This window comes from Triticum aestivum, chromosome 5B (assembly GCF_018294505.1).
Source record: "Triticum aestivum cultivar Chinese Spring chromosome 5B, IWGSC CS RefSeq v2.1, whole genome shotgun sequence".
Taxonomy (NCBI): Eukaryota; Viridiplantae; Streptophyta; class Magnoliopsida; order Poales; family Poaceae; genus Triticum; species Triticum aestivum.
Genome location: NC_057807.1, coordinates 264840138 through 264912226, shown reverse-complemented (window position 1 = coordinate 264912226; position 72089 = coordinate 264840138).

The window sequence follows — 72089 nt, the reverse complement described above, 5'->3', positions numbered from 1 at the left end:
GAGGTGGGTTGACTGGAAATTCATCAGGGAGAATGAGCAGCATTACCCTGGAGTGGAAGAGAGCTTTGTTGCTTGTGGAGTAGTAGATTTTGTTGGACAGAAGTTCACCAACTGGAATGATGAGCTTATCATGCAGTTCTACTCCACAACACATTTTTACCCAGATGGTAGAATTGTTTGGATGTCTGAAGGTACAAAGTACCAATCCACTGTTGAATAATGGGCAAGTCTGATAAATGCCCCCAAGGAAGAAGAGGATGACTTGGACATATATGCAAAGAAGAAGTTGGGTCATAATTCTGGCTCACATGTACAAGGAAATTCCTGACAAAGCAGTTGAGACTCACAAGTTTGGATCAGTTCACTTTCTGCTGTCAGGGTTGGCAACCATAAATTGGATTCTGAGGCACACTCTGTTGCCCAAGTCAGGTGACCATACATGATCAAAGGGCATGCCATCAACATGTTGCATGTGTTTGATGTGCCACAGAAGTTCAAAGTCATGAGCCTGATCATTGAAACAATCAAGAGGACTGTAGCAAATCGGAAGAGGAGCTGTGGATATGCACCTCAGATTCAAGAATTGATCAACTCCAAGATGGGCATAGGGAAATATTAGTTGGATAAGGAACATTTTCTAATTTATCCAGACTTTGAGGACAATGAGGTTGTCATGAATGAAGATGATCCACAATCAGTCCAAGCTCGGGAGAAGAAGGAGAAGCTGCCAAGATGCCAACTCAAGAGGAGGCATCTGAGTATTTCTTGAAGACCAAACAAGAGCAGCTTGGTTACTTGATAGCATCAACTCTGAGGATTGAGAAGGGGTTGGCCACCCTAACTCAAAACTAGGAGAGCCTGGAGAGAATCATGGAACAAAAATTCTATGATCTAGATGTCAAGGTAACTGAGATTCAGTGAGTTGTAGAGCAGCTGCAGGATGACATGCAGGAGAGGAAGGGCAAGACAACCACCAATGTGTTTGCCAGAGTGCCCAAAGCCCAGAGGTCAGTTGAAGTGCCAGTGACAGACACTAGAGCTACAACTTCAGCACCAGCTACTGCCCCAACAGTTCCAGTGCAACCAGCTCCAGCATCAACTCCAGCACCCTCTACTTCAACTGAAGCCTTCGTCCAAGGAGCTATCAGGACACCACCACCAGAAGATCAAGCCTGAGAGACGATCTAGCACTATGCATGTTCTATGAACTTTTTGGTAACTTGTTGCCAAAGGGGGAGAAAAATGTATAGATCATAGGCTTCGAGAGAGAGTGTTTCTTTTATTCTCTCTTGCTTTATTTGGTGATTTTTCAAACTTCATTTACTTTTGGTTGAGATACTATGCCTGTGAGACATTGATGATCATGTGTTTGATCATAAGCTACACTTATGCATGCTTGATATTATCCTATCTATCTTATGTGATCATTCACTATGCTTGGTGATGAGTGCATGTATTCATTGTTTATTATTTTGAGCGCTCCACCAAGATGTATGTGACATGGAAGAGTAACCCATGAGCCTAATTCATTATGCATTTTCAGTCCAAAGCAAATCTTAACCTATGCACAAATTTAGGGGGAGCTCTTGCTTATCACATACTTCTCAAAGCGACGATGTTATTCAATCTTATTATCATTTGTCAAAGCTTTGATCTATATGTTGTCATCAATTACCAAAAAGGGGGAGATTGAAAGTGCAACTATCCCTAGGTGGTTTTGGTAATTAATAACAACATATAGCTCATTGAGCTAATGTTATTCCAAGACTATTATTTCAGGAAAGCTCAATGAATGGCATGGCATGGATGATGAAAGTGGATCCCTCAAAATACTAAGGACAAAGGATTGGCTCAAGCTCAAAAGCTCAAGACTCTTCATTTTACATTTTAGTGATCCAAGATCACATTGAGTCTATAGGAAAATCCAATACTATCAAGGAGGGATGAGGTGTTGCTTAATGAGCCTCTTGCTTCATGTGCTTAGTGATATGCTCCAAAATCCTCAACTACTTTCCCACATCCACAAATGACCTAAACTCAAAGCCAAAATCGGTCACACCGAAACTTCCTATCCGGCGCCACTGATTCCAAAAGGCATAGCCACTACCACAAACCCTAAGCAAATCGGTCTTACCGATAGGGATCTCGGTCTCACCGAGATGGGGTTGCAATCTCTCTGTTTCCCTTCGTAACGTTTCAGTCTAACCGAAGTGAGTGATCGGTCCCACCGATATTGCAACGTAAACTCTCTGTTTCCTTTTTGTAACATTTCGGTCTCACCGAAAAGAGCAAATCGGTCCCACCGAGTTTACCTGACCAACTCTCTGGAAAGCTTATTACCAAATTGGTCTCACCGAGTTTGTGTAATCGGTCTTACTGAGATTACGTTATGCCCTAACCCTAACCGAATCGGTCTCACCGAGATGCATGTCGGTCCCACCGAAAATCACTAACGGTCACTAGGTTTACTAAATTGGTCCGACCGAGTTTAACAATTCGGTCCCACCGAGTTTGGTAAATTGTGTGTAACGGTTAGATTTTGTGTGGAGGCTATATATACCCCTCCACCTCCTCTTCATTCGTGGAGAGAGCCATCAGAACGAACCTACACTTCCAACTTACCATTTCTGAGAAAGAACCACCTACTCATGTGTTGAGGCCAAGATATTCCAGTCCTACCATATGAATCTTGATCTCTAGCCTTCCCCAAGTTGCTTTCCACTCAAATCTTCTTTCCACCAGATCCAAACCCATTGAGAGAGAGTTGAGTGTTGGGGAGACTATCATTTGAAGCACAAGAGCAAGGAGTTCATCATCAACGCACCATTTGTTACTTCTTGGAGAGTGGTGTCTCCTAGATTGGCTAGGTGTCACATGGGAGCCTCCGACAAGATTGTGGAGTTGAACCAAGGAGTTTGTAAGGGCAAGGAGATCGCCTACTTCGTGAAGATCTACCGCTAGTGAGGCAAGTCCTTCGTGGGCAACGGCCATGGTGGGATAGACAAGGTTGCTTCTTCGTGGACCCTTCGTGGTGGAGCCCTCCGTGGACTCGCTCAGCCGTTACCCTTCGTGGGTTGAAGTCTCCATCAACGTGGATGTACGATAGCACCACCTATCGGAACCACGCCAAAAACATCCGTGTCTCCAATTGCGTTTGAATCCTCCAAACCGTTCCCTTTACTTTCTTGCAAGTTGCATGCTTTAATTTCCGCTGCCTATATACTCTTTGCATGCTTGCTTGAATTGTGTGATGATTGCTTGACTTGTCCTAAAGTAGCTAAAATCTGCCAAACTCTAAAATTGGGAAAAGGTTAAGTTTTTATTGGTCAAGTAGTCTAATCACCTCCCCTCTAGACATACTTCAAGGTCCTACATAAAGCCATACTCAAAAGATATAAGTGAAGTGCAATGAGAATTCTATAAATCAACCATGGACTATCTCATACCAGCATGGTGCATAAAGGAAAAGTGAAAACTAAATGCATAAGACGCTCCAAGATTTGCACATATCATATGAACGAAACGAATCCAAAAACATACCTATACTTGTTGAAGAAAGATGGGATGCCTTCCGGGGCATCCCCAAGCTTAGACGCTTGAGTCTCCTTGAATATTTACTTGGGGTGCCTTGGGCATCCCCAAGATTGAGCTCTTTCCTCTCCTCCTTCTCCTCACATCGAGACCTCCTCAATCTTCGAACACTTCATCCACACAAAACTTAAACGAACTTTTAGTGGCGGGGTTAGTGAAAATGGCAATGAAATCCCATCATGTACTGCTGCAACATTATTTTATAATTATAAACAAACATTAACCACTGTATTCTATCACAATTCTATGGCCCCAAGTCAAGGAGGCTTCAACAAGAATTCAAACATACGCAAATAACGAAGCTATAACAGCAATCTGTGAAAACAGGACAGTCTGTAAAGATTTGAACATCCACCATACCTCTGTAACTCTAAAAAATTATGAAAAATTTAGGAAAAATAACAAATTTGTATAGAAAGACATTACAAAAGGTTTCAGAACCATTTGACGTTCCAGTAAAAAATGTAGAATCGCGCACTACAGCCAAAGTTTCTGTTTTGCACCGCACAAACTAACAAGCAATTTAAACATCCTAAAGGCAAATCTTGGCACATTATTTTTATAATACAATGTAATTGTACAAGGGGATAATTATTTTTGTTGAAAAGTTTTTGTAATTAAGATTCACAAAGTTTCTGTGAGCATGAACAAAGTTCAAGGAGCTCCCCCACTTCAACCATGCGTGTCTCTCTCACTTTCACTTTCCTTTTTGAAAAGTTTTGTGTTCCCCTCTATATATTTTTTTGTTTTTAAACTTTATAAAAGCACTCAACAGAAATAAATGACTCTCTAAAACTTCCAGGTTGTCTCCCTGGCAGCACTTCCTTTAAAACCATTAAGCTAGGCATAAAGTGCTCAAGTAATGGATCCACCCGGATCCCAAGCTATATCAAAGACAATTTGAATTAGCAATGATTTGGCATTTAGTAGTGAGCACAAAGAAACATATATCAAGCAATGAAGAAGTCTAACTCTCTTCTTATTCATCGGCATGTCATACAAGAACAATTCATGCACATCAAGTAATGGCCAATACATAGCATAAGTAGTTTCTTGCAATTTTATCGTGTTGGAAACATAAAGAGGTGGAGATGTAGTTCCTCTCTCATAATAATTGCAAGTATGAGCAGCGAGCACATGAATATTACATTCATCAAAATCATCATGTGCAACGGTAAAAGGCAACCCATCAATATAATCCTTAACAAGTGCAAACCTCTCTGATATAGTGTAGTTTGGAGAATTCAAAAAGATAATACACTACAAAAAAATACACTTCCATGATGATACATGTTTGTCACAGTAGGTCGCGTTTTCTGTCATGCATGTACATCCATGACGATTTTATGACAGAATCAAGATAGTCATACCTGTACTATCGTAGAAGTGTTCCATGACATTACCAAAATTATCATCACGGAAGTGTCCACTTCCATGACGATAAATCGCGCATCATAGAAGTGCTTTCGTCAGGGGTGACCGACACGTGGCATCCGCCGTAACGGGACGCCGTTAACCGCCGTTAACCTATCGAGTCCGTTTTTTGGATCCGATAACCCGCTAACAGCCACAACCAATGCCGATTTTCCACGTGTAAAACTCTCATTGGCTGACGGATCCACATGTCAGCTCTACGTTGGTACAGGTGTCACTCATCCAACGGTCGAGATGGGCCTATGATATGTTGACACGTGGACCGGCCCAAAAGTGGCCCACAAAGTTTAAATGGGCCGACCCAACCGACGGCCCGTAAGATTTAGCGGATCATAATGGGTCGGCCCAGGTAATGGCCCACAAAATTTAGCTGACCATAATGGGCCGGCCCAGCTAAAGGCCCACATGATTTTGTAGACCATAATGGGCCGGCCCAGCTAAAGGCCCACAAGATTCTGCAGACCATAATTGGCCGGCCCAGCTAAAGGCCCAACATTCTCTGTCAAATCGCCCCATCAAGGGCCTGTCCTAAACTTGTCATCAACGTGGCCCATGGTCACTTCGGCCCGTTAACACTCAGCTAAGTAATTGGACCGAATTACAGCCCGGTGTATTTCCAGCCTGTTAAAGGTCCGGCTTCATTTGGGCCCATTTATAGGCCATCAAAACTTTCGGCCCATAAACGACCGTGAAGGATTTGGGTCATATTCGGCCATGTCTGACATTCGGCCTGTTAGAGGCCCACTATAGATTTGGGCCACTTTCGGCCTGTTGTCATTTTCGGCCTGTTAACGCTCGACGAAAACCATGGGCCATATGTGGCCCAACGTCATATCGGGCCCATTAATGGCCCATATAAAAATGACGATAATCTAGCCTGACCGAAGTTCCGTCCTGTTAAAGGCCCGTGTATTAGGTCGGCGCATTTATGGCCCGTCCGAATTTTGGCCTGTCAAAGATCTGCATCGTAAATGGGCCACCATTTCGGCCTGCTAAGACCAGTGGGTTATTTGGCACAATCAGGGCCCAATCTCACTTTCGGTCTATTAAAGGCCCATGTTTTTATGGGCTCGAGATATTTACACCTGTAAACGGCCTATTTTTACTAAGGGCCCAAATTATGTTTAGGCTTGTTAAAGGCCCACTATGGGCACAGGCCTACCAGAAAAATATGAAAGCTTATGCTGATTTAGGCCCAGATATTTTTAGTGGGCTACATGCCAATTTCGGCTCGTAATCGTTTTTAGCCCAATTGGAATGGGCCCGACGAATGTTGGCATGTTGGGCTCCGAAGAAGCTTTCGTCGAATACATTACTAAGATAAACCTACACTATACAAACATAGTGTCGTAATTACTGCAGCCTGTGGCAGCATCATAAATGTTGTATCACAACAAAATAAATTCCAACCATACAACAAAAGGCCTGTTGGCATAAAGTTTACAGTCCATCCAGATAAAAGCACCATCAGATGTATCGAAGCACAGATTATTTGACTTGAGTGCTAATGTTTTAGGTTGTAGAATCTGATGGAGTAGCACGATCTCCACCTTTTTTCCACCATTGCTCTTGAATAACGAAGCGAATGTCTGATAGTCTGGTTTCAAAACCATTCATATCTTGACGACATTTCTCAACCACTATTCTTGTTTCCGAAATAACGTCCATTAGGGATTGGACTTGTGTCTGGAGCATAGATATATCACTCTGTCTAGCAGGAAGATTTTGTTCAGTAGGCGATTTGGACGAGGTTACCTTGACAACCAACCCCGAATTACGCAGGAAGGTGCTTTTTGCACTGTTAGTGGAGAGATACTGATGCACTGCAGCAAGAGGTGACATTGTGCCTGTGGTAGCCTCGTCACCTTCAGGTGGTTGTGGCTGTTCAATCATTTGTTCCATAGCTTCCTGAAAGTTTGAGCTTGTAGATTAGTGTACCAGATAAGTTACTAATGAGACAAAAACAAACAAAGTAGGTTAAACGTTTATACATAACTTATTTTGGTGAACTACTGTAATACATTAGCATGAATTGTAGTGCCAACTACATAATAAAATCACTTTTGAAACATATGTCCATGTAGCATGCCTACTGTATTGTCTATTTCCTCACATTCGTTGACATCTAAGGATAAAGAGACATGGTTTAAAGTAGGATGAACATAGTATGGCATCATTCATATCATGGGCAAACAGATATAAAACAAACAGACTATTTTATCATTGTGCGCGCACGTGAACATAACAACTAGATTACAGATCAAGACCAAAGAATATCCTTCATCTCTTTTAAACCATGTAAGGTGAAATGATACGTTAAGACTACTGTGTATAAAAGTGAACAAAGTAACTGACTGTAACGCCCCGAATCCGATGCGCCAGGTGTCCGCCAGTTATTCGCCGTCGTTGCCATGTCATCATATGCATTTCATATCATGTCATCATGTGCATTTCATTTTGCATACGTGTTCGTCTCATGTATCCGAGCATTTTCCCCGTTGTCCGTTTTGCAATCCGGTGCTCCTATGTCATCCGGCGTCCCCCTCTTCTCTCTTTTCATGTGCGGGTATTAAACTTTCTCGGAATGGTCCGAGGTTTTCCCAGCGGCCTTGGTATAGCACCGGTAGACCGCCTGTCAAGTTTCGTGCCATTTGGAGGTCGTTTGGTACTCCAACGGCTAACCGGGTAACCGCAAAGCCCTCTTTGAGTTGCAGCCCAACACCCCTTCCAAAGTGGCCCAAAACCCAGCAAACTCCCCTCCATGCTCTCGGTCGTTCGATCACGATCGCGTGGCCGAAAACCGCTCCTCATTTGGACACTCCTAGCTCCCTCTACCTATATATATGTGCATCTCCCCCGAAATCCCGGTCTAACCCTAGATCATTTTCCCCTCCGCGCCGCCGGACGTTCCATCCTCCGCCCCGACGAATCGCGTAGCGCCACGTGTCACCGCCGCCGTCTCCACCGCGCCTCCACCGCGCGGGCCCGCCGGGCCCAGCCGCGGCCCTCCCGGCCCGGTCGGTCGCCGTCGCCAGCCCGTGCCCCGCGCCCGACGCCCTGCCCGGCCGCCGCCGGCGCCGCATCACCCCGCCGGCGCCGCCTCTCCTCGCCGGAGCTCCGCGCCGCCGACGGACGCCTCGCCGCGCCGCCCGGCCGCGCCCCGCTGCCGCGCCGCCGCCTGCTAGTGCCGCCCCGCGCCGCCCGTCGCCCTCCGGCCGGCCCCGCTCGGCCCCGCTCCGACGTGCCTCCGCCGACCCCACTCGGCCCCACCAGCCCCGCCATGGCCGGCGAGCCGGAACTCCGCCGCCGGCTCCGCCCTCCGCTGCCCGGCACCCCGCCCGACCCCGCGCGCGTCCAGCGGCCGGATCAGGCGCCCCTCGCCGCGGATCCGCCTCCCTCCTCGCGCCGACGACCGTCCTCGCCGGAGTCCCCTGGCCCGCCTCGTTTTGCGTGCTCCCCGATCCAGATCTGGACCTTCTCAGGTTGACCCCGAAATGCCCAAGTCCTAAAATTATTGCATAATCATGCCATGTTCATGATGTTGTATCTCTGCATCCGTAGCTCCATTTCGTGCGTGTAATATGTCAAATTGTTCGTCTCGACGAGTACTTCATTTCATTCCATTGCATCATTTTCATTTGAGCTCATCTTGATGCACGAAATGCTGTTGGAAGAGTGCATGTTGATGTTAATCTGCTGAAACTGTTATAACTTGCTCATTTATCATTTTTGCCATGATTGATGTGTGCATCCTATGAGGTTGAGCTCTACATGTATGTTGATCTATGCCATGCCATCTTTCCAGGGGTGCCAACCATGTATTTTTGTGAGTTGTGTGCTGAGTGTATCAAGCTTGCTAAGTAGGGTAGTTGTTGTTGCTGTTTTCCTGGCAGATTCTGTTATATTTTGTTGCTATGTTAACATGCTTCTACTAGTCATTTCGTGCATAATATGGAGATGTCCTATAAACATGTTTTGATCTACATGTTGTACTCTATCCATTCATGTACTTGGTTGCAATTATAGCCTGCTAGAACATGTTGATATCTTGCTCCAAAGTTGCTTGATAATGTTGCTGTCAGCCTGTTAACATTAAGTTCACTTGTTCCCATGTGTTTTCCTAGTGATCCATGCACCCTATGACCTTGCTCTTGCCATGCTTAGCTTCATAAACATGTCTTGTTGCTGTTGGTTGCCTTTCCATGCCATGTATTGCGCTGTGGTGAGTGGTTCAAGCTCACCAACATGCCTACTTATTGTTGTTCCTGTCATGTTTGAATCTGTAATATAACTTGCCATGTTTACATGGGTGCCATCATATTTTCTATGCCTTTTTGGCTCATGGTCAGTAAGGGTCTTTTGTTCTATGCTATTAGTAGATTCATGCCATGCCTTTGTTAGCCATGATAAGTTCTTGTAACATGTTGTTTGATAGCTCTAAACATTGCAACCTGATGTTATTTCTGCTAAAGTCTGAACTGTTATTATTTGCAATCTTACCATGTGTTTTGGAGCATGTTCTAGTGAATTCTGGAGATAGCTCAGTGTTCATGTTTTGTTATGCTTTACCAGTACTTCATGCCCATGCCTTTTGTTATCATGTTGGGGTGTTGTAGCTTATTGTTTTGATGCTTGCAAGATGCCTAGTTGCTGTTTTGGACAGATTGTTGTTATGACTTGTATAGAGCGTATGTGTTGCACCGTTGCTCCGTTTTGAGTGTGCTCTATATGAAACTTGCTTGATTTTGCATGTAGTGCCATATTATCATGTTGCATCCTTGTTTTGAGGTGTTTGCTTGATGTTTGTATGCATTTTGCATCAATGCCATGTTTAACTTGTTTTGCTCATATCTTCTAGCCCGTAGCTCCGAATTAAATGAACTTTATATGTAACTTGACTAGAATCTCGTGTAGATCATCTTGGTGCATCTTAACTTGCTGTTTAACAACTTGAATATAAGGTTTATTCAGTTCTGGACCAATTTCGAAATATGCATATGAGGACTTACCGGAATTGTTATATGTTGTTCCCGGCCTCATTTAAACTTGCCTTGATGTGTTGTTCTTGTTTGCATCATCTCTTGCCATGAGTAGCTTCATGTAGCCTTGTCATGCATCATGCTTGTTGTGCATCATGCCTTGTTCATGTGTGGTGTGTTTACCTATGTTGTGTGCTTCTTCTTGTTAGTTCCTGTTTCGTTGCGATCGTGAGGATTCGTTCGTCTACGGTTGGTTCGGCTTCATCCGTTCGTCTTCTTCATGGACTCGTTCTTCTTCCTTGCGGGATTTCAGGAAAGATGACCGCTACCCTGGATCTCACTACTATCATTGCTATGCTAGTTGTTACGTTCTTTCGCTATGCTGCGCTACCTATCACCTGTTTACCAAGCCATCCCAAATTGCCATGAACCTCTAATCTTTGACACCTTTCCTATGCAAACCGTTGTTTGGCTATATTACCGCTTTTGCTCAGCCCCTCTTATAGCGTTGCTAGTTGTAGGTGAAGTTGAAGATTTCTCCATGATGGACAGGATTTTGGTTGGGATATCACATTATCTCTTATATTATTAATGCATCTATATATTTGGTAAAGGGTGGAAGGCTCGGCCTTATGCCTGGTGTTTTGTTCCACTCTTGCCGCCCTAGTTTCCGTCATACCGGTGTTATGTTCCCGGATTTTGTGTTCCTTACGCGGTTGGGTGATTTATGGGACCCCCCTGACAGTTCGCTTTGAATAAAACTTGTCCAGCAAGGCCCAACCTTGGTTTTACCATTTGCCTCACCACCACCTATCCCTTTCCCTTGGGTCGGCCAACCTGAGGGTCATCTTTATTTTAGCCCCCCGGGGCCAGTGCTTGTCTAAGTGCTGGTCCGAACCGAGCGATGTCCGGCGCCCCCTGGGCAACCAGGGTCTATGCCAACCCGACGTCTGGCTCATCCGGTGTGCCCTGAGAACGAGATATGTGCAGCTCCTATCAGGATTTGTCGGCACAGCGGGAGGCTTTGCTGGTCTTGTTTTACCATTGTCGAAATGTCTTGTAAACCGGGATTCCGAGACTGATCGGGTCTTCCTGGGAGAAGGTCTATTCCTTCGTTGATCGCGAGAGCTTGTCATGGGCTAAGTTGGGACACCCCTGCAGGGTTTAAACTTTCGAGAGCCGTGCCCGCGGTTATGTGGCAGATGGGAATTTGTTAATGTCCGGTTGTAGATAACTTGACACCAGATCCGAATTAAAATGCATCAACCGTGTGTGTAGCCGTGATGGTCTCTTCTCGGCGGAGTCCGGGAAGTGAACACGGTTTCTGGGTTATGTTTGACGTAAGTAGGTGTTCAGGATCACCTCTTGATCATTGCTAGCTTCACGACCATTCCTTTGTTTCTCTTCTTGCTCTCATTTGCGTATGTTAGCCACCATATATGCTTAGTCGTTGCTGCAACCTCACCACTTTACCCCTTCCTTTCCCATTAAGCTTTGCTAGTCTTGATACCCATGGTAATGGGATTGCTGAGTCCTCGTGGCTCACAGATTACTACAACAACAGTTGCAGGTACAGGTTATGCGATGTTCATGACGCGAGAGCGATGCTTGCTTGCATTGAGTTCTTCTTCTGCTTCTTCGATCAGGGGATAGGTTCCAGGTCGGCAGCCTGGGCTAGCAGGGTGGATGTCGTTTGAGTTTCTGTTTATGATTCATCCGTAGTTGGATGTTATTCTTGTATGTTGTATTGTTGTATTCGTGTGGCATTGTATGCCTTATGTATGTATCCCCATCTATTATGTAATGTTGATGTAATGATATCCACCTTGCAAAAGCGTCTCAATATGCGGGTCTATCCTTGGTGGGACCTTCGATTTCCTTTTGGATAGGGTCGCATATTGGGCGTGACACTGACATTGGTTGCAAACCAAGTAGTTAAATGAACACATCACAGTACCAATCAGTTCAAGGCAGGAGGAGTAAGGACTTACAACAGCAGCTTGAACTGGTGTGCTCATGCCCTTCATCTTGCTGGTGTGGCAGTCCTTGAAGATTAGGAAGTAGCATCTATTTACAAGAGCCTCGCGGTGTGCAATATTGCTACGAGATCCTGTTGTCTATTGGAATTTCACTTTAGAACGGTTGGTTTTGTTCTTCAAATAGTTAGCCTAGAAGAAGATACACTTGTAAGGCACATACGTAAATACAAGTTTAATGTGTGGTCTGATCAAATACATATAGCCTACCTAATACTTTGGATCAGACCAGTGTTTAACAAGGGTTGTCCAGTCTTCATTTGTAATATATTCCACTGGAGATGTTTGGGCGATTTCATTGTTAGCCTTGCCTTCAAAGTGAGATTTCTAAGGTGGTACCGATACTATCGCAGAGCAGACTGAAAAACATGAGTGCATGCTTGTTTAGTTGCATCATCTTTCGGATCCAACTTGAACCTCATCTATTGAAAAAAGAGTGCGAGTCTTATTAGGAGGAAGCTAGAAAGAATGGGATAGAGCAAGACAATATTACTAATTGCGATGAATAACATTACTTTCGGATAAATGGTCAAGGAAGGTGTTAAACTAGGTATTGTTTTTCTCATTCCTATACTAGATCCACGTTGGGAGGATATGTGCATGACACCTAACTGCAACGGCTACCTCTGATACTAACTTGGCTGACTCTGTAGCATCACGTGACCTTTTTAAACCTGCCTCAAAATGGATCTCCATCCTTCCTCCTTTAGATTTTGTTAATCTGTCAAGCATTATCCCTGATGTATGCTTCCTCTTGCGCCGTGGTGCTAGTTCAACAACGAATATGGAAAGTGTTAGTGTACATCAAACTGTGAGAGTACATATAAAGGAGCATGCAACTGCAACTTGACTCGGTCAGGTACCATCTTGGTGTTGATGCTCATGAGGTTCATCTGATCTTTCCAAGTCTTGTTGTGTCAGCAGTGCTTCAGAAGTAGTGTTAGGTGTGAAGGCAGCTTGGGAACTGGCCAGTTCTAGAGCAAACGAACGAGTAACTGGTTGAGATGCTGGTACAGTTGAAGCGGATGCTGCAGCTGGTGGAGCAGGTGATATTGTGCTTGTAGATTTAGCCGGTGGACTTGGACCTTCTACTGCACTACAAGTACCAGCAAAATCTCGACGGCAGGTCCTTTTCTGTTTCACCTAACGAGTAACGGCACTCCCTACTATATTATTTTCCTTGCTCTTTTTTGACTTTGCCATGTCAAGCTGTACCCACAACACAAAAGAATAAAATCACTCTTCAAAACTCATTGATGCATGATACAGACAAGCAATACTTTGATGTAAGACAACCGTATGAGGATGGAATATGTAAGAAAAACAGGACGGCATGACATATTCACAGCTATGATGTGCAAACTAAGCAGAAGGATTTTCAAGAAAATAGAAGTAATGCAAGCTAGACACCATATGAAAGATGCAACCAATATTACTCTGCCAAGTTAAAAGTGTCTTGTCATAAGTGGCAATTCGAAAAATTAGAAGCAGTACAACGTAGAAATCAATGCAAGATGCAACCACTATCAAACTGCCATGTTAAAAGCGTCCAATCATGAGTGACTGATGCGGGATACACAACAGTAGTACTTTGATTTAAGAACATGGTATGATAGATAGATGCAGTGTATTCTAGACACAGAAAGCCATGTCATATGCACATGTATAACGTATAAACTCAGTAGGTGCAATTTAATCAAAATAGAAGAAATATAGGCTAGACAACATATGCAACATGAAACCAATTATCACACTGTCAACTTAGAGCAAGCACCTGCGATGGTGGAGTACGGGAGATGAACTCATCATGTAGACTTGGGACTTCAACTTCATTAGCACTAGCAGTGGAAAATCTAGAGAGTCTCTGTTCGCGTCGGTGCGAAGGACCACCAACATCCCCTAACTTACTCTTTTCCTTCCTATTTTCTGATATTGCCTTATGAAGTCAAAACCACAAGAAGATGAATAAAATTAGCTTTGGATAACTGGTTGATGCATGATACAGACGAACACTACTTTGAAGTAAGCCAAGCGCAGGATAGGAGGATGGAATATATACAAAAAAAAGACAGTGTTTCATATTCACACGTACGATAGGAGGATGGAATATGTATGAAAAAATAGTAACCGGAAGGCATTTCAAAAAAATTAGAAGAAATCAAAGCTAGGCACCATATGAACATGCAACCAATATCACTCTACCAGGTAAAAAGTGTCTCGTCGTAAGTGCCATTTCAAGAAATTAGAAGTAGTACAAGCTAGAAGACAATGCAAGATGCAACCTACATCACAGTCCCAAGTTAAATGTGTCTTATGGGTAAGTGATCGTTGCAGGCATAAGTTATAAGCTACGCAGATGCAATTCAACATAATCAGAAGCAATACAAACTAGACATCATAGGGAAAACGCAACCACATATAACAGTTTCAAGTAAGAGCAAGCACCTGTGATGGTGGAGTAGGGGAGATGTGCTCATCATGTACATGTATGTTCTAGAAACAGGAACATGTGTCATATTCGCAGGCATTATGTGTAAAGTAATGTCACGCCCAACATGCGACCCTATCCTAAAGGAACTCGAAGGTCCCACCAAGGATAGAAGCGCATCTTGAAGACGCTTTTGCAAGGTGGATATCATTACATCAACATTACATAATAGATAGGGATACATACATAAGGCATACAATGCCACACGAATACAACATCATCTTACATAAGAGCACCATCCGACTACGGATGAAACACAAACAGAAACTCAAACGACATCGGTCAGGCTGCCGACCTGGAACCTATCCCCTGATCGAAGAAGAAGCAGAAGAAGAACTCCAAAACAAGCAAACATCGCTCTCGCATCATGATCATCTTTATTTAGCCCCCCCGTGCCAATGCTTCTCTAAGTGTTGGTCCAAACCAGAGCCCTTTGCAGCGCCCCCTCAGGGAAACTTGAGGTCTGGTTTTAGTTGTACGGATTTCTCATCCGGTGTTGCCCTGAGAACGAGATATGTGCAGCTCCTATCGGGATGTCGGCGCATCGGGCGGTCTTGCTGGTCTTGTTTTACCATTGTCGAAATGTCTTGTAAACCGGGATTCCGAGACTGATCGGGTCTTCCTGGGAGAAGGAATATCCTTCGTTGACCGTGAGAGCTTGTGATGGGCTAAGTTGGGACACCCCTGCAGGGTATAAACTTTCGAGAGCCGTGCCCGCGGTTATATGGCAGATGGGAATTTGTTAATGTCCGGTTGTAGATAACTTGACACCAGATCCGAACTAAAATGCATCAACCGCGTGTGTAGCCATGATGGTCTCTTTTTGGCAGAGTCCGGGAAGTGAACACGGTTTTGGGTTATGTTTGACGTAAGTAGGAGTTCAGGATCACCTCTTGATAATTGCTAGCTTCACGACCGTTCCGTTTGCTTCTCTTCTCGCTCTCATTTGCGTATGTTAGCAACCATATATGCTTAGTCGCTGCTGCAACCTCACCACTTTACCCCTTCCTTTCCCATTAAGCTTTGCTAGTCTTGATACCCATGGTAATGGGATTGCTGAGTCCTCGTGGCTCACAGATTACTACAACAACAGTTGCAGGTACAGGTTATGCGATGATCATGACGTGAGAGCGATGTTTGCTTGTTTTGGAGTTCTTCTTCTGCTTCTTCTTCGATCAGGGGATAGGTTCCAGGTCGGCAGCCTGGGCTACCAGGGTGGATGTCGTTTGAGTTTTTGTTTGTGTTTCATCCGTAGTCGGATGGTGCTCTTATGTAAGATGATGTTGTATTTGTGTGGCATTGTATGCCTTATGTATGTATCCCTGTCTATTATGTAATGTTGATGTAATGATATCCACCTTGCAAAAGCGTCTTCAAGATGCGCTTCTATCCTTGGTGGGACCTTCGAGTTCCTTTAGGATAGGGTCGCATCTTGGGCGTGACAAGTAAGCAAATGCAATTCAAGTTAGAAGCAATACAAGCTAGACATCATACACAACATGCAACCACATATAATAGTGCCAAGTTAGAGCAAGCACCTGTGATGGTGGAGTAGGGGAGATGTGCTCATCATCTACACAGCTACGTTGACTGTCAAGCCTTGTGTTGTCTTGCGAATATTGTTGGGAGGATGGCAGAGTAGAATCTATAGAGACCCCCTGTTTGAGTTTCTCTGAAGGACCACCATCATCCACTGCCGGACTAATTTCCTTCAGCTGTAATGATTTTGCATTGTGAAGTCAAACCGATAAGAAAAAGGAATAAAATTCGCTCTTTAGAACTCATTCATGCATGATACTGACGAACACTACTCGGATGAAAGGCAAACACATGATGCGAGGATGGAATATGTATGAAAAACAGGATGGTGTGACATATTCACACCTATGATGTGGTAACTGAGCAGAAGGCATTTCAACAAATTAGAAGCACTGCAAGCTAGACATCATATGAAAGATGCAACCAATATCACTCTGCCAAGTTCAAACTATATGGCGTTTCAACAAATTAGAAGCAGTACATGCTAGAAATCATATGCAAGCACAACCAATATCACAGTGGTGACTTAAAGGTGCCTTATCATAAGTGACTGATGCAGGAAATGCAAGAATAGTAGTCTGATGTAGAAACAGGAACACATGTCATATTCACAGGCATTATGTGTAAAGTAAGCAGATGCAATTCAACAAAGTTAGAAGCAATACAAGCTAGACATCATACGCAACATGCAACCACATATAATAGTGCCAAGTTAGAGAAAGCACCTGTGATGGTGGAGTAGGGGAGATGTGCTCATCATCTACACAACTACGTTGACTGTCTAGCCTTGTGTTGTCTTGCGAATCTTGTTTGGAGGATAGCGGAGTAGAATCTGTAGAGAACTTCCGTTTTAGTTGCTCAGAAGGACCACCATCATCCAATGCCTTGCCAATTTCCTTCAGCTTTATTGATTTTTCATTGTGAGGTCATACCGACAAGAAAAAGGAATATAATTCGCTCTTCAGAACTCATTCATGCATGATACTGACGAACACTACTATGATGAAAGGCAAAGTCATGATACTAGGATGGAATATGTACGAAAAAATGAACGGCTTGACATATTCACACCTATGATGTGGTAACTAAGCAGAAGGCACTTCAACAAATTAGAAACACTGCAAGACACCATATGGAAGGTGCAATCAATATCACTCTGCCAAGTTAAAATTGTCTTGTCATAGGTGGCATTCATCAAACTAGAAGCAATACATGCTAGAAATCATATTCAAGACGCAAACCAATATCACACTGCCAACTTAAAGGTGTCCCATCAGAAGTGACTGATGCAGGATACACAAGAAGAGTAGTTTTATGTAAGAACATGGTGTGATAGACAGATATAGTATGTACCAAAAATAGGAAAGCGTGTCATATTCACATGTATCATGTGTAAGCTAAGCAGATGCAGTTTACACTAATTAGGAGCAATACGAGCTAGACACCATATGCAACATGCAACCAGATATCACACTGCCAAGTTAGAGCAAGCACCTTTGATGGTGGAGTAGGGGAGTGGAGACTTGGACCTTGTAATGCACTATCGGTACAACGAGAATCGGTACAGATGCTCCGTTTACGTTGCTGCAGAGGACCACCCATCGTCGCCTTCCCTACTCTTTTCCTTCCTCTTTCTTGATTTTGCCTTGTCAAGTCAAACCCACAAGAAAAAGGAATAAAATCTGCTCTTCAGAACTCATTGATACATGATACTAACGAACACTACTTTCATGTAAGGCAGCCGCATGACAGGAGGATGGAATATGTATGAAAAACAGGACGGCGTGGCATATTGACTTGTATGATGTATAAAGTGTAAACTAAGCACAAGGTGCTTGAACTTGTTAGAATCGATGCAAGCTAGAAACCATATGAAAGATGAAACCAGTATCACTCTGCCAAATTAAAAGGGTGCCCTAACAAATGTATTTGACCAAATTAGAAGCAATACATGGCAATAGGCTAGAAATAGTATGCAATATGCAATGAATAAAGGTGACTCATCGTAAGTGATTGATGCAGGATACAGAAGGGAGATAGTTTCATGTAAGAACAAGGTTAGCACATAGATGTAGTGTATACCAAAAATAGGAAGGCATGTCATATTCACAGGTATAGTGTGTAAACTAAGCAGATGCAATTTACCCTAATTAGAAGCATTACAAGCTAGACACTGTATGCAACATGCAACCACATATCACACTACGAAGTTAGAGCAAGCACCTGTGATGGTGGTGTAGGGGAAGTGTGGTCTTCAGGTACAGAGCTACGTTCAATATCTTCATTTAGGCTTACTGTTTCTTGAGAATCATGTGGAGAGGATGAAATTGCATTCTTTGTAAGAGTATTGCGTCTCATATTAACCCACGCGCGTGACTGTCTCATCATAAGCGATAGATGCAGGATACACAAGAACAGTAGTTTGATGTAAGAACATGGTGTGATAGGTAGATGTACTATGTACCAAAAACAGGAAGGCGGGTCATATTCACATGTATAATGTGTAAGCTAAGGAGATGCAATTAAACAAATTAGGATCATTGATGAGGGATACACAAGAAAAGTAGTTTGATGTAAGAACATGGTTAATAGAAAGGCGTAGTATGTACCAAAAATGGGAAGGCATGTCATATTCATAGGTATAAAGTGTTAACTAAGCAGATGCAATTTACCCTAATTAGAAGCATTACAAGGTAGACACCATATGCAACATGCAACCACATATCACACTGCCAAGTAAGAGCAAGCACCTGCGATGGTGGTGTGGGGGAATTGTGGTGATCAACTAGAGAGCTATGTTGACTATCTTCATTTAGCCTTGTTGTTTCTTGAGAATCATGTGGGGAGGATGACACTGCACTCTTTAAATGAGTAGGGCGTCTCACAGTAACCTACGCGGGTGACTGTCTCATCATAAGTGATTGACGAGGGATACAAAAGAGCATTAGTTTGATGTACGAACATGGTTAATAGACATATGTAGTATGTATCAAAAACAGGAAGGCATGTCATTATCAAAGCTATAATGTGTAAAGTAAGCAGATGCAATTTAACCAAACTGGAAGCAATACAAGCTAGACACCATATGCAACATGCAACCACATTTGACAGAGCGAAGTTAAAGCAAGCACCTGGGATGGTTGTGTGTGGCAATTGAGATCATCAACTGCAGAGCTACGTTTACTGTCTCCAACTGCTGACACTGCACCCATTAGAGCGCTGAAATGCTTAGTGCTTATCTTCGAATTACACTGGAGCGACTTCTATCTTTTCTTTTCTGCATTCATCAACACTGCATCAGAGTCTGAAATACCCATGCATAAAAAAACAATAGTGTGAGTATGGGTGAAGTGTGTGCACAATTAGTACATTGTAAAGGTAGCAGATAGCAGGTCGGTGAGAAATAAATGATGGGAGACATATGATAGCTCTACAACATGCATGGCACACTAAATTACTATAGGATTCTATGAAAATAACAGTCGACTGAAAGCAAATAGGTCAGTCCATTTTTTCTGCACCGTCCGATGTACAAAGAACGGGCAGATCGCCTTCATCTACCTCCAGCCAGTCAGTCTTGACGATCTTCCTCGAAACTCCAGCGACCACCAGCCCAATATTCCTCCCCTGCCTGCGCCGTCCCCTCGACCTCACCGCACCGCCGTGCTTGGCACCGCCCCCCGGCCATCCATTCAAGCCCCGCCGACCTCTAGATCGGGCGCAAGCAGCTCCTGCACCCCACACCCCTATGATAGACACCGATGCGCCGCTTCCCCGCGGAACAGGCGGACTAGGTGCTCTGCGCGCCTAAGCGGGTGCTTCTTCTTTTAATTGTGGTTCGACTGACCGTGAATTGAAATCCAGGCAGGCTACTGACCTCTAGCAAAGGTGAAATAGTAAAAGGGAGGAAACCTTGTGCATTTAGTATCACGAAGCAGATGCAGTAAGAAGCGCTCAACTAGTTTCTTTCGTGGGATGAATACGGTTTGAGCGGAGACGTAAGATTTGCACGAATAAGGGAAGAGGAGTACCTCTTTCTGCTGGCAGTGTTGTGTCCTCCTTCTGTTTTTCCAACGATCTTCTTGTTGTTCGCCGAAAACCAAAAGTTGTGGAGGACGGTGCAGCTTTCGATGAACCCATGGCCAAATTGTTGAGTGTGGTGCGGTGGCCATCTGTCGGCGGCGGGGAAGTAGATCCGAGGCGGTGAACAACGGCGTAGCGGGAACAGCTCCAGTGCGGTGGATGGTTGCGACAATGGAGCCGCAACAGTGAGGCGTAGGACAACGTGGTCGGAGTGGTTCTGGTACAGCGCATGTCGGTGTCGGTGTCGTGGAGGTAGCTCTGCCTCGGCTTCAGCTGCTAAGTCCTTGAGGGCATTGCGGTTGCAGTTGTGTTGGACGACGACGTTGGGGTACTGGCTCCGGCGTGATGGAGGAGGGCGGCGGTGGATTGGCTGCTATGGGGTGGAGGACGGAGGAGGCTGGGGTTTCGCGGCTGGTGGAGATGGCGTTTTCGCGCCCACAGAGTATGAATGGGGAAATGGAGGGAGGCGGGGAACTAAGGGGGAACAATGTTTCGGTTTGTGACGCGCTTGTTTGAAATTTGGGGAAAGTTACAAACTTTGCCCCCATCTAAAATTTCGGACATATTGCGGGTTGGGGGTAGGACAGTCATGTCAGGTATCCCAAATGTGGGCGGGATAGATTTCGGCCGAGCGCATGGGTGTTTAGGCGCCCACGACGTATGAATGCTTCTCGGAGGCGGTTGAGACTGGCATCTTGGTGAAGTTACAAACCTACCCCGGTTTAGACCTTTGTACATCGGGCCGATAGGCTACACGGGCAGAGTCAGGACAGTAATTTCCTACCACCAAACATTAGTCTCGCACTGTTTCGGGTGACCAGAGGCCTATTTGGCGCTTCGTTCAATATTTGGGAGCAGTAGCATTAACGTATTCGGTTCTCTTGAATTGAACTTTCAGGATTTGTCAAACTTCACAAATCTTTGCTCTTGAAAATCCTAAAGCTACGATTATTTTGGAATGGTGGGGGTACATTTGAATATACATTGTACACGAGTATATATTAAAAAATATGCAACTTACCTCAGTTCATGCATGGTTCCAGATATAATCTCCTTGGTTGCAAAAAAAGTTAGATATGAGAATGAATATATATAGCATGTTCAAACTCACAACAAAGATTGATGCCCCTTTTACATCTGATTTACAAATGCCATTATCTTGGGTTCAAATTGATGAATGCTGTAGGACCTTGAAGTATATCTAGGGGGGTGATTAGACTACTTGACCAATTAAAAACTTAACCTTTTCCCAATTTTAGAGTTTGGTAGATTTTAGCTACTTTAGGACAAGTCAAGCAATCATCACATTATTCAAGCAAGCATGCAAAGAGTATATAGGCAGCGGAAATTAAAGCATGCAACTTGCAAGAAAGTAAAGGGAAGGGTTTGGAGGATTCAAATGCAATTGGAGACACGGATGTTTTTGGCGTGGTTTCGATAGGTGGTGCTATCGTACATCCACGTTGATGGAGACTTCAACCCATGAAGGGTAACGGTTGCACGAGTCCACGGAGGGCTCCACCCACGAAGGGTCCACGAAGAAGCAACCTTGTCTATCCCACCATGGCCGTTGCCCACGAAGGACTTGCCTCACTAGCGGTAGATCTTCACGAAGTAGGCGATCTCCTTGCCCTTACAAACTCCTTAGTTCAACTCCACAATCTTGTCGGAGGCTCCCAAGTGACACCTAGCCAATCTAGGAGACACCACTCTCCAAGAAGTAACAAATGGTGCATTGACGATGAACTCCTTGCTCTTGTGCTTCAAATGATAGTCTCCCCAACACTCAACTCTCTCTCATAGGTTTTGGATCTGGTGGAAAGAAGATTTGAGTGGAAAGCAACTTGGGGAAGGCTAGAGATCAAGATTCATATGGTAGGAATGGAATACCTTGGCCTCAACACATGAGTAGGTGGTTCTCTCTCAGAAATGGTAAGTTGGAAGTGTAGGTTCGTTCTGATGGCTCTCTCCACGAATGAAGAGGAGGTGGAGGGGTATATATAGCCTCCACACAAAATCTAACCGTTATACACAATTTACCAAACTCGATGGGACCGATTCAACAGACTCGGTCGGACCGATTTAGTAAATCTAGTGACCGTTAGTGATTTTCGGTGGGACTGACATGCATCTCGGTGAGACCGATTCAGTTAGGGTTAGGGCATAACGTAATCTCGGTAAGACCAATTACACAAACTCGGCGAGACCGATTTGGTAATAAGCTTTCCAGAGAGTTGGTCAGGTAAACTGGGTGGGACCGATTTGCTCTTTTCGATGAGACCGAAATGTTACAAAAAGGAAACAGAGAGTTTACATTGCAATCTCGGTGGGACCGATCGCTCACTTTGGTTAGACCGAAACATTACGAAGGGAAACAGAGAGATTACAACCCCATCTCGGTGAGACCGAGATCCCTATTGGTAAGACCGATTTGCTTAGGGTTTGTGGCAGTGGCTATGACTTTTGGAATCGGTGGCGCCGGATAGGAAGAATCGGTGTGACCGATTTTGGCTTTGGGTTTAGGTCATTTGTGGATGTGGGAAAGTAGCTGAGGGTTTTGGAGCATATCACTAAGCACATGAAGCAAGAGGCTCATTAAGCAACACCTCATCCCTCCTTGATAGTATTGGCTTTTCCTATAGACTCAATGTGATCTTGGATCACTAAAATATAAAATGAAGAGTCTTGAGCTTTTGAGCTTCAGCCAATCCATTGTCCTTAGTATTTTGAGGGATCCACTTTCATCATCCATGCCATGCCATTCATTGAGCTTTCCTGAAATAATAGTCTTGGAATAGCATTAGCTCAATGAGCTATATGTTGTTATGAATTACTAAAACCACCTAGGGATAGTTGCACTTTCAATCTCCCCCTTTTTGGTAATTGATGAGAACATATAGATCAAAGCTTTGACAAATGATAATAAGATTTAATAACATCGTCGCTTTGAGAAGTATGTGATAAGCAAGAGCTCCCCCTAAATTTGTGCGTGGGTTAAGATTTGCTTTGGACTACAAATGCACAATGAATTAGGTTCATGGGTTACTCTTCCATGTCACATACATCTTGGTGGAGCGCTCAAAATAATAAACAATGAATACATGCACTCATCACCAAGCAAAGTGAATGATCACATAAGATAGATAGGATAATATCATCAAACATGCATAAGTGTAGCTTATGATCAAACACATGATCATCAATGTCTCACAAGCATAGTGACTCAAACGATCAAAAGCAAACAAGTTTAACCACCAAATAAAGCAAGAGAGAACAAAAGCAACACTCTCTCTCTCGAAGCCTATGATCTATACATTTTTCTCCCCCTTTGGCAACAAGTTACCAAGAAGTTCATAGAAAATGCATAGTGCTAGATCGACTCTCAGGCTTGATCTTCAGGTGGTGGTGTCTGGATAACTCCTTGGACGAAGGCTTTAGTTGAAGTAGAGGGTGTTGGAGTGGATGCTGGAGCTGGTTGCACTGGAGCTGAAGGGGCAGTAGATGGTGCTGAAGATGTTGCTCTAGTGTCTGTCACAGGCACTGCAACTAACCTCTGGGCTCTAGGCACTCTGGCAAACACATTTGTGGTAGTCTTGCCCTGCTTCTCTTGCATATCATCCTGCAGCTGCTCCACAACTGACTGAATCTCAGTTACTTTGACATCAAGGTCATGGAATTTGAGTTCCATGATTCTCTCCAGGCTCTCCTGATTCTGAGTGAGGGTGGTCAGTCCCTTCTCAATCCTCAGTGTAGATGCTATCAAGTAACCAAGCTGCTCCTGCTTGTTCTTCAAGAAATATTCAGATGCCTCCTCTTGAGTTAGCATCCTGGCAGCCTTATCCTTCTTCTCTTGAGCTTGAACTGATGTTGGATCATTCTCATTCATGACAACCTCATTGTCCTCAAAGTCTGGATAAAGTGGAAAATGTTCCTTATCCAATTGATATTTCCCTGTGCCCATCTTTGAGTTGATCAATTCCTGAATCTGAGGGGCATATCCACAGCTCCTCTTCTGATCTGTTGCAGTCCTCTTAATTGTTTCAATCATAAGGCTCATGACTTTAAACTTTTGTGGCACATCAAACACATGCAACATGTTGATGGCATGCCCTCTGATCATGTTATGGTCACCAGAATTGGGCAACAAAGTATGCCTCAGAATCCAATTGATAGTGGGCAGCCCTGACAGCAGAAAGTGAACTGATCCAAACTTGTGAGTTTCAACTGCCTTGTCTGGGATCTCCTTGTACTTGTGAGCCATGGAATTGTGATCCATCTTCTTCTTTGCATAGATATCCAGGTCATCCTCATTTTCCTTAGGGGCATTTATCAGACTTGCCCATTCTTCAACAGTGGATTGGTACCTTGTACCTTCAGACATCCAAACAATTCTTCCATCTGGGTAAAAATGTGCTGTGGAGTAGAATTGCATGATAAGCTCATCATTCCAGTGGGTGAACTTTTGTCCAACGTAATCAGCAACTCCACAAACAACAAAGCTGTCTTGCACTCCAGGATAGTGCTCTTCATTGTCCTTGATGTAGGTCCAGTCGACCCACCTCATGTCACAAACTATGGGCTTCTTATCCAACAGAACTGTTTCATAGAAGTCCTATTGTTCCTTTGTATGGAACCTGTAGTCAACAGCAGTCCTTCTCCTTGAAGCATATGGATCTTCCATCCTCCACAGCCTCAGCCCTGAATCCTTCCTGATCCTCATGTCCTCAGCCACAGGATGGGCATCATTGTGGTCTGGTATCTTGGGCTTGAGCTTCCTTAGGACCTGTCCTTCTTCATCTTCTTCTTCAGCAACATTTGGCACTGGGGCCTTGTTCTTCTCAGCTGCTGGAATACTCCTAGTATTCCTCTTTGGTACTTGCTTGGCCTTGGAGGCAGCTTTGGGTGCTTCCTTGGGCTTAGATGTTGCAGCCCCTGATCTTATAGCATCACCCATAAGCTTGGGTGCCTTAGGTGCTGGTGCAGCAACCTCTTCCTCTTCTTCAGCATCTCTTCTCATTGAGGGCTTTCCAAGAACCTGGGCAGTTGTGGTTCTTGCTCTCTTCTTCTTCTTGTCCTGAGCACCTTCATCCTCTGATTCTATGGTGAACTTCATTGTCTCTCTAGTGGGAACTTTCTTGGGCTTGGAAGAAGTGACTTTCTTCTCAGGTGCCTCTTTGGGATCAGTCTATTCTGGCACTTGAGTGGACCTTCTGGTCTTGGGCATTGGTGTCCTCTTGGCGGGAACTTTCTTTTTCAGTCCAGCCTTAGTGCTATGTGCAGAGCCATATTCCTTCTTGAGCACCACTTTCTTGGAAGTAGCCTCATCTTCTTCATCTTTGTAGTCCTCATCCTCTGAGTCTGAAGTTCTCTTCCTCCTTTGCCTGGTAGCAGCCTTAGGCAGGTTGCTAGGAGTGCTTCTGCTCCCTTCATTTGTAGAGCTTGAGGGACTAGTGCCCTTGCTCATGTCAACTTGCTCTTCTGACCTGTTCTGGCTGTCACTCTGGTCTAACATGCTGCAAAAAGCTGACTGCTGACCCTGTGAAGAGTTATAGATGAGATAGAGTGGATGAGAATCACAAAATGCAGAGATTTTTGCAAAAGAATGATTCAAAAATTCAGTTTTAGTTTTCCACAGAAAGCATTTGGGATCAATCGATTTTCAAACTCGGTGATACCAAAGCAGTTTTGGAACCTAAACTGATGATCTCGGTTGGACCGAGTCACAGTTCGGTGGCACCGAGACTGCTAGGGTTTCACAGAATCCTCAAATCGGTCGCACCGATTAGTAATTCTCGGTCAGACCAAGAGTCACTAGCGCAATGGCATAAGCCAAATTGGTGAGACCGAGTTTTTCAACTCGGTGGGTCCGAGATGGTTTCGGCAGAAACCTAACCCTAAAAATTTGAATCTAATCTAATCTACAGACTACTTTGGCTGGATAGAAGTGTTTCAATCGTGGCAAGAATCCATAAGAAAACAATGTGCTAGGAATCAGAGGAGGATAGCACAAAGATCGAGTCCATACCCTAACTTGGCGGTGGACTCGCTACGGCGACAATAGTGGGGGCGAAATCTGTTGACGGCGGCGGAGACCAGCTACAGGAGGCTGCTGGAAACGAGGAGACGATCCGGAGACCTTCGATGGTAGAGCGAGCTATTGCGCTGGTGAAGGGTTTCGGAGAAATTTCCAAAATTTTGCCCGTGGCTATATATAGCCCGACCCTGTCGGTGTGACTGAGTGGAACAACTCGGTGGCACCGAGATGCATAACTGTGTACAGTTACAGCAAATTGGTGTGAACGAAAAGTTCAAATCGGTTGCACCGAGATTGAGAACTCAGATCAACTTAATGATCTCGGTAGGACCGAAATGGAGGAATCGGTCAGACCGAGAGTCACAAAGAGGTTTTGGAAGTTTAAGTTTATGACGAATCGGGGACTCCGAGTGCTCCTCACACAGAGTGGTTCAAATCTGACTTGATCAAATTTTGTGATGTAGCATGAATAGAGTTTGAGATGAGAAAAGCATAGATAGCTAAAGAAGGTTCTTAGGCATCCTTGTCCATCCACTTGGCAAAAAGATGCAAGTGGGGTTACCACTTTTACATAATGCATTGATATGTTCACACCATTAGAGTTGCTTTGACTCAATTCTTAGAGTTGAGCTCCCCCTAGATGTGAGATCCCCCCTTAGAGGGATGAACTAACCTTGGGTTTTGTCGATGATGACTTCATGTAGGTGCTGAAGATGTGGATGCTCTGTCAGGACCCCGACTCAATGCCACATCGATCTAGCATGTAACACCTCATATCACTTTGCGGCCTCACGCACGGTATTCCCACGGGTGTCGCCTTACCTTTGCCCGGGACCGTTTGCGCCTTTTGGCACACGTATATAACAGTGTCGCTAGCATCCATATGATAAGGAGCCCGGGCTGACATGGCTAGTCGTAAACCCAAAGTGGCACAAACTTACAGGGACAGGCATCCATGACCCAGCATCGAACGTGTCGGTCATCAGCGAGTGAATCCAGGCTGTAGCACTGGGCTAGCAGGACTCCGGTGAACCGGGCTGTAGCAGGCTAACAGGACTCCGGTATTCATCGCGTGACATTTCCCCGAAGGGACAGACACAGGAACGAAGAAGGACACATGCCGGCCAGCCTAAGTGTTCCGGAGCAGTAGCAAGCTACCATGGCTCGGTGGAAACACTAGGAGACATTTCCCGGTAAGAGAGGCTACTAAAGATAAACAACTAGATGGTCAGATCCCACACATACCAAGCATTTCAATAACATACACACAATATGCTCGATATGTGCAATACAACATGGCATCACAAAATGACTCTACGACTCAAGTAGTTTATTCAATAGGCTCCGAGGAGCGAGATATTACAAACATGGGTCTCATGACCCAACACTCAGAGCATACAAGTCAAAGCACAAGCGGAAGCTATCATGTCTGAGTACAGACAACTATAAATGAAAAAGGCTGAGAAGCCTGACTATCTATCAGATCCTGCCGAGGGCACAAGATCGTAGCTGAGGTATCAAGCTAAACGTCGAAGTCCACGTGAAACTACTAGTGAGACTGAAGTCTCTCTGCAAAAACATAAAATAGGCAAACGTGAGTACAAATGTACCCAGCAAGACTTACATCAGAACTATCTACATATGCATCATTATCAACAAAGGGATGGTGGGGTTTAACTGCAGCAAGCCAGCTTTGACTCGGTGGCTATCCTGAACTACGACTGCAAGTAACTTTTTGAGGTGGCGCACACGAGTCCACATATTCACCATATCAATACACCACTATGGATCCGCTCCCGTCTCCCTACGAGAACGCCATCCATAGCACTCACGCTTATCTTGCGTATTTTAGAGTATCCACTTTCACTTGTCTATGAACTGATATAAGCAACCCAGAGGTCCTTTTCCGTGGACACGGCTATTCGAATAGATTAGGTTAACCCTGCAGGGGTGTACTTCTTCACACACGCTCTCACCACTTACCGCCGTTTACACGACATGTACTCGGCAACCTTCAAGCGGAAGCCCAACGTGGGTGTCGGCCACGGCCTGCCTAAACACTCAAGTCTCTAGTCCAGGTTTATCGCCTATTCGGGTTCCATCCATGAGGAGATCCGGCCGGAGTTTCGCTCACAGCCCCAAACGATGTGTACAGGGTTCCGTGACACCAAACGGGTGCCCGGTTTACCCGGCCACGTGCCTACCGCATCACAGCCCACCCCTACGGTCAGCGCTGTCCACGGCCTCCAGCATACTACAAACACCAGAAACTACTTGCAACTCCTGGACAGAGGACAAGGGTGATTAAGAAGCCGAGAGGGTCCATTGGTTTCGGGCCCAATGCGTGGTAGTAGCTGAATCATGGATCACAAACACAGAACTCAGTTCCTGAGGACGGCTGCAATGAGACAACCCACCATGTACTCCTACATGGCCTCTCACCGCTACCTTTACCAAATCGTGTTCACACACTTAGCTCACACACAGTAGGACATGTTCACACACCTCTGATTCATCCCCGATGAATCAGACCTGACTCAACTCTAAGCAGTAGCAGGCATGACAAACAAACATGAATGAGTAGGCACAACAGGGCTCAAACAACTCCTACTCATGCTAGTGGGTTTCATCTATTTACTGTGGCAATGACAGGTCATGCAAAGGATAAAGGGGTTCAGCTACCGCAGCAAGTAACAGATGAAATCGGTGTTGTCCTAATGCAGTAAAAGAGAGCAGGAGCGAGAGAGTAGGATTGTATCGGAATGAACAAGGGGGTTTTGCTTGCCTGGCACTTCTGAAGATAACATTGAGTCTTCATCAGTGTCAACGATCACATCATCGGTATCACGTCTATCGAGAGGGGACAAATACCGGCAACAAAGAAGAAATACAATCAATGCAATGCACAATATGATGCATGCTCATGACATGGCAATATGAATGTGTTTTGAGCTAATGCAACTAGCAACAGATTAAATGAAGTTGGTTTGAATACAAGATTCAAATTCAAACTCCATATGTGATTATTTAAATGTCATTCACTTCATTTGCTCTAAACAGTAGTGATAAGTTGTTCTAACATGCATGAAAATGGTACAGATGGATTCCTTGAATTTTTCTGATAATTTTTCATATATAAATTATTTAATTTGGAGTTACGGTTAATTTTCTATGAATTTTGGAAGTTTTAGGCATTTTCTGAAATTTCCTGAATATTTAGAATTAAAATAATTCCAGAAAATGAATTATGGCGTCAGCATGACCTCATGCTGACCTCAGCAGGTCAACGGGCGGTCCAGGTCAAACCTGACGTGTGGGGTCCACACGTCAGTGACACAGGGGCTAATCCCGCGTTGACCCGGGCTTTGACCCGCTACGGGGCCCACTGTCAGCGTCACGGGGTTAGTTTAACAGGGTCATTAGTGCTAATGACAGCGCCACGTCACTGGCCACCGGAGTTCGGCCGGCGGCGACCCGAAACGCGGCGGAAGTTCACCGGGGTTGCGCTACGGGCGGCGGCTGGACGCGCGAAGGGCACCAGAAGGTAGCCCGTGCCCGTGCGCATCTAGGGGGGCCAACGGAAGGTGCGGGGGTGGCCGGGGTTCGCCGGAATGGAGCCCGAGGCGGCGCCGGAGTTCGGGCCTCGGCGAAAACGGCGTTGTGGAGCACGGGCGAGTGAGGTAAAGCATTGCGCAGCCTCCTGGAGTCACCACGAGCTCGGTGAGATGCACGGGCGCGACCCGTTCGAGCTCAGGCCACGGCGGCGACATGGTCAGCGGCGGCCGGAGTTCAGCCGCGACGGGCTATGGCCTAGAGCTCGCAAACGCGAGGGGAGAGAGAGGGGTTCTGCACGGAGGCTCACCGCGGAGCTGTAGGGAGGGTCAGTGGGCTCGGGGGCGCGCCGGAGTGGCCGAATTCGACGGAGACGGCACCGGGGCCGAAGCTCGGAGATGATGACGATGGCGGCTACTCGGGGCCCTTCCGGTCACGTGGCTCGGTGAGGGGGTTGGCGACGAGGTGCAGGAGCTCGGGAGCACGTCGGAGAGGGGAGGGGGTGGCCGTGGTCATGGCTACGGCGAGCGGCGCTCCCAGGTGCGTTCGGTGACGAGAGGGAGGGAGAACAGAGGAGGAGGAGGGGGTCCAGAGAGAGAGAGACGATCGAGGGGGGTCGAGGCCGTCTTCGTGGCGTCGCGAGGGGGTCGGGGAGGCTGCCACGGCGAAGCAGGAGGTGGCCGGCGTCGGCGCGCGTGCGTCTCGCCTCTGCCTACTGGCAGAGGAAGAAGAGGACAAGGGGGGGAGGTGGGCTGGGCCGGCTGGGGGGGGGGGAACTGGGCCGGCTCTGGTGGCTGCGCGGGTAAGGCCAGGTAGGCTTGCTCTTTTTTATTTTTTTTGTTCTGTTTGTTTTATTTAATTTATTTTGCCACTGTTTTGAATTAAAATAATAATTCAAACAATGCCAAAGCTCCTCTGAATATTTTATATTGCTAGATGGACTTTTCCAAAAGCTTATAAAATATTTCAGGGGGTATTTGAAATTATATTCTATTTATATGAATATAATTCAAATTCAAATAGCTAATGATTTAAATCCAAAGTCCCAAAAATAATCCCTTAAAAATGTTCAATATTTTGGTTGGGACCAGAATCCTTACCAAAAATTATCAAACATTTAAAAAGAGCATTTTGAAGCAATGAATGAGATTTCTAGGGTTTTTGCCCCTCTTTTATTTAAGTTTTTGAGGCTTTCAAAATTCCCTCAGTTCAAATTTTCAGAATTTAAACATGATGCACACATGAGCTAGCCTAGAGCATTACCAGAAGCTAGGGATGTGACAACTCACCCCCACTAAACAAGAATCTCGTCTCGAGATTCAAGCATAGGGTAAGGTGAAGGGGAAACGCAACTAGTATAATCTTCACGATCCAGGTTGCACTTCATAGGAACGTTGATTCGATCACCATCATCGTCTTGAAGTCTTGCTCTGAGAATTCCTGTCAACATGACATGGAGGGAAGAAGGAGACTCTAGAAGGGTCGATCTTCTCGAAGATCGAACAACTCACGGAATGAGACATAACAATATCTCTCGAGCTGAGAGACGAAGCACACCTCTAGAGGGATGGAGTGGAACAGATGACGAGGGTTCACTAGGTAGACAACAATTTCACGCTTAAGAGGGTGGCAAACGATTGTCAACGTAGCGAGGAGTTGAGTTGCCATGATACCACGACGAAACATCCTGGAGGAGGGTGATTCGTAGATTATTATCCCTTAAGTGGCAAAAAGAATTACTTTGATATCAGAGATCATTGAGACTCTCTATATCAGCCTAAGGCAAATCACAACAATCGTTTGGAGGGGGTCGGTAGAATGGCATACTCGGACTTGGATGATGTGGATTACCTTGTTGAAGACAACGCAATGGATGAATTTGCTTATCACCGGAAATGGAAGAGACCCATGGTAGAATGGCACATTGGCGGTGCAAGCTAGGAACAAAATGCAAATGCTAGGAATGATTCTGGTAACTGGGGAAGAACCCAACAATAAAGAGTGAATTCACTGGTTGAAAAGGTCATAACATTGCCGAGGAAACTGAGAGGAATCCTAGTTAGAGCCGATGGTAACACGTAGCGCTTGTACGTGCTTTCAAGAACTTGAGCATTTCCACAATCATCAAGGTTTTACCAACATCCGTGTCAAGGATCCTGGCAACACAACTTGCTACCATGATGAATGATGATGGATGATGCAGATGCAAAGGAAGATAACATCATCTCAGATTTCACCCTTGACGGGGCCAAGGAGATAGAATCTGGATGATCGACCGAGAGACATTTAGCACTCCGCTTCTAATGTTCTCCTTGATGTGCTAGTGTATCCCATTCATTGAAATGGTTTGGTATCTAGAACATCAAGTAAAGGTCGGACTTCGGGAACACAAAGATCCATAGGGGCAACTAGGGAGTAAATCCTACGAAATCCCTATGGGGAGGTGGCCAATTCCATCAAATAAGATACTATAATAATAGGTCTACCGGATGGGTGTGTTGGCCACGACATCCACCTTACCGGTTATCGAGAGACCAATATTATAGTTCTTGGGAAATGTTCCAACCCATCATATCTGCCTAAGATTCAGATCTGGTTGGTGTCAGGATATTCCAGACTCATCGAGTCTAGGAAGAAAAATGAAAGTTTGCAACACAAATCGACGAGATGACGTTGCGAGATTCTCGGGAGACGAACTACGATAGCAAGCTCCAAAACATGAGCTGGTTCTGCTACAAACATGTGAACATGTTGTCCAAGACAAGCATGACCACAAAGTAGTCTTATAATAAAACACTACCGAATTCAGGAGGGGAACCATCATCGAGGATATCGAAGTCCTTGCATAAGGTATACTCTTAAGAAGGAACTTCTTCTCCTTGAACAATTCAATCAGTGGCTTGGTGTGCTAGGGACACATATAGATTGAAGGTTGCAAGTCTTCAAACCACAGAATTCTTCGCACGTGTGCATGACTGATTTGGAATGATTCCAAGAAAACAACATTGACTTTCTCGAATCCACGGCGGCAACTTGCATCAGATGCACATGAATTAAAGGAAGTCACTACCTTCATCCAAACATATGCTTCATGAGCTAGCATGAACAAATGCTTTCAAAAATTTCCAACACTAGCTTAATGTTCAACAAAATTATGGAGGAGATAAGGATGTTGTCAATGGGCTCAACAACAATTCATCTAGGTTTCCTTTTAAAAGGAATTCCATAGTTAAGTGAACACGGTGATAGCATTGGTCAGACCAAAGATATAATGGTGTATGCTCGAGGAATCAACCACGAGTAAGACAACATTACGAATATCGTTGGTTCTGATTTGATTTGACGATAGCCCACACTCAAATCAAAGGATTGATAAGACAATAGATCCAGCAACTGATCACAGGGACCAATCGATGAAGATATCATCTTTCTTCAACACACACTACACAAGAATATCCCTTTGGAACGAACTAAGTCAGGCAAGCTTTTATCTTCCAACTCTCCAAGTCGTTGTCTAACTTAACCAACTAGCTCAGGGATATCCAACACAGATTCTTGGAGAAGGATGGTTCACAAAAAACCAACTTGATCACGAGCTCAACATAGCGGTCAGGTGACAACCTGGTAATACTTCTGAGAAGATATTCAGAGAATCACGAGCCACCGGTATGTTACTAAGCTCGAGAACAATCTTGCTTTTCAGGGCAAGACGATATGATCAATAGAGCAAGAATTTGAAATAATCCTAACTCATCGATCGAGGAGTGAACCAGGAGAATGGACTAGGTAGCACGATCAATCTTAGAATGATGATTCAATAACCAACACACTAAGAATAAAATTATTGTCCTTTAACTACCAGCAACGAGGTTGCTAGCGTATTGATTTCACACATCACAATTCATTTGTCGGTATTCCGGTTGCATCAACACGAAGACCGAGGAATGACTAATGATGGCAAGAAGTATCACTGTACCAGGAGTTCATAGGATGGGGTGCAATTCCTATAACAATCCCGATTTAAAGATGGTAATACTCCAAGGTAGAACAGAACGAAAGCTGGATTAGCAATTTGATCTGCGGAGCACAACTTCTCTGACCCAATCCTGGATATGGAAGAGGTACTGGAGTTTGTTTCTCCTAGTCATTCTGCGATAGAATGGCTTGACGGACCACAAGAGTAATAGGCATCGATAAACGAACGCACGCATACTCTTGGCTATCAATTGATAGACGAGGGTCAGAATGCAACTAAAGAGAGACAACTCAAGGAACATATGATTTTCTGAGTTGTGGATGCATGGTTTAGCATGTCGAACGAATTCCACATGTTTCTTCCGGATAACCCATGCAGAAAAGTAGAACTGGCAGAGTCACAATATATAACGGAGAACTCATCAAGAATAATCCTGTTGTGATATTTCAGTTCAACGAGGAACTTCTGCCATAAGTAGTTCATGGTATTTGGAAGAAGAAGATACCACGGACTTTAAGGACTATCGCAAAGGTTACTAATATCCTAAAGGAACTAGCAAACACTATCAACATGAAGTAAGTAGAGTGAATCTCGGGTTCAAAGCCCAAGGAGTAGAATACCTACTACTAAGTGGCATCACGGGATGCTTTCGAGAATAAAAGCCAGAATCATCACACTGGGACACAAAACATTGCTAGATTACTAGGTGACTCCCTAAAACACCTAGGGTCATAATAATAGCTCCAACATATATGTCAAGGCAATAATTTACCTCAACTCACCGATTAGTGTGGTTAATCTGGCCCAAAGGAACATCGGAATGGGAGGAAGGAATTTTGCAAATGCTTCAGACTATTCAGAAACGTGGGGTGACTCGGACAGCATAACGGCTGTAAATGCTCAGAAAAGATTTGAGACATTCACAAAAATGGTGGCATAACCACTCAAAGGCACAATATCAAGGTTTCGAGATCAACAATTTAACATACGGAAGTAATAGGAACTGAAACGAGGCTTAAGTCCAACAATTCTATAGGTCTACGGATTGGTAACACGTGATCCTAATAGAAAGAAGAGATAGCCTAGTTCTTAATCCCCGCAGGAAAGATAAGATGACTCAGATCAGAAGGGCATGAGGTATAAGGAGTAAAAAGAGCCTTACGTTCCATCCCACAATCAATTCCCTTATATAACTAAAGAATTTCTAGACTCAACTTCGACCAGTTTGGCTTGGTAATCCTACAGGCAGTCAAGCTCTGATACCAACGCTGTCAGGACCCCGACTCAATGCCACATCGATCTAGCATGTAACACCTCATATCACTTTGCGGCCTCACGCACGGTATTCCCACGGGTGTCGCCTTACCTTTGCCCGGGACCGTTTGCGCCTTTTGGCACACGTATATGACAGTGTCGCTAGCATCCATATGATAAGGAGCCCGGGCTGACATGGCTAGTCGTAAACCCAAAGTGGCACAAACTTACAGGGACAGGCATCCATGACCCAGCATCGAACGTGTCGGTCATCAGCGAGTGAATCCAGGCTGTAGCACTGGGCTAGCAGGACTCCGGTGAACCGGGCTGTAGCGGGCTAACAGGACTCCGGTATTCATCGCGTGACATTTCCCCGAAGGGACAGACACAGGAACGAAGAAGGACACATGCCGGCCAGCCTAAGTGTTCCGGAGCAGTAGCAAGCTACCATGGCTCAGTGGAAACACTAGGAGACATTTCCCCGTAAGAGAGGCTACTAAAGATAAACAACTAGATGGTCAGATCCCACACATACCAAGCATTTCAATAACATACACACAATATGCTCGATATGTGCAATACAACATGGCATCACAAAATGACTCTACGACTCAAGTAGTTTATTCAATAGGCTCCGAGGAGCGAGATATTACAAACATGGGTCTCATGACCCAACACTCAGAGCATACAAGTCAAAGCACAAGCGGAAGCTATCATGTCTGAGTACAGACAACTATAAATGAAAAAGGCTGAGAAGCCTGACTATCTATCAGATCCTGCCGAGGGCACAAGATCGTAGCTGAGGTATCAAGCTAAACGTCGAAGTCCACGTGAAACTACTAGCGAGACCGAAGTCTCTCTGCAAAAACATAAAATAGGCAAACGTGAGTACAAATGTACCCAGCAAGACTTACATCAGAACTATCTACATATGCATCATTATCAACAAAGGGATGGTGGGGTTTAACTGCAGCAAGCCAGCTTTGACTCGGTGGCTATCCTGAACTACGACTGCGAGTAACTTTTTGAGGTGGCGCACACGAGTCCACATATTCACCATATCAATACACCACTATGGATCCGCTCCCGTCTCCCTACGAGAACGCCATCCATAGCACTCACGCTTATCTTGCGTATTTTAGAGTATCCACTTTCACTTGTCTATGAACTGATATAAGCAACCCAGAGGTCCTTTTCCGTGGACACGGCTATTCGAATAGATTAGGTTAACCCTGCAGGGGTGTACTTCTTCACACACGCTCTCACCACTTACCGCCGTTTACACGACATGTACTCGGCAACCTTCAAGCGGAAGCCCAACGTGGGTGTCGGCCACGGCCTGCCTAAACACTCAAGTCTCTAGTCCAGGTTTATCGCCTATTCGGGTTCCATCCATGAGGAGATCCGGCCGGAGTTTCGCTCACAGCCCCAAACGATGTGTACAGGGTTCCGTGACACCAAACGGGTGCCCGGTTTACCCGGCCACGTGCCTACCGCATCACAGCCCACCCCTACGGTCAGCGCTGTCCACGGCCTCCAGCATACTACAAACACCAGAAACTACTTGCAACTCCTGGACAGAGGACAAGGGTGATTAAGAAGCCGAGAGGGTCCATTGGTTTCGGGCCCAATGCGTGGTAGTAGCTGAATCATGGATCACAAACACAGAACTCAGTTCCTGAGGACGGCTGCAATGAGACAACCCACCATGTACTCCTACATGGCCTCTCACCGCTACCTTTACCAAATCGTGTTCACACACTTAGCTCACACACAGTAGGACATGTTCACACACCTCTGATTCATCCCCGATGAATCAGACCTGACTCAACTCTAAGCAGTAGCAGGCATGACAAACAAACATGAATGAGTAGGCACAACAGGGCTCAAACAACTCCTACTCATGCTAGTGGGTTTCATCTATTTACTGTGGCAATGACAGGTCATGCAAAGGATAAAGGGGTTCAGCTACCGCAGCAAGTAACAGATGAATCGGTGTTGTCCTAATGCAGTAAAAGAGAGCAGGAGCGAGAGAGTAGGATTGTATCGGAATGAACAAGGGGGTTTTGCTTGCCTGGCACTTCTGAAGATAACATTGAGTCTTCATCAGTGTCAACGATCACATCATCGGTATCACGTCTATCGAGAGGGGACAAATACCGGCAACAAAGAAGAAATACAATCAATGCAATGCACAATATGATGCATGCTCATGACATGGCAATATGAATGTGTTTTGAGCTAATGCAACTAGCAACAGATTAAATGAAGTTGGTTTGAATACAAGATTCAAATTCAAACTCCATATGTGATTATTTAAATGTCATTCACTTCATTTGCTCTAAACAGTAGTGATAAGTTGTTCTAACATGCATGAAAATGGTACAGATGGATTCCTTGAATTTTTCTGATAATTTTTCATATATAAATTATTTAATTTGGAGTTACGGTTAATTTTCTATGAATTTTGGAAGTTTTAGGCATTTTCTGAAATTTCCTGAATATTTAGAATTAAAATAATTCCAGAAAATGAATTATGGCGTCAGCATGACCTCATGCTGACCTCAGCAGGTCAACGGGCGGTCCAGGTCAAACCTGACGTGTGGGGTCCACACGTCAGTGACACAGGGGCTAATCCCGCGTTGACCCGGGCTTTGACCCGCTACGGGGCCCACTGTCAGCGTCACGGGGTTAGTTTAACAGGGTCATTAGTGCTAATGACAGCGCCACGTCACTGGCCACCGGAGTTCGGCCGGCGGCGACCCGAAACGCGGCGGAAGTTCACCGGGGTTGCGCTACGGGCGGCGGCTGGACGCGCGAAGGGCACCAGAAGGTAGCCCGTGCCCGTGCGCATCTAGGGGGGCCAACGGAAGGTGCGGGGGTGGCCGGGGTTCGCCGGAATGGAGCCCGAGGCGGCGCCGGAGTTCGGGCCTCGGCGAAAACGGCGTTGTGGAGCACGGGCGAGTGAGGTAAAGCATTGCGCAGCCTCCTGGAGTCACCACGAGCTCGGTGAGATGCACGGGCGCGACCCGTTCGAGCTCAGGCCACGGCGGCGACATGGTCAGCGGCGGCCGGAGTTCAGCCGCGACGGGCTATGGCCTAGAGCTCGCAAACGCGAGGGGAGAGAGAGGGGTTCTGCACGGAGGCTCACCGCGGAGCTGTAGGGAGGGTCAGTGGGCTCGGGGGCGCGCCGGAGTGGCCGAATTCGACGGAGACGGCACCGGGGCCGAAGCTCGGAGATGATGACGATGGCGGCTACTCGGGGCCCTTCCGGTCACGTGGCTCGGTGAGGGGGTTGGCGACGAGGTGCAGGAGCTCGGGAGCACGTCGGAGAGGGGAGGGGGTGGCCGTGGTCATGGCTACGGCGAGCGGCGCTCCCAGGTGCGTTCGGTGACGAGAGGGAGGGAGAACAGAGGAGGAGGAGGGGGTCCAGAGAGAGAGAGACGATCGAGGGGGGTCGAGGCCGTCTTCGTGGCGTCGCGAGGGGGTCGGGGAGGCTGCCACGGCGAAGCAGGAGGTGGCCGGCGTCGGCGCGCGTGCGTCTCGCCTCTGCCTACTGGCAGAGGAAGAAGAGGACAAGGGGGGGAGGTGGGCTGGGCCGGCTGGGGGGGGGGGAACTGGGCCGGCTCTGGTGGCTGCGCGGGTAAGGCCAGGTAGGCTTGCTCTTTTTTATTTTTTTTGTTCTGTTTGTTTTATTTAATTTATTTTGCCACTGTTTTGAATTAAAATAATAATTCAAACAATGCCAAAGCTCCTCTGAATATTTTATATTGCTAGATGGACTTTTCCAAAAGCTTATAAAATATTTCAGGGGGTATTTGAAATTATATTCTATTTATATGAATATAATTCAAATTCAAATAGCTAATGATTTAAATCCAAAGTCCCAAAAATAATCCCTTAAAAATGTTCAATATTTTGGTTGGGACCAGAATCCTTACCAAAAATTATCAAACATTTAAAAAGAGCATTTTGAAGCAATTAATGAGATTTCTAGGGTTTTTGCCCCTCTTTTATTTAAGTTTTTGAGGCTTTCAAAATTCCCTCAGTTCAAATTTTCAGAATTTAAACATGATGCACACATGAGCTAGCCTAGAGCATTACCAGAAGCTAGGGATGTGACATGCTCAATGTTGATGTAGATCATTTGGAGCAATCCTTTGGAGTGAGTTGCACTTTCAACTTACCTACATGGGTTAGTCCCACAAGGAACAAACAAGAATATCCATAGACATAGAGTGATGCACACACAAGATGATGTCCATGAAATCATTAGGTTACCTTGTCCCTTGCCTTACCAACATGAGGGTTTGTGACTCCTTGAGCTAGTGCAAGATGTGGAAGTTGATTGCACTTGTTCTTGCCATAATGATATGAGTGAAGAATGTTGGCGGAGTCACCCTCAAGAACTCTCTAGTTCTTCTTCTTCAGGATCCACATCATCTTGATGGGAATCCTTGGAGTTGTAGTTGTACTTGACGAAGTAGAACATGACGTAGTCTTGGGGACCCACTTGAACGAGGCTTTAGGTGCTTCTTCAAATGCATCAATCTCTTCTTGAAGCTTGTCCTTGCCTTTGTTTTGTGGTCTTGTGGTGGAAGATCATCTTGGGCTTGTGTTCCCTTGAAGGAAGTAGGATCATACTTCTCTTGTTGCGGAACAAACTTCGTCTTGGGGTATTGATCTTCTTCCCACTCAACTCCATTGGCATTGAACTTTCGTTCAAATCCAACACCTTGATTCTTCCGGTGCCTTCCTTGCTTGCGTACAATTTCCTCGAATTGCTTACTCCCGGCAAGGCTCTTGTAAACACCTTTCTCTATAATTCCCTTCAATAAGCTGTTTTCTTGCTACAGTGTAACTTGGCTAAGAGAATCATTAGTGGAATCAAGAGAACTACTAGAAGCAACAATATTAGATTTGACATTATTGTTGTTACTACTAGAGGAAGTATCTTTCTTGTACTTGTTACTAGACTTGACTTGAGGAGTAGATAAGAGTAAACAGTTGGCAATGTAAGAAGAACTTTTCTTGCGGAGATCATCATTGATTGCCTTTAAGAACTCATGCTCTTGCTCAAGATTGAGCTTTTCAAAGCGTAACTTCTCATGAGCCCTTAAAAGTTCTCGATGATCTTCGAAGATAGTTTCATGAGCCAACTTAAGAGTGTTTAGTTCTTTAGTTAGAAGCTCAATCTTCTCCTTATAATTGTCATTCATTTTATCTTGATTAGCATGGTTAACTGATGTTTCATCATAGTATTCATCACTAGTGTTGTCAACAAGTAAATCATCATCCACAAGCAAGTCATCTTCATCACTATTGAAATCAACATACTCAGGATGTGTTACCTTTGGACCTTTGGCCATGAAGCATCTTCCAACACCTTCATTTGGTGAATCAAATAAGTCGTAGTAGTTGGTTGACACAAGTGCTAGACTGGTAACACCTTCATCTTGAGTATATTCAGAGTCGGAGTGATAGATTCTCTCGGAGTGATTGTCGGAGTCGGAGCCGGATACCCATTCACCAACATGAGCTTGATGTCTTCGTTTTGTGTAGCTCCTTGATGACTTGTCCTTCCTTTCCGAATCCTTGCTTCTCCGTGAGGGTCTTCGTTCATAACGATCATGTCTACTCCTCCTCTCTCTTGGTGGTGATTCTTCTCTTTTGCTTCTTCTTCTTGGAGAATCTTCTCTTCTTTTGTAGGGTGCCGTACACTCATTGGAATAGTGTTCGAGTCTCCCACAATTGTAGCAATTGCGTTCTCGACTAGAAGATCTTTTGTCATTGTAAGACCTTGACTTGGAGCTTCTTTCCTTGCTTCTACTCTTGTAGAATTTGTTGAAGTTCTTCACCATTAAGCTCAATTCTTCATTTAAGGTTTGTTTCTCACTTGATGATGTGGGGGCTTCACTTGAGGCTTTGTAAGCACCACTTGACTTGTTGTGAAGTTCCTCCTTATCCTTGAGTGACATCTCATGAGCAACAATTCTTCCAATGACTTTTGTTGGCTTGAGATCTTTGTAGTTTGGCATCATTTGAATCAATGTGAACACGGTATCATACTTTCCATCCAATGCTCTTAGGATCTTCTTGATGATGAATTTGCCGGTCATCTCTTCACTCCCTAAGCCGGCAATCTCATTTGTGATAAGAGCAAGCCTAGAGTACATTTCAGCAACACCTTCACCATCCTTCATTTTGAACTTGTCAAGCTGACTTTGGAGCACATCCAACTTGGATTCCTTGACGGATTCAGTACCTTCATGCATATCAATCAAAGTATCCCGAATTTCCTTTGCATTCTCAAGACGGCTGATTTTGTTGAATTCTTTGGGGCACAATCCATTGGAGATGATATCACAAGCTTGAGCGTTGTATTGCAGCATCTTCAATTCTTCCGCATTTGCTTCACGGTTTGGTTCTCTCCCATCAAAGAATTCACCTTGCAAGCCAATACAAATAATTGCCCAAACCGTGGGGTTATGTCCAAGAATATGCATTTTCATCTTATGCTTCCAACTAGCAAAATTAGTACCATCAAAGTAAGGACCTCTACGGTGATAATTTCCCTCGCTAGACGCCATACTCTCCTAGGTTGTGAAACCAAGCCTATGACCACCAAAAGCTATGGAAATCAAAGCAAATGGAGACCAAAGCTCTGATACCACTTGTAGGACCTTGAAGTATGTCTAGAGGGGGGGTGATTAGACTACTTGACCAATTAAAAACTTAACCTTTTCCCAATTTTAGAGTTTGGCAGATTTTAGCTACTTTAGGACAAGTCAAGCAATCATCACATTATTCAAGCAAGCATGCAAAGAGTATATAGGCAGCGGAAATTAAAGCATGCAACTTGCAAGAAAGTAAAGGGAAGGATTTGGAGGATTCAAACGCAATTGGAGACACGGATGTTTTTGGCGTGGTTCCGATAGGTGGTGCTATCGTACATCCACGTTGATGGAGACTTCAACCCACGAAGGGTAACGGTTGCGCGAGTCCACGGAGGGCTCCACCCACGAAGGGTCCACGAAGAAGCAACCTTGTCTATCCCACCATGGCCGTCGCCCACGAAGGACTTGCCTCACTAGCAGTAGATCTTCACGAAGTAGGCGATCTCCTTGGCCTTACAAACTCCCTGGTTCAACTCCACAATCTTGTCGGAGGATCCCAAGTGACACCTAGCCAATCTAGGAGACACCACTCTCCAAGAAGTAACAAATGGTGCATTGATGATGAACTCCTTGCTCTTGTGCTTCAAATGATAGTCTCCCCAACACTCAACTCTCTCTCTCATAGGTTTTGGATCTGGTGGAAAGAAGATTTGAGTGGAAAGCAACTTGGGGAAGGCTAGAGATCAAGATTCATATGGTAGGAATGGAATATCTTGGCCTCAACACATGAGTAGGTGGTTCTCTCTCAGAAATGGTAAGTTGGAAGTGTAGGTTCATTCTGATGGCTCTCTCCATGAATGAAGAAGAGGTGGAGGGGTATATATAGCCTCCACATAAAATCTAACCGTTACACACAATTTACCAAACTCGGTGGGACCGATTCAACAGACTCGGTCGGACCGATTTTGTAAATCTAGTGACTGTTAGTGATTTTCGGTGGGACTGACATGCATCTCGATGAGACCAATTCGGTTAGGGTTAGGGTATAACGTAATCTTGGTAAGACTGATTACACAAACTCGGTGAGACCGATTTGGTAATAAGCTTTCCAGAGAGTTGGTCAGGTAAACTGGGTGGGACCGATTTGCTCTTTTCGGTGAGACCGAAATGTTACAAAAAGAAAACAGAGAGTTTACATTGCAATCTCGGTGGGACCGATTGCTCACTTCGGTTAGACCGAAACATTACGAAGGGAAACAGAGAGATTACAACCCCATCTTGGTGAGATCGAGATCCCTATCGGTAAGACCAATTTGCTTAGGGTTTGTGGCAGTGGCTATGACTTTTGGAATCGGTGGCGCCGGATAGGAAGAATCGGTGTGACCGATTTTGGCTTTGGGTTTAGGTCATTTCTGGATGTGGGAAAGTAGCAAAGGGTTTTGGCGCATATCACTAAGCATGAAGCAAGAGGCTCATTAAGCAACACCTCATCCCTCCTTAATAGTATTGGCTTTTCCTATAGACTCAATGTGATCTTGGATCATTAAAATATAAAATGAAGAGTCTTGAGCTTTTGATCTTGAGCCAATCCTTTGTCCTTGGTATTTTGAGGGATCCACTTTCATCATCCATGCCATGCCATTCATTGAGCTTTCCTGAAATAATAGTCTTGGAATAGCATTAGCTCAATGAGCTATATGTTGTTATGAATTACCAAAACCACCTAGGGATAGTTGCACTTTCAAATGCACTTCCTACAAATTCGAATCTTCGAAACCCCCTTTATGTTGAATTCGACATGTATTCTATTTCGTAGCTAGCAATTTGGAATGTATCCATGCAAGTGAAAAATGTATAAAGTGCTTCACACTAACAACATGGAGTGCACTAATTAATGTTTATATATGAATTGCAAAAGCATCCATTGCCTGTATTTCAAACCGCTCTCACTCTATGGCTGGATAATATGAAATAAACGCATGCACATGCTAGAATTCAATAGAGTATGTGTGTCTGATAGACCGGTTTTCGTCCATACACAATTTGCAAAATTCATGATCTCATCCAAAAATAATAATGCCATTTATATTTTAATTTAATGCGTAGAACCGCCTTTTACACGTAGATGCACTATGCCTCGGCCCGTTATCACAAACGCGTTATATATCTCTCTATCTAACGCATAAGTGCACACACTTTATATGCATCGGCATTTCTCTTTCAGACATGCTCACAATCTCTCTTAGGGTGTCGGGGTGTCTCGCGCACATGCTCTCTCTGTTTCTCTCTCTCTCTCTCTCTCTCTCTCTCTCTTTCTGACTACTATGTACCACTCTTTTCACTAATCTCAGTTGGAAAACACTATTTCTCTCACATGCATATATACACATGCACGGTCTCTACTAGCCCTCTATACGCACATATATGTGCCTACGTGTCTCCCGCACGCACATTATGTTTAGGCCTCTATGGCACACATTGCCCCACCCCCACACACACTTCTCTCTTAGTAGTTGGCAGATATGATTTCATCATATCATTCGGTAGGATATCCCTGGCTGTTAGGCTGGATGGTAATACGAGGCAAAGTTTTACCCTAGTTCGGATCGGACCCTTGCAGTTGAAGAAAGAGCCTACTCCTGGTACTGTATATTAGTGATAGGGGTGTGTACAAAGTACACGTGAATACCATGCATTGTGCATGTGTGTATACTATCGACGAACTAGCCCCCAAGCTTGTATAACATACTGGGGGCCTAGGGTTACAAATCATATATAGTCGGCTTATCACCAGTGGGGATAGAGTCCTCCGCGACTCTGGTAGCTTCGTGTTGTACGCCGAGTCCTCCACATGGGTCTTCGTATAACACGTCTCGGTCCAACCTATATGTGGCGCAGGATGGAACCGACCCATGAGTCTTCATGTTGACCCACCACAACTAGAAATGATGTGCCCACCACACCACACACGCAATCAGCCACTAAGAAAATAAGCATATACAATAGTACAACGGTATCTAGCTCACAATACGTCTCCATATTTTGTTGATGACACTGGCGGACTTTGCATTTGATGCATGCTCCGTATTTTGTTGACGACACTTACGGTCATTGTATTTGAAGCGAAAGCACGATATGGTCACTGGACTTCAGAATAAGCTCATCACGGTCACCACATACATTTTGTCGTGCTAACCAACATGTGGTTGGATGGTTAGGAGGACAGTGGTTTCTCGAGCCCACCAAGGTTAAAGTCCCGGTGCTCGCATTTATCTTGTGTTAATTTCAGTATTTTCCGGCGATGTACGTTCAGTGGGAGGAGACGTTCCACTCGACTACGAGGCACCTATGGTGACTTCGTAAAATCTCAAGATCATATATGCTGGCCCACTCTCTCGAAGGTGCTCATAGGGGTAGGGTTCGCGTGTGTGCGCTTATAGCGGTGAGTGCTTGCGCGTATATATGAGCCCTTGCGTCTGTACCGTGTTAAACAAATACATGTCATGATTATACGGTCACTGGCTCACCCGTACAACTCCGTATTTTGTTGATGACACAATCAATTGACCAGTCAAACGTTCCACGCGGCGCAACTAGTGTTGCACCATCGGGGCGCGTAACCGTGGGGCCCACCTGTCAGCCCGTATATGAAAGAAAGAAATGGTAGTTTGAGTCTGTACTGTGTTAATAAAATAGGAGTACATTTTAGGGTGATCATACGGTCACTGGCTCACCATACAGCTCCGTAATTTGTTGATAACACGATCAATTGACCAGTCAAACGGTCCACATTCAGCAGCGCACATTACCATAGGGCCCACCCGTCAGCGCGTATATGAAGGACAGAAATGGTAATAAATTAGTGGTCGGTGGGTATTCGAAGTCGTGAGACCTCTGGTTGGCAGTCACCGGCGGTTGGGGGGCGTTGATTGGGCGGTGGGTGGGGATCGCCGGAGAAAAAGCTCGGCGCGGGGGGGGGGGGCTAGAGGGATGGCCGGTGCGGCGGCGGACCGGCGGTGGGGAGTGGTTTCGGGGAGGGCGGGCCGGCCGCGGGCGGCGGGGGCTGGCGGTTCGGCCGGTGGTGGCTGGCGGCTCAGGGGGGTGGAGTTTGATGATAAACTGGAGGCCCTTGATTTCGTATCCAACGGCTGGAAAATCTAATGACCAGAGATGAAAAAGTCAGTCGACTGACGTGTAGCCTCACCCCGCACGTACACATGCACGCACGCAAGACACGCACGCATGCAGGCGTGCAACACTGACACGTACACATAACGTACACACGCACGCATGCTGGCGTGCAACACTGACACGTACACATGCACTCACGAACACACGCACGTACGCACCCATGCATGCAACACTGAAACGTACCCTTGCACGCACGCAACACTCGCACGCCTGCATGCACACAGCACACGACGCAAGACACACGCTCAACCTATACGTGCATGCACCCTTTGTTAAGGACATGGATTGTTACGGGTATTAATCAATCTTATCTGTGATAAGCAGAACATTGATGTTTGCAGCGGTCTTTATGAATCACAACGTATCGAACGGGCTATCAACATAGTAGGCTTATCTACATGAAAAAGATGACGTCACACTCAATGAACAATCATCGGTTTATGAAATGCCCGCTTCTGACCGCCCTGGCCCACCAAAGGTTCCTCTGCTGTGCGCTGCCTGCGTTGGGTCACTGACATGCAGGCCATGCACCCAAAGAGCCCACACGTCAGTGGAAGAACGGTGCGGTGTCCTAGGTCAGAGTCGAGGGCGCCACTCGCTGCACGCCCGGCTGAACACGCCTCCGTGCCGCATTCAAACGCCTCCATGAAACCCGCCCGTGTGGAAGCCGAGAAACCCACTCTGGACACACGTCCGTTCATGACCGGGCCGGCATTAAACGCAACGCCGGCCGAGCTCCTCCCGTCCGCCGTCTATTTAATCTCCTATTTAAATGAGGCCAAACGCCGGCCAAGAATCGCACACCTCCGCCGCTCCCCTATCTCCTCCACCATTTTGTCCACTCTTACAATGGCTTACGAAGAGTAGTTATTCCGCATCCAAGCCGGCTGGGTAGCCCGCCGGATACGAGCTATGCAGCTCGCTGATCCACCTCCCTCCCCTCGCCCGACGGAGCCAGTTGCCGCCCCAAGCCGGCGCGCGGTTCAGCAACTCGCCGCTCCAGGCCAGCTCGACGAGGAGCGGCGCACGGGCGTCGTTGCTGCCGTCCACGCCGCCGCCTCGTACCGCGTCTCCCGTTTCTGTGGCCGAGACTCCCATGCCGGCGGCCGCGCCATGCAAGCAGCGACAGAAGCCGGGTGCGCGGAGAGCGACGAGTCGGTGGCCAGCGCCTCCGCGTCCGCCGCCATCATCGAGGAGAAGTAGAACACGGGAGGCCGCCGCCGCTTGGGTCCCATGAAGGCCACCGCGGAGGCGACGCCGGCGTACACAGCAGGTGTCTTGCCGGATCCTTTTGTTGCGAGGACCTTCGTCGACCCCGCATGGGCTCCACGGAAGAGGGGAATGTTAGGATGAACTCGAGCCGGTGCCGGCCATGGCGAAGTAGTGGCCGGTGATGAACTCGAACCGGTGCCGGCCACCATCATCTTCGGCACCAGCCAATGATATCAGTTGGGCAGTGGGGAAGCGAGCCGTCCTTTGCGCTGAAGCATATACCTCCGGGGCTCCCGGCAGTCCGGTGATCGTGCTGCCGGACATGAGGAACACAAATCGATCGGCGGGCGACCATTTAGGCCAGGTATTATATACCTGTGCTGTCCAGAACTAGCACCGCGTAGTTCATTTGAATGTAATGAAATCCGTCATGTTTGTATGAAAATCCGGTATTTTATATGATTTCCGTCGTTGTTTATATGAAATATCAGTTTGTCTACGTGTTTGCGTGAATTTCGTCCGGTTGGTTGAGTTGCTGTCATAATGTGTGCGGCTACGGTTGGATGGCGTAATTTGCGGGTCGCCGGTCGGTCTGCGGGCGGCTCGGGCGGCGTTGTGGGACAAAAAAACACAGCTCGTGCGAGCTCGTCTCCAACGTGCGCGCTGGAGGATGCATGACAGCATGAGCACCCGAGCCATTCCTCGTTCATCGGTGGCAAAGGCACCGGTGGACAAAAGGGTCGCCAATATTTTGGCTACCCCGGGCAAGATCCAAACAGCCCCTCCCAACAGATTCAAATCCCTCGTTCGCCGTGGAATTTTGCCATGTGTTGTTTTCATGGACTAGCAAGATGCCCGTGCATTGCACGGAACATCAAGATGCATTTTTTACAAACTCCCGCATGCATGCAAGGGATAATTAATGTCCTCCTTTGCTAGTACCACGAGGCAAACACCATTAATATTGCATCGATTAGTGTTAGTGGCCTTGTATATCTGCAAATTGTAATTTTGATAGTGGCCCCTTGTATATAAAAATGGAGGGAGAAAGATGAGAGATAAGGTGAGGAGGAGTGGGGCGTGGTGGTGACTGGTGGTCGGACTGGGCGGAGGCATGGGGATGGACGGCGCATTATGTCTAGGTTTGTATCTCTCTCACACACACCCACGTAGGTGGGGGACGTGCACGAAGAGAAGAGGTGCACGCACGGCGCACGTACTCCCGTCTCTTTCCCAACCACACCCGCGCGGGTACGATGGAGCTCATTTCTGTAGGAAAAGGCAGCCCACGTGGTAATTTGACACGTGTACTGGTTGTCCACTTGGTGGAGGGAGGATCGTCTACCACGGGTGAACAAACAAATTGCGACTTGACGTGTTATGTTAAAAAAAGAGGCAAACCATGTGGGGCCTACCTTAGAGGCAAGGCTCTATACACTGGAGTACTTTTGATGTGTCCCGTCAACTCGCAGAACGAGGAGAAGCTTGCTTAGTACGCCGTCTCCCCCGCCCACGGGCGCGGTGGCTCGCAGGATGAGGTGAAGCTTGCTTACGAGTAGTAGTAGTAGTACTCCTACTACTGTACGCCTTACGCCCGCTCCCTCGCCCACGCGCGCGGTGGCTCGCAGCACGAGGAGAAAATTTTACTACTCCCTCCGTTTACTCCTCGTCCCTACTACGTACCTTGGTTAGTACTCCCTCCATTTACTTATACAAGGCCACTATAAAAAATACATTTTGCATCTATACAAGGCCACAAATAGTAATCGAGACAAAAGTTACTACTCCCTCCTTTCCAGTTTATGGCTCAATTTCAAAATCTCTCCAACCAAGGTAGACGGTGAGTGGTCGAATTAATTTCGTAGTTTGCACAAGTAATTAGTACGCTCGTTTTTCTCAAGAAGTTATGTTTACCGAGGCATTAATTAGAACGAATGCATGAATGACCACTAAATTTCCATGAACTTCTACATGCATTGGTTAGTTTCCTCTTGACACTACTTGCGTCGGGTGATCTAACGCATCTCGAAATCCAACATGTAATGGTACTACTAGTAGTAGTAGAATTGAGACTTATCAAACGGAAAAATGAATGTTTTTTAGATGAGCCCTATAAACCCTAGTGGGTACGTACTCCGTAAAAACAGATTTTTCCAAAACTAAGTCGCTCCCTTTCATGAATTCTGTAGTATACTCCTCCGTCGACGCTCCCTTTCATGAATTCTGTACTTCCTGTCGCCGACATGTGGGACATATAGCAACCGGGTCGACGTGTCAAGCACCAAATAACAGTGCAGAACAGCAGGGGGGACGCACCCCACTCGTACCGGCCCAGTAGTAGTAATGAGCAATGAGACGTCAAATCACAATGCCGCACCTTCCCAGACGGACGAAGCAACCATTATTTCACACTTCGGTTCGCCATCATCTCAAACCACGTAGTATTGCTTCTGCCTCAAGAGGGACACGCGCATCGCCTTGGTACATCATGACACGTGGGACCGCATGACAGGCCATGCTCCCCCGCCGATCGCTCGGTAAAATCACCTCATTTTTACTATACTTCCTCCGTATCGGTTTACTACATGGCATGCACGTCGTTCTAGGTTGAGAATTTAACTGGCTATATATGTGATGAACAGTACTCTAGCCTTTTAAAAAATGTATACTTTTGTACAGTAGTAGTATCGATGGATTGCGCCATGGAGCAAAAATTGAAATTAAAAAAAGGTGGTACATATAGAGAGCGCTCGTCGCCAAATTATGCATATAGTACTATTAAAAAAGCTAGTACGTGCTTAATTGGGGTGCTAAATTCTATTAAAGAAATACTAGTAGTATGTACATACTGAAGAGTTAAAGTAACGAGAAGAAACATAACATAGTTCTGCTGGGGGCTCAGCACAACACACCCCTCAAATTAAACTAAGCACACCTGAAATTAAACTATGCAACTAATCCGGTAGACACTGCATTAGAACCACCATGAGCAACGATACTGACACCTTACTCACTCGGAGTCCTCGTCCACGTCCTCGACTTCGTCCTTGTCCCTCTTCCTCTTGGCCGATACTTCTTTGCTTGAACCGCACACTTGGCTCTTGCTCTTCATCCAACCCTTGTAGATATTGAAACAAAGGTAGCCATCCATTGCAGCGTAGTGGATGTGGTCTATATCTAGTACATTCCGCTGCCATGCATGACGATGAAACGTGTAATGAGGTTTCTCCAGTTTACGGTACGAAGGATGAACCATGGCTCCTGCCAGGGTCAGCATTGAAGGCTGACGAGAGGGCAGCAGCCGATTCTTCTGGAGGTCGAAGGGGTTGCCTACAACGAGGCCTATCCGACCCAGGACTTCTTTGTCGTTCTTAAAGTCTACAGTAACGAATTTCACTCTTTTGTCCTTGAGGAAGTTCTTAAAATCCTGGCACTCAACGTCGGCATGGCATATGTGGTAGACCAAGCAAACGTTATGTACGCAAACCTGGATCACGGCGGGCTTCTTCCTCTCTTCGTCCTTTAGATCCTTCTCTCGTCCCAGGACTGTGGTGTACTCAACATCTAGCCCAGCGACCCACTCATCATCTGAGTTTTCGAACATGCGTCTGAAGCGAGAAAGGCATCCTTTCACCGTCGCGGAAGAACGGGTGTAGATGACGTCGAACTCATCACCGGTGATGGTTCTAACCTTGTACTCACCGCCGATCGTGGAGATTTGGGACGCCATGGATTTGGGAGGAGGGTTAGGATTAGTGGAACTGCCGTAATGTGAAAGGACGGGACGACTAGGAGCGAACCGCCGTAGTATTGAAGGACGTGCGGGGACGAGTAGGAGCGAACTGCCAGCGTGCGAACGGCAGGGTAGTGGCTTTCCATTCTCCCATGATACGGGCTTCCGAGAGCCCTTGGATCTGAGATCGAACGGTTGCATGGCGTGATTCTAGACCTATGGGTGAATATCCTATCCTGGAGGGTTATTCTGCAAATTTTCAGCAACTTAGCATGCGACCGTTTGATCTCAGATCCAAGGGCTGCCAGCAGCCCGTATCATGGTCGCGCCTACCACGACCGTCGCGTCGCTCGCGCGGTCGCGCCCTTGGAGATTTAACACGGTGCGTTAGGCTATCTGATGTTGGCATGTCATACATAGTCATCACTTAGTCACTCATACTACAACAAGGTTGGCTATAAGGTTGGCTATAAGTGTATTTTTTTACTTCTCTCTATCTCTTTCTTCGTACTCCCTCCGTCCCATAATATAAGAACGTTTTTGACACTAGTGTAGTGCCAAAAACGTTCTTATATTATGGGACACAGGGAGTACTAGTATTTATTGCATTTGCCAAGGAGTGACCTCTTCCAATGAAATGGTGTGCTTATTAGTTTTTTGTTGCTAAGTTTGCTTCATTTAATTATCTATAGACTCAAAATTGTCTTTTCACCTAGGTACACGCGCTTAGCACCGTTTCTTCCTTGGGTCACCAAACTAGTCTCTCTCTTCTTGATTAACTTGCCACATCAGACTTTATGCCTATGTGGCAAGCTTAGCACCTGTAGGAGCAAGTAAGTACAATAGTGCGCTTTACATGGCATTTTTGCATATGTGGAGGAAAGAGAGGCAAGGAAAAAGTGGAGAAGTGGGCTCTCATGCAAGAGCCAGCCTCTACTACATGGTGGAGCATTGGGAGAGGCACCTGTATGGAGGTGGTCAGGAATCGGGAGACTCACGCCGGTCGTAGCGCCGCAGTTAAAATGATAATGGCAAGTCAAATCACGGGGCCCCACCTGTCCAGCAGTAACTCGCTGTCAAATCACACAGCCCTACGTTTGCAGCAGCCTACTCCCTCGTCTTCTCGCGTCTCTGTCGAACCGACTAGGCGGAACTGCCCCGCCTACCGCGCAGGAAAAGCCCCGCCCTCGACTTTTAAATACAACTACATCCGCTTAAGAATCCAATGATATACTTTTTGTGACATAGTAACTCATATTTAGTTAGTCAAATGGATGACCTAGAACTACGTGCAGGCCCTATAAACCGAGACGCCTAAAAATAAAAAACCGAGACGGAGAGGGTAGTTCAGCACGTATCTTTTTAGATCAATATAGTCGGGATTCACCAAGGAGCAAAACCAAGTGGTAGGCTGCTCCTGTCGTGTTGGCGTAGCAACTCAAGCAGGGTCAGTCCGCACACGAAATGGCGACACACTTAACAGGACCCCTTTGGCCGACATGTGGCTCATCCACCGTCTTGTTCCACGTGCGATGCACCAAATTACAGTTCGGAGCAGCGGTTGGAATTGGAGGCACCCCGGTCGTAGCGCCGCAGTAGTAGAAAATGAGCGATGAGGGGTCAAATCACAAAGCCCCACCTTTCCCGCATTAAGCTGGACGGACGAAGCAACCATCATTTCACTCTAGGGCGCAAGAGCATAAAGAAAAGAGAAAACAATGATGCGTGCGGCAGCTACCTAGGGCACCCTAGGGTAGGGGTCTCCACTACAGATCCTTTTTTTGAAAGCGCCTCCACTACAAATCGGCTTCTCCCTCGTCCTCTTGAAGAAAACCGATGATGAGTGCGGCGGTAGGGTTTGTAGGAGTACTACGGCGTGCGGGGCCACGTCGTAGTAAACGGGTTCGAGTCGACGCCTTAAATATGTGTGGGCCGCTTGGTTTTACGGGAACGAGGCAGCATTTTGGGTTCGGGGACCAGTGGAGATATAGTACGTACAAAAAATTGTGGACGTAGGTTCGACCGAAAGGCAATGATGCATGGGCCCTGCATTTTGATATACCCGGGGCCGCGTGAAATTTGCTACTCTACTCAAAACTAGTAAGGTACACATGTATTGAACGCATGAGATTTCGAAACCAAATTATGAATAAATACACACTATAGCATGTAAAGCTTTGAGTCATATATGCATGATGTAGATGTTCGTTTAGTTCTTATAGTTCATCTCATTCAAAATCAATTAGTTTTATAAAAATGTTAAGATTCATGGGGTTGTGCATTGTAAATCATAAAGTAAAAAACAAATAATGGCAATTCATTTAGAAAAAATAATCAATTATGATACAGAAGATTCTAGAACAAAGGAGAAGTGCTTGTGTTTTGAGGTTTGTGCATTATGCTTAAGTTCAACCATGGAGTCTTCTAAATTGTACATGTGGCAGATCTGGTGGAATGTTGATGATATCCAACGGCCAGTAGTGCTCGGATTTGCCTATCTCTGCACTGTCGGATTAGCTTCATCCAGCGACCATCTTTCAAAGTTATTGGCACACTATATAGTTCTTGTGCCATAGTTGCATGTTTTGGAAAAAAGCTACTAGTGGGTTGTACTATCTATTTAGGAATAGAAGATGTATACATGGAAGTTGTAGGGAAAGAGATGACATGGAGCATCTCAATTCCTATGAGTAGGGATTGGAAAAGAGATGTCATTTGGTTCACATCATAGGAACTTTTCTATTGAATCTAGAGATGACATGTATCTCAATTCCTATGAGGAGGGATTAGAAAAGAGATGTAATTTGGTTCATATCATAGGAACTTTTCTATTGAATATACGCTAATGTTTATTTTCCTTTGAAATTAAGGGAGTATAGGAATCCATTCATATGAACCAAGTGGCTCTAAAGCTATAGAAATGATATCATGTTTATTTCCTTTGAAATGTGGAGTATATGAATCTATTCCTATGAACCAATTGGCTCTAAAGGAAAAAATCCTATAAAAATCATATCATATAGAGTTCCTATGATATTCCTCGACACTAAAGGATGGTTGAAATTGCTGCGGGTGATACGATGGTCTTTCTTTGTAGACTCCTCACCCATCTTTATAGTTACCTCTCGAAGATGAATGAAATGATATATACAGGGTATTCTACATGTGCAATTTGGTACACGAAAACTCGGTAAAAGTTTGCGAGGTTCGAATTTTCAATAAAGCTATATGCACTGCATTTCGGAACGGAGGGAGCATACGGCAGTTGCTAACACTCACGTGGAAGATTTGGGTGTAGGAGGAGTGGCTGTTAAATGGCATGGCAAAACTGACACTATCGGATGCCGATCTAACGGTTCTTACGGCGTTCGTCAGGAAAAGGCTTGTGGCGAACCTTTGTCGGATAATGATTTACGGACACATGCATTGCATTGATACGTGCCCCCCTCTCTCTCACGCACACGCACCCTCACGAGTCACGACTCTCCCGAGTCCTCTCGCAGACTCGCACGTCGCACCCACCGTCTATCTGCAGGTATACGTCACGCACATATGTGCTCTTCACACCCTACCTTCAGAACTTCTAAAAACAAAAGACTTCGCGCACATTTTATTTTAGCTCACACGTCACACACTTATACTATTACACTTCCGGCGAATGTTCTTTGGGCATAGTATATTGTACTCTCACGAAGAGAAGCGGTGCACGCACGCACTAGTTCTCTCACACCCACTCGCGGGTACACGTAGGAGCGCATTTTTTTGAAGCTGGTACAACAAAATCACTCCACTATATATAAAAGCAGGAGCCTTAGCGCTTGCTTTACTAGGGTTCCTCTCGTTCACTCTCTCATGCTCTCCAGATCTAAGCAAGACATAGGTGGCCACACTCTCTCTCAGCTCACGGCTGGTCACAAATCCGGCCGGACAACCTCGACCGGGGCAGGGGTGTAGGTGCATCGTTCACGCTGTCGTCGGCGGCGAGGGAGGAGACCAACGGCTGCCCGCGCGTCCCGATCGGCGGCCGTGCCATTCTCTCCGAGAGAGCGCCGGCTCGGGAGGGCCTCCGACCCCTTCTTCCTCCCTGCGGTATTGTGGCCAAGATGCGGCCTCCCGACGCCGTCTTTGCCACATGCCGACAACCCTCAGGTATATATTCCTTCGAAACCTGCCTTGCTCTACCGCCCTAGCTCCCTTCGTGTGGATCCTTTTCTACTTCTGTCCGCTGTTCCAAAGCCACCTAGACTTCTACTATTATTAGAGGTAAAGCTAGTTCATACAGTCGACTCTAAGCGTTGGTTCAAACAGGGAAGAAAGTGGGAAAGTTGTAGCATGAATCTAGGACTTGGTTCTAAGAGGAAACGGGGGAAAGTAGTAGATACCTGCTGTCCCTACGCCCATATCGCTACTGTTAATGTAAAATCACATGAAGCTTTAAGCAATGCCACCTAATGTCACTATAAGTAATGGTCTAGTGCCGTCGATAAATTGAAGCAATGCCACCACCATTTTATGAAGTGCTTCCGTCTTGCTTTATTTCCCATGAATTGTGTTTTTGCAGTTACACTTAAATCTCACACCGCTAACATTGCTTCATCCCAGTGGAACAGCCCAAATTTGATTGCACATTTACTGACCATGTGCTACTCTCATGACAGTAATACTAATGCTATTGTTCTGCATGTTAATCTAGTGGCATTGTTGATGTGATGTGATGCTACTTACTTAAGGACTCTTCATACTGTCAATCTAGTGCCAATTATAACACAATAGATGCTGCTGTTAATCATACGCCACTGCAAATATCTGTCACTGTTTAAATAACCGTATTTCGTATTTGCGCAAACAGGGATGTCTGTCTCCATATCGTTTCGGGATGTCTGTCTCCGTATCGTTTCTATCCGCGCAATCAAAAGCACACACCTCAGTTTTAGTACAACTGCGCAAAATGAGATGGCTATCCCTCGTTGCCGTCGTCTAACCTCCCGTCTTCAAGGTATCCCTACATTGGTAGTAACTAAGGTAGAATGACCAACGCAATCTAAAAGAAGCTGATTCGTACGTTTTACTTCCTGATTGCAGTGCAGGGACGAGCGAAAACAACTGCATCCTAGTCCGGAATGCACTTTCTACCAGTTCATCCATGGACCGAGGACTAGCTGGCACGGCTGCACGGCGGTTTTTTGGACAGGTGCGCGGACAAGAGGCATTGTGGTCTGCTTATTTCTGCAAATAGCGGTGCTTAAATTTAGTGGAATGCACAAGAATTTCACCTGGTCAGTACACTGCATGGTTCAGTTCAGCATTCCAGCTGAGACCACAATTATAATTGGTTATTCTGGAATGAGAGAACCTAACCCTGGATGGTGGCAACAAGAAAAAACCAGAGTGAACTCCAGGAAATTTAAGCCTGCCGGGAGGCCCTTTGCTCAGAGAAGCCTTGCTTGTTTTTTCCTGATTTGTAAACCTTCTCACAACTTTGTCTTTTGCTGTGAACTAGTATATGTTTGTTATGTTCTATGAATCATTGAGATGTATAAAATTGCTTAACTTATGCTTTTCAAGTTTTTTATGAAGACGAGTTTAATGTGAGTGTTCCACATGAGCGCTGGACTAGCGTGTGAACGTTTGGAATTTATTACATTGTGGCCTCAGTTAACTGCATGAACCACTGTAACAAGATACATAGTTGCTTATATGTCAGACAACAGATTGTTGATTGTTAGCTGGTCGATAGCCTAGTGTTGAAGCGAGCTGAGCCAATGTGCCGTGTTTTGCACAACTGCTTACAAGTGGGGTAGCACCAACAGTGTTTACAAGTACTTATGTATACGTCGGCGCACAGTTCTCGAACGAGTGCTCTATTTCATCAAAACACACACTGCTCGTATGATAAACCGTGACAACTTATGTCTTACCATGCCATATTCATGAAAAAACTAGTGAGGACGCATCTGTTTCGGCAACAATTACGATGGTTCTCACATGATTCACGGGCACACAAAAGTAGCAGCAGTTCCCATAGACGGATTCAAACAGAGTACTAGCCCCAGAGGGGTCGATAACAGGCAAGGTTCGGATAATTAGACACAATCCAAACTACTATTAAACACTAGCTGGGGCAACTATTTCATGCCTCGATCTAATTTGGGCTGGACACAAGACGGACCTTGCCATGAACATCATCGAGGACGTCCCGCAGCAGCTCAATCCTGTGAACCTTCATGAAGACAACCTTGTGGCCTTGCCACTGATAAACTTGTTTGTGGAGGCATGCCACGTCATCTTCCTGCGTAAGCTTGACAAGAACAGTATGCCTCACAAACGAAGGAGTAGCTTTGAACTTCTTGTGCTTCAGTACACCCTGGACAACACGCCTGACAACAGTGAGGCTGGAATACAACTCTTCATTGGTATAACCGCAAATGGCTTCCAGGATCCAACAGCCTAAGAACTCTGTTTTCCCAGTGCGTATATTCAGGTCATCCGCCTCATAGCGAGTGACATGTACAACCACACAATCCTTGTCTGCATCAGGGCTCTAATTGAAACAGAAACAAATTCTGAATTACTTTTCAGTATAAGAAACACAAGTTATTTAAACCACTATGTATAGCATGGCATCGAAGCTAATAAAATTTTGCATTATTAATCACCACATACTTAGATGAAAAACCACAATCGAGATCGGCAAAGAAGAAAATCACCTTGGGCAGCTCAGCGGGGGGGGGACACATCCTCGAAGGGGGAAAACTGCTCCTGCAGTGCCACGGGGGCTGTAACCTCAAACGGGGCGTTGACCATCTCAGTAGTGGCCGTGAGCGTATCTGGGGTCGGCTCGGTGGCTGCCTCCATCTTCTTGGAGCTCTCTGTCTCGTGGGGATCAGCCTCCCGCGTCTGCTCCAATATCGGCAGATCTTTGCCTGGTTCTCCTTGGTCCATCATGAAACTGACGAATACTAGGAGACCACTGAAAGGAAAACACAATCGCAATGACAATGAAACAAAAAAGAGAGTGAGGATCGGTTACTGCTTTGCAAAAGTTCTTTTTTTTCTCTGAACGAAAATATACCAACATCACGGATCCGCTTACCTTCCCTTCGTTGGGAGAGAAGAACAGTGGCAGATGCGAGTGTTGCCTTTCTTGAAGACGGTGAGGGAGAAGGGGATTCAGCGAAGAGTGAAATGATGGTTGCTTCGTCCGTCAAACTTAGACTGCGGGGAGGTGGGGTTTTGTGATACGACGGCTCGTTACTGCCGCGCTACGACCGGGGTGACTCTCCGCCTGCATACTGCCTTCTAATTTGGTGGATGGCATTTGGGCCCGCGCGCTGCATGGCCCGCATGTCGGTGAACAAAAGTATAACGGCATTCAGTAGAGGGAGACGTTTCAATGACCTAGGAGGAGCCAGAAGCGGTAGAGTGTCTCCACTGTACTAGTAGTAATTGTTTTTCTGGGTAGCTGTAGAGTGTCTCCACTGTACTAGTAGTAATTGTTTCTCTGGGCCCAAGACAAAACAGCCCATCCACACTAGTAAATAGTAAAATCAATTCAAAAGCCCATATATTTACTGAATGAGAGGCGCTACCCACACCCAGCACACCCCCCCCCCCCAAAAAACCTGGGTGCTCTTCTTCCTCCTCGCTCCCACCCACCTCACGTCAGCTCGCTCCACTCGTACCCCCAAATTCCTCACCTCACTCCTACAGAAAACCCCAGCTCCCCTTCTTCCTCACTCCTACAGAAAACCCCCAGCTCCCCTTCTTCTTCGCTCGCACTACAACTAGGCTCGTCATTCGTTACTCTGCTCAAATCCGTGAGCGCGACGCGACGCCCTCGAGGAAAATGGAGTCGGCTGACCCCAGCGCCAAGAAGATGAGGCTCCCGCCAGCGGCAACGCCTGTTGTAGATCCCGCACCCGGCAGCGCGGGGAGAAGCGGCGACCCCGCCCCCACCGGATCCCAGGAACCCGTAGAATCTCGGGTGGACCGCATCAGCGATCTCCCGGACGCCGTCCTTGGGGAGATCATCTCGCTTCTCCCCACCAAGGATTGCTGCCGCACCCAAGTCCTCTCAATTCGGTGGCGCCCTCTATGGCGCGCCGTGCCCCTTAATCTCGACTGTCGTCAGCTATCTCTCTTCAATGATTTTGAAATCCCCAGAGCCATCATCTCCTCCCACCAGGGCTCCGTTCAAAGCCTCTGCATCCCGTCATGCTACCTGAGCAAGCATACCATGCCCTGCACGGTGGACGCCTGGCTGAAATCCCCTGAATTCACAGAACTACAGCTGCTTGAGTTCTACTATTCCCCTGGAAATCACATACCACATACCGAACGCCATGAACTTGTGCCCTCAGCACCGATGTCCATCTCGCGGTTTTCCTCCTCTCTCCACACCGCCACCTTTGCGCTGTGCTACCTACCAGACAATCTGGTACTAAACCTTCGACTCCCATTTCTCAAGAAACTTTCACTTGTGCGGGTTCGTATATCGGAGGCCTCATTGCACAGCATCATCCACTCCAGTTGCCCTGCGCTGGAGTGCTTGGTGCTTGTTTTCACAGTTAGAATCGGTTGTCTCCAAATAAAGTCGCCTAACCTTGTAAGAATTGGAATTTCTTTTGACGGAAGGCAGCTCATCATCCAAGATGCCCCTTCACTTCAAAGGTTGATCCTTGATTCTAGTTATTCACCGTTGCAAATAACCGTCCTCTCTGCGCCTAAACTGGAGACCTTGGGTGTAATACATGATCTCTGTGCTCATTTCAATATGGTGTTTGGCTCCACAGTTCTTCAGGTACTTTATATTATCATCTACACTTGTAACCATAAGCTGCATTTTAAATTTCTGCGCATAAGTTATATATCATCTTGGAGTACATATTTTGTACTAATATTATGTTCTATGCTCAATGAAGAGTTTCTCCATGGATGGCCTATCAATGGTGCTGGATTCTGTCAAGATCTTATATATCCAAATGAATAGTTTTGATCTGAACAAGATTATTGGCTTGCTGCAATGCTTTCCATGTCTGGAGAAGTTGTATATAAAGGTGATAATTTCACGCACATTGGAAGCCCGCATATAGTGTACTAGAATTAACCGTTCAGCTGTTGCTCTTTCGACACTCTTCTTTTAGACCTTAACTGTTTTCAATCTTCATGTCTATTTAGGCAACAGGACGGGGTAAGAAAGTTATAACCAATCGGTGGATTCGTAAGCATCGGGATTTTCTCACTTCTCATGAGATTCGATTGAAGACAATAACGCTAGAACGATATGTAGCCAACCGTGCAAACACTAGATTTGTCACATTCTTCCTGCTGAATGCGAGGTTACTATTGTCCATCAGGCTTAAGTTTATCAGCAGCATGGTTTTGACGGATGGGTATGTCGAAGAGCAAAAAAAGGAGTTTCAGGTGGGCAAAAGAGCTTCTGAACGTGTCGGGCTTCTATTTACAACATATTGTGGTCATAATCCAGTAAATTTTACGACCCAGGATGTTCATTCTATGGACCTGACCGATCCATTTGACTGTGACTGCCGAAAACAGTGCTGGAGTTAGATGTTGTTGCCCTTTTCAATCTGGGTTTTTTTGTAAACCTGATGAACAATTAACCCTCGTGCTTTTGTACAGTTTGTAAGCTGGAGTTAGATGTTCCTGCCCTTTTCAACTCGGCTGTGACTGTCATATTTTCTTTGAAACAAGGCAAATGGCTTGCCATTCGTTTAATTTAGAGTGAAATATTGTAACAAATCCCAACCAAGGGAAATAACATCACTCTCGCCGGCTGCTTGAGCTCACTGTGCATTACAGAAGCCAAGTGATTAGCCCCCACCAGCACCCACAAACTTATTTCGAACTAGCACATCAAATGGGCTGTAAATTTTCATAGGAAAGGCTGCATGACCGTGACAGATTTGGATTCTGACATTTGGGACCCGCGAGGAAATAGCCTATCCAAGGTGGTGTCGACTTACTAGCCAGTCAACAAACGATTCTGCCTACCAGCCGTTGGATTGACATCCAACATCTGTCGTGTATCTTCTATCTCTTGTCTTCTTCTTCCTCCAGCCGCCCAAACCAAACCACCCCGTCGGCTCCGCCTGCTCCCGCCTCCCATGGCTGGTTGCGCCTCCGCCGCCCTACCGTACGTACCCTCCAACGTTGGCCAGTCCCTCCCTCTATTCCCCCACACGTCCTGTTATTCTCCGGCGACGTCAGCCCCAACACGCACCCGCGCCCGAACCAGTCAACCCTCGTACTCCCCTCCGCCTGCGACTGGACCGGCGCATCTTCCACGGCTCCTGTTCGTTCCGTCCGAGGCCTCGCCGTCGTCCTCCGCCTTGCGGCCTTGGTTCGCTCGCCGTGCGCGGTGCGCCGCCCTCTTGCGTTGTCAACGTCGTCAACAACCGAGAGGAACAAGGAGATGACTGTACGTGGAGAGGATGACAGTAGGGACCCACCAGCGTCATGGCAGTACGCAAGCAAGTGCCTCTATATTACAAGCCCAAAAATATGGTTCCTCCTAATGGTTGGACATCTGGGGCTCACGCCATTGTCAACGTAGTCAATAAACGAGAGAATTACACTACGAGCGGCTGACACCAGGGACCCAGCAGGTCGCGCAGTTTTTTTTGAGGAACAAGCAGTTGTTATTTATACTAGTTTTAGCGACGGATCAGGGTAACAACGGGCTGTGCGGGGGCTGTGGCCCGTCTAGCCAGGGTTTTATTTATGTTTACCACATCATGAGCCCAGTTGTGTTTTTTCTTGCTGAAAATGGCTAGCCCAGTTCTATTTTTTTAAAGAAATACCCAAACAAGGCCTACTTGCTTTATCGGCCCTGCTGGGCTGCAAATCTTTCAAGACGAGGAGAGTTTCATTCGGTTTGCCCAGAAATGGGTTGTACATTTTTAAAACACATCAAACCGGGAATTAGTTTCAATTTTTTTTCATTACAAGATTTTAAATTCCATTGATTTTTATGCGTGGACAATTATTTGGATTTTATATTTAGATAAATTATTTTTCAAAATAGTTTGAATGTGAATCGATATTTTTGGATTAAAAATAGTTGACCGCACCGAAATATGCAAGATTTCGTATACTTTTTAACCGTGGCCACAATATGGGGTGTAATGCTAACAAAAAGAAGATGGGCTCCAAAAAATTCTTAAGAATTAGCAAATGGGCTGTACATTATTAGAAATAATGGCAGATGGGTTGTATGTTGTTTTCCACAGATTTGAGGCTGACTTGTGCGCCTACTACAGGTTGACGCATATGCTTTCATAAAAAAAAGGTTGACGCACATGCAACACCCTGTCAACTTAGTAAACACACAAGAGCAGTGACTGTTGGATGTCCATCCAACGGCTATCGTGCTTCTTCAATCTCTGCTCTTCATGCTCCAGCCTCTCAAACAAGCACCGGCGGGAGTGCCTGCTCCCTCCTCCCGCGGCCGGCTATGCTGCCGCACAGGCCTCACGGCCCCACCGTACTCCCATCGCTGGCCTAGCCATCCCTCTACTCACCCACACATGCTCTTATTCTCCGGGGACGGCAGACGAAAACCAGTAAACCCTCATACTCCTCCGCGTGGGAAACAACTGTCGAGTATTCCCTAGCTCCGTGTCATTCCCTTCCTAGGCCTCGCCGTCGTCCATTGCCCTGGTGCTCTCGGCGCGGCCTGGTCAACATGGTCAATGAACGACATCCATCGGAAGTGGACTGTACGTGGAGAGGATGACAGCTGGGTCCACGGCCGCACGCAAGGAAATGCCTTCTTATTACGTGCAAAATAATGATTCCTCCACCTGACAGCTAGGACCCACAGGAAGGGCCTCTGTATTTCGCGAAAAAAACGTTCCCCCCGCTAACAGGTCGGACCCACCAGCTATATCTTCGCACGCAAGGAAGTGCCTCCTTATTACGCCCAAAAAAATGAATACCCCCTGCTAGCTGGGACCCACCATATTGTTGGGCTGACTAATGGGCCTACTAAGTTGACGGGGATGGAGGGATTTGTCAACTTAGTCAATACTCCAGTGACCGTATGATGTCCATCCAACCGCCATAGTGCTTCTTCAACCTCTGGTCTTCTTGCTCCAGCTGTACAAAGCAGCACCGGTCGTGCCACCTGCTCCTGCCTCCCATGGTCGACTGTGCTACCACGGAGGCCTCACCGCCCCCATACTACTCCCACCACTGGCCAGGCCATCCCTCAACTCACCCACACCCCCCTTATTCTGCGGCGACGGCAGCCTCACACCACAGCCGAACCAGTGAACGCTCGTACTCCTCTCCACGTGGGCATCCACTGCCGCGTCTTCCCCGGCTCCGCGTCGTCCCCTTCCTAGGCCTCACCGTCGTCCACCGCCGTGGTGCTCTCGGTGCGGCGTGGTCAATGTGGTCAACGACCGACTTCCATCGGAAGAGTACTGTACGTGGAGAGGCTGACAGCTGGGTCCACGGCAGCCGCAAGGAAGTGCCTCCTTATTATGCGGAAAATAATTATTCCTCCACCTAACAGCAGGGACCCACCAGACAGGCCACCAGTATTTTGCAAAAAAAAGTTTCCCCCTTACTGCTGGGACCCACCGGACGGGCCACCGTATTTTGCAAAAAAATGTTCCCCCCGCTGTCACCTCAGACCCACCGGAAGTGCCTCCTTATTACGGACAAAAAAATGAATACTCCCCCGGCTAGCTAGGACCCACCTTGGTGGGAGGCTGACTTGTGGGCCTACTAAGTTGACGGGGACGGAGGGCTTTGTCGACTTAGTCAATATGAACGATTCTAGCTCCAGTGACCGTACGATGTCCATCCAACGGCCGTAGTGCTTCTTCAACCTCTGGTCTTCTTGCTCCAGCCACCCAAAGCAGCGCCTGTCGTGCCGCATGCTCCTGCCTCCCGTGGCCGGCTGTGCTGCCATGGAGGCCTATTCCCACCGGCGGCCAGGCCCTGCGGTGATGGCAGCCTCACACTGCAGCCGAACCAGTGAACCCTCATACTCCTCTCCGCACGGGCTTCCACTGCCACGTCTTCCCCGGCTCCGCGTCGTCCCCTTCCTAGGCCTCGCCGTTGTCCACCGCCGTGGTGCTCTCTGCGCGGCATGGTCAACATGGTCAAGGAACGACTTCCATCGGAAGAGTACTGTACGTGGAGAGGCTGACAGCTGGGTCCATGGCCACAGCCCAGTTTTTTTGTGATTTGCCAAGTAAGTCGCTTTGTCAGGCCTGTTGGGCTACAAATCTTTCAAGACGAGGAGAGCTTTAATTCAGCTGGCCGAGAAAATGGCACATCAGTAATGAGAAATGGGTTGTACATTTTTAAAACACATCAAACCGGCAATTAGTTTCAAATATCTTTTGTTCATTTTGAGATTTCCAATTACATTAATTTTTATGCGTGGAGAATTTGTTGGATTTTATATTGATATACATTTATTTTTAAAATCAGTTTGAATGTGAGTCGAAATTTCAGGATTAAAAACAGTTCGGACCGCACCGAAATATGCAAAATTTCGTATAATTTTTTAACTGTGGCCACAATATGGGTTGTAATGCTAACAAAAAGAATATGGGCTCCAAAAAACCTTAAGAATTAGCAAATGGGATGTAAATTATTAGAAATAATGGCAGATGGGTTGTATGCTATTTTCCACAGATTTGAGGCTTTCCTAAAAAAAGGTTGATGCACAAGCAGTGACTGTTGGATGTCCATCCAACGGCCGTTGTGCTTCTTCAATCTCTGCTCTTCCTGCTCAAGCCGCTCAAACAAGCGCCGGCGGGACTGCCTGCTCCCTCCTCCCCGCGGCTGGCTGTGCTGCCGCGCAGGCCTCACCGCCCCACCGTACTCCCATCGCTGGCCTAGCCATCCCTCTACTCATCCACACCTGCTATTATTCTTCGGCGACGGCAGACGAACCAGTAAACCCTCGTACAGTTGTACTCCCCTCCGCGTGGGAAACAACTGACGAGTCTTCCTTGCCTCCGTGTCCTTCCCTTCCTAGGCCTTGCCGTCGTCCACCTCCCTGGTGCTGTCGGCGCGGCCTGGTCAACGTGGTCAACGACCTACATGCATCTGAAGTGGACTGTACGTGGAGAGGCCGAGAGCTGGGTCCACGGCCGCACGCAAGGAAATGCCTCCTTATTACGCGCAAAATAATGATTCCTCCACCTGACATCAGGGACCCACCGAAAGGGCCTCTGTATTTCGCAAAAAAACGTTACCGCCGCTGACAGCTTGGACCCACCAGCTATATCTTCGCACGCAAGGAAGTGCCTCCTTATTACAAAAAAAAATGAATACTCCCCCTGTTAGCTGGGACCCAGTATAGTGGCAAGCTGACTTGTGGGCCTACTAAGTTGACGGGGATGGAGGGCTTTGTCAACTTAGTCAATATGCACGATTATAGCTCCAGTGACCATACGATGTCCATCCAACGGCCGTAGTGCTTCTTCAACCTCTGGTCTTCTTGCTCCAGCCGCCCAAACCAGCGCCGGTCGTGCCTCGTGCTCCTGCCTCCCGTGGCCGGCTGCGATGCGGTGGAGGCCTCACCGCCCCCTACTACTCCCACAGCTGGCCAGGCCATCCCTCTACTCACCCACACCCCCTGTTATTCTGCGGCGACGGCAGCCTCACACCACAGCCGAACGAGTGAACCCTCATACTCCTCTACGCGTGGGCATCCACTGCCGCGTCTTCCCCGGCTCCGCGTCATCCCCTTCCTAGGCCTCGCCGTCGTCCATCGCCATGGTGCTCTCGGCGCGGCATGGTCAACATGGTCAAGGAACGGCTTCCATCGGACGTGGACTGTACGTGGAGAGGCTGACAGCTGGGCTCACGGCGGCAGCAAGGAAATGCCTCCTTATTACGCACAAAATAATTGTTCCTCCACCTGGCAATGGGGACCCACCGGATGGGCCACCGTATTTCGTGAAAAAAACATTTCCCCCTAACTGCTGGGACCCACCAGCTACATCTTCACACGCAGGGAAGTGCGTCCGGGCAAAAAAAACGATTCGCCCCCCTGACTGCTGGGACCCACCAGCTACATCTTCGCACGCAAGGAATTGCCTGACAGTCGGGACCCACCTGGTCGAAGCGTACGTAGCGTTGTCATTCTGGTTGCGAACGTGTACGTACATACTGGTCGATCTAGAGGCACGCACGCGTCGTAGTAGAGGCGCGCACATAGCATGTACAAGTACGTACTACGGCCAGGGTGCAAGAAAGTAAATACGGTCACGTACGTACATATGGGCGGGGTCTCGAACGCCTACTCGCGCATATGTACGGCCAGGGCTCGTCTACATGGCTGGGTCGGAACGGAGAAAATGCGTCGTCGTCGTGTTCATGGGGAGGCAACGGAATGCGTCGTGTTCATGGGGAGGCAACAGAATGCGTCGTGTTCATCGGGAGGCAACGGAACGCGTGGGAGCCAACCGGCTTGGATGGAACAGGCGATGGAAACGAGGCCTGGCGTACCGCAGAACAAAGGAAACGGCCTTGTGTTCAACCGGCCACATTTGAAACGGGATCCTGTTCATCGGGAGGGGTCTGGCGTACTGCAAAACGGAGGAAACAGACCTCCTACGATCGAAACGGGGTCCTATTGATTGGGAGGGGTGTGGCGTACCACAAAACGGACGAAATGGACTTGTGTTGGAGCGCTACGGTCGAAATGGGGGTCCTGTTCATCGAGAGGGGTGTGGCGTACCACAAAACGGGACTCCACGAGATACTGTTCATCTCCACCGTCGACCTCCTCCAGCCTCCACGGGCTACCGTCGACCTCCTCCAGCCTCCATGGGCTCCTGTTCATCCAGCCTCCACCGCGCGCTACTCCACCGGCTACTATTCAACCACCCCTCCACGGGCACCCCCTCCACCGTCTATTGTTCATCCAGCCCTCCACGGGGTCGTCATGTTCATCCAGCCCTCCACACCACGAGGGCCTGTTCATCCAGAGGCAACGTCACCGCTCACTGTTCATCCACCCCCCCCCCCCCCGCAACGCTCACTGTTCATCCAGAGAGGCGGCATCGATCGGCTTCAGTTAGCAGCAGTAGCGAAGGAATCGCTCGATCGGGTTCAGTTAACAGCCATCGATCGATCGCTCGGGTTCAGTAACGTGTGGCCTGCAGTGCAATCGCTCGGGTTCAGTTAGAGCCCAACGCCTCGCTCGGGTTCAGTTAGAGCCAACGCCTCGCACACACGCGCGTACGTGTATGAGAGAAACGCGCATCGCTCGGCCCCTGACCACCCACCGTAACCGGGAACTCCCCGAAATTTTCCTCGCCCTCGCTTCTACCACGGTTTTTTCCATCATGGACGGCCCAAAGAATGTCATAAAGCCGCGTCTCCGGCCCGCCCAGGACGAAAAGCCCATTTTCTGTCATGATTTTTTGTCATAGAAGTAGGAGCCCACCACATCTATGATGATACCTGGTTTTGTCAGAATTATCATCATAGAAGTGTCATATGTATGACAGAAAAAAGTTTCGTTCGGCCCAAAATGTCACGGATGTATCTTTTTTTTGTAGTGATAGGACTATCATGTGTGGGTGCAATAGCAACAATTTCATGTTTAACATAAGGAAAATTAGCAAGTTCATCTACAATTGCATAATTCATATTGGTATCTTGGCCACAAGCATATCAAGCATCATCAAAAAGGGATATTTCAAACGAATCAACGGGATCATAGCATTCATCCTTCGGTAAGAACGAAGGGATATTAAACAATGTATGAGTTGAAGGGTTACTCTCATTAGAAGGTGGGAACGGGTAGCTAATCTGCTCTTCCCTCTTTTGTTCTTCACTCGCCTCATCATCTTCTTCATCCAATGGGCTCATAGTTTCATCAATTCCTTCTTCCATAGACTCCTGCAAAATAGTAGTCTCTTCTTGGACAGCGGAGACTTTCTCAATAAATGGATCAATATCGGAATTGTATTTATAATTATCATAACAATAATTAAGGATAGCAAAATTTTCAGGTCTATAAACTGAATCATCAAAATCTTCAAACTTTTCAAACAAATATTCAATTTCATAAGCATCCTTAAAAGCAACAAATTCTTCTATTCGTTCCACATCATAATAATCATATCTACCATTAGCATAGGAAGCTAAGGTTTCATTATCATTAAATTTGCATGAAAAGGGAAGGTGTGGAGCATTCATCCTAGAGGAACAAGTATAATCATATCTCAAGCATAGCTCCCGAGCATACCAATGCAACATATGAATTTGATCCCATAACAATTTCCCTTTATGAGTCAAGTGATAATCCCTAAAGTATTCACGTTGATCCAACGTTACTCCCATTATCAAGTTGAATGGGGTTTTCTCAGGATTATCAAAGTGGTGCATAATATTTTTCACATAATGAGCATTGAGGGTTTTAGGAGGTTCCCCATCTCCATGAGTAGCAAGTACCACTGATTTTTTTGGTGTTTCGTGTTCCATATCCATAACTAAAGATAGAGAACAACATAGAACAGGAAATAAAAACTACTTAGTGATAAAGCAAACAAGCACACACGAGAATATTCACCCATGCTATTGCTCCCCGGCAACGGCACCAGAAAAGGGTCTTGATAACCCACAAGTATAGGGGATCATTTGTAGCCTTCTCCGATAAATAAGACTGTCGAACCCAACGAGGAGCTAAAGGCAGAACAAATATTCCATTAAGTTCTATCGACCATCGATACAACACTACGCACACTTGACGTTTGCTTTACCTAGAACAAGTATGAAACTAGAAGTACTTTGTAGTTGTCGTAGGAAAAGTTTGCAAGATAATAAAGAATGGGAAAATAAAAGTTAGGTGCTATTTAAATAAAAGTGCAAAAAATAAATAAAGCGAGTGTGAAAAAGTGGTGGTAGGATTTGCAGAATTGTCCCTAGGAAACCGATAACACGTACCGGTAATCATTCTTGTAATTTTATATGAGGGAGAGGCATGAGCTTACATAGTTTCTCTACTTGGATCATATGAACTTATGATTGGAACTCTAGCAAGCATCCACAACTACTAAAGACCATTAAAGTCGTGAAACCCATCCATAGCATTAAGTATCAAGTCCTCTTTACTCCCATTTGCCATACCCCACTTATCCACGTTTAAGCTGCTGTCACCCCGCAACACTAACAATAAGCAAAGCATGAACATAGTGCAACACTCTATAGTGGGGCCCCCTCACGTTTGCGCGAGAATGGAGGGCACCGTAGGATAGCACCAAAATAAAATATACAGTCGTACCACCAAGATCATGGTTAACCCAAAGGACAACAAAAATCTACTCAAGCATCATAGGATGGCAACACATCATTGGATAATAATATGAAGCATAAAGCGTCATGTTCAAGTAGAGGGTACAATGGGTTGCAGGAGAGTGGACCGCTGAATATAGATGAGGGAAGGTGATGGAGGTGTTGACCCTAGCAAGATTGTTGATGTAGGTCATCGTTCCAATCGTTGCCCCAGCGGCACTCCGGCGCCACGGAAGCGAGGCGGAGAGAGCCCCCCTCCTTATTCTTCATTGCCCCACCCCCTTAGATGGGAGGAGAGTTCCCCCTCTGGTCCATGGTCTCCCTGGTGGCGAAGGGGCAGGAGCCCCCCGAGATTGGATCTCCCACTCTGTTCTCTTCTCCTTCGCGCTCCCCAGATCTGGCTGAAAACCATTTCTTATATTCATGGAGATCCGTAACTCCGATTGCGCTGATCTTTTTACACGATTTTTTCCTGATATAAGCTTTCTTGTACCCGAAGTATAGCTCCAACTGACGTACGATGTGAGCACAACCCACCACCATGCACCAGGGGCCTGGGGCGCGCCCTGGTGTATCGTGGTCTGTGTGGGCCTCTGTTTGCAGTGATTCCAACTCCCAAAAATCACAAATATTCCAAAATAATTCTCCATGGAGTTGCATCACGTTTGGAATTCATTTGGTATGGATTTTCTGCGATACAAAAACAGGCAACAAACAGGAACTGGCACTGGGCACTAGATAAGTAAGTTAGTCCAAATAAATCATATAAAAAGTTGCCAAAAGTATGTAAAAGTTGAATAATATTGGCATGAAACAATCAATAATTATAGATACGACGGAGACGTATCAGCAATCCACTTAGTTTGTATGCAAACATGTTTATACTCTTCACGATTTTTAGTACAAATAGGATGCACATGGTGATGTTACCCTCATACCAGCCACTATTGATGGATGGTCATGCGGCGTCACCGTGCTCACCTACAACTGCAACCCGAGTTGCTCATGTAGCAACTGCGACTACAATGGAGTACTAGACGCACAAGGCATGTTGTTGGTGCTGCTTCATGAGCTACCGAGTCGTCTAGACGAGCGCGCGGTAATGGCCATCACCTACGGAATGAAGGCGTCGTTCTTTCGCCATGTCCTGTCCATCACATCTATGGTGACACACTTCACGATGTTGTCAGAGACGAAGTCCGTCATCCCACTCCAGCGACGGAGAGTGCTTGCCCGAGAACGCGAACATGGACGCAAATTCATGCAAACACGGCCGAATTTCTGATACGTCTCCATCGTATCTACTTTTCCAAACACTCCCCTGTTTTGGACTCTAACTTGCATGATTTGAATGGAACTAACCCGGACTGACGCTGTTTTTAGTAGAACTGCCATGGTGTTATTTTTGTGCAGAAATAAAAGTTCTCGGAATGACCTGAAAATCCACGGAGCAACTTTTCAGAATGAATAAAAAATACTGGCGAAAGAATCAATGTTAGGGGGCCCACACCCTGTCCACGAGGGTGGGGGCGCGCCCCCTCCCCTAGGGTGCGCCCCCTGCCTCGTGGGCCCCCTAGATGTCCATTGACCTCAACTCCAACTCCATATATTTGCTTTCGTGGAGAAAAAAATCAGAGAGAAAGTTTCATCACATTTTACGATGCGGAGCCGCCGCCAAGCCGTAATCTCTCTCGGGAGGGCTGATCTGGAGTCTGTTCGGGGCTCCGGAGAGGGGGATTCCTTGTCGCCGTCATCATCAACCATCCTCCATCACCAATTTCATGATGCTCACCGCCGTGCGTGAGTAATTCCATCATAGGCTTGCTGGACGGTGATGGGTTGGATGAGATTTACGATGTAATCAAGTTAGTTTTGTTAGGTTTGATCCCTAGTATCCATTATGTTCTGAGATTGATGTTGCTATGACTTTGCTATGCTTAATGCTTGTCACTAGGGCCCGAGTGCCATGATTTCAGATCTGAACCTATTATGTTTTCATGAATATATGTGAGCTCTTGATCCTATCTTGCAAGTCTATAGTCACCTATTATGTGTTATGACCTGACAACCCCAAAGTGACAATAATCGGGATACTTCTCAGTGATGATCGTAGTTTGAGGAGTTCATGTATTCACTATGTGTTAATGCTTTGGTCCGGTACTCTATTAAAAGGAGGCCTTAATATCCCTTAGTTTCCATTAGGACCCCGCTGCCACGGGAGGGTAGGACAAAAGATGTCATGCAAGTTCTTTTCCATAAGCACGTATGACTATATTCAGAATACATGCCTACATTACATTGATGATCTGGAGCTAGTTCTATGTCACCCTATGTTATAACTATTACATGACGAATCACATTCGACATAATTATCCATCACTGATCCAATGCCTACGAGCTTTTCACATATTGTGCTTTGCTTATTTACTTTACCATTGCTACTGTTACAATTACTACAAAATTGCTACCGTTACTTTTGCCACTGTTACCGTTACTTCCATACTACTTTGCTACTAAATACTTTGCTGCAAATACTGAGTTATCCAGGTGTGGTTGAATTGACAACTCAACTGCTAATACTTGAGAATATTCTTTGGCTCCCCTTGTGTCGAATCAATAAATTTGGGTTGAATACTCTACCCTCGAAAACTGTTACGATCCTCTATACTTGTGGGTTATCAAGACTATTTTCTGGCGCCGTTGCTGGGAAGCATAGCTCTATTCTTTGAGTCACTTGGGATTTATATCTACTGGTCACCATGCGGAACTTGAAAGACGAAAGAACTAAGATTTATCCCTCAACTACGAGGGGAGGTAAGGAACTGCCATCTAGCTCTGCACTTGATTCTCCTTCTGTTATGAGTAAACTTGCGACACCTAATCCTACTTCTGCTATGAATTCTGATATGTCGCATGTTATTGATGATGCCAATTCTACTATGCATGATACTTATGATGAAACTACTTCTATGCTTGAAACTACTATGCCATTAGGTGAGTATCTTGATGAACAACTTGCTAGGGTTAGAGAGAATGAAATTATTGAAAATGAAATTATTGAAAATAGTGATGA